Source organism: Numenius arquata, chromosome 17, assembly GCF_964106895.1.
Source record: "Numenius arquata chromosome 17, bNumArq3.hap1.1, whole genome shotgun sequence".
In the NCBI taxonomy this organism is placed as follows: Eukaryota; Metazoa; Chordata; class Aves; order Charadriiformes; family Scolopacidae; genus Numenius; species Numenius arquata.
In genome coordinates, this window is record NC_133592.1 from 6,673,907 (window position 1) to 6,736,043 (window position 62,137).

Below are 62,137 nucleotides of genomic sequence, written 5' to 3' on the forward strand. Positions count from 1 at the left end.
GTGGGGCTGGCGTGGGATAGTGGCTGAGTTTGATGCTGGTCCATGTGTCCCCTAGACACCACGGGGCTCGGAAGCAACCTGGTTCTGTAGGTTTCGGGCAGGAGCTACACTAGCATGGGCGTACAGTGTCTGGGAGCCGGGCTGGCCTGTTCAGTGTCCCCTCACACTGCACCACATTGGAAAAGTGACCCAAAATGTCCCCTGGGATGCCCTGTGCAAGCAAGCCCTTGCACCCCAGCACTGGGTGCCCGGAGGGGGCTGGGAGAGCCCTACACAGCCCTGGGTCACAGCACAGCACATTGCTCGCACGCGCACATCCCTTTAAGTGAGGGCTTTGTTCCCCGGGGTTTCACTGGGAGCGAGAGTTAACATGGCATTTTAGATCCCAGGCTTAAGCGCTGGAACAGCAGTGAATCGTCTGCTTTTTGCTCTCAGCTACGTTTCCATCCCAGCCCTTCTGGAACAACCGGGTACATGTCTCCCGAGTCACTCCAACACTCCCACACTTGCAAAATCTTTTAACTTTTGGAAAAGAAGAGCCAAATAAAGCCAGTCTTTATTAAACCTTCATCCTCCGATGCCTCTATGTTAGAAACTATGGCAAGAACATGGCACTTCCTACGGCTTCCTTGAAAAATGACAGACGAGCCATCAAAACAGCGGCACTTGCCAGGGATGATCCGGCAGAGGAGGGCAGCGAGGCTGGAGTCTTCTGGTTCCAGAAAACAGTCTTCACAAGAACACAGACAAACATTACAGACCTTTAATTGGAGTTTTTATCACAGACGTTTAGGAAAGGTGCAACAAAAAAACCAAGCCAGGTGCTTTCTTGGCCAGCAAGTCTGGTCCAGGCTCCTCTCCCGCCCACCCAGCTTCTTCCGAAATTATACAAATAACTGGAGATTTAGATCCGTTCCTGTTGCCGGAGCATTTCAGATGTAACCCAAGCCCAGACCACTGGGAGAGGAGCCCAGTTCTCCATCGTGCTGTGGTCTCTGCCCAAGGCATGTAAAGCCTTCACAGAAACCACAGCGGCCCCACGTTCAGCATTCTTATCCTCACTGTCATTCTTCCTCCCTGCAACAGCAAAATACCCGACGTGTGCAGGCTTTGGGGGGTTTAGAGCCTTCCACATCATGCTGAAGCCCAGCATCTACCTATTTAATCTCCTTCCCCCAGCCCTTACCGTCCCCAGCCCCAGCAGATGTCTGCAAAGATGGGTGCCCACTGCCGGGCACCAGCTGCCATCCTGCCCGTTAGATGGCACCAGGGCACAGCACTCACTGTGCCGTCCTTCTTCTCCCCGAGAAGTCTCTTGACGCCCATCCAGCCTGGAACCAGCCTTTGGTGCAAGGCAGAAAGCTCCGCAGCATCTCGCTGAGCCCACCCCACAGAGAGCAGTGATAAGGCTTGCTGGGCCACGCTTGGCCCCCTCCCCTGCAATGAGAGTCCTGAGCGAGGCAGGATTGCTCCAGGATCAGCCTTTTCTTTATTTAAGGATTTTTTTGCATAGGCAAATGTTACATTTTTGGACACACAAATGTTAAAGTGATCAATCCTATGTGTACACACGCGCTCACACCCACAGCCCGTGCTGTCTTTCACAGGGTATTTATTCACACACGTATATACAGTGGCGGAAAATGCTTCCTGTGGTTTGAAAGAATGCTCTAAAAGGGTCAATTTGAGAAATGCCTTTAAAGAGTGTCCACTCTGTGCGTCTGTGTCTGTGCGTTTTGGTTTCAGCAGCTTTGTATCTGTGTAATACAGTCTGCAGACCGTCTATTGCGCTTTTCTAGTTTGAGTTTTGTTCTGGCTCCTCTTACTTTACTCTCTCACCTATAAAAACAGGATTTCTAATGAAAATAAGCAATAAATTGCTGCAAACGCTCAGGTATAACGGATTTTCAAAAGCAAGGCAGCTGGCAGCACACTGCCATCCTTCTGCCTTGGACTTTCTGTGATAGACAATATATTGATTAAACCAAAAATAGGGAAGTCCAATGGAATGAGGGTGTTTGCTGACCTTGTTCTGGTGACAGAAAAGTCATTTCAGGGTGAGACTGTGCCTTGAGCTTCTACAGGGACCTGTTGTCCTGGGCATAGGATCAAAGGAGTTTTTTTCTCCAGTAAGTATTGCGAGATAGGTAGCAGTTGCCATTTAAAAATGAGGTACAATCCAAAGAAAACTAGGCAAATTTCAATTAAAAGAAGCAAATTCATAATGCATAGATTGGTTGAATGTGCACAATTGTAAATATAGACAATAATTTACAGGCTTTTCTCTTGAAATATTAGTGCTGCTATGAGGAGACAAGAGTGTGACTTACTTATAATGACTTACCATAACATTTCCATACTGTAAATGAGACAGATTAAGTTGACATTATATATTACCTAGTTGTGTACCAATTAGCTAAACAAATGCTATGAATTCCGTCATTTATGATGGAAGCTACATAAAAATTGTATAATTACTGCAGTGAGTCATCTAGTTAAATGGCACTCCTATATGGACGAATTGATTTCAATGCAAGATTAATAGCCTTTTGCTGCTGCCTTACGTGCTTGCCAAAGACCATACTACGTTGTCGCTAAGCATCATTAATGGATTAAAATAAGGGTTCTGCATAATTCCTACGGTGTATCTTCAAACAGCTTGTTTAGTTTGTGCACTAGCCTAGCGCTTGTTAGCCCTACGTAACACACGGGTCTGGAAGGCTGACACGTGTGAGGGAGGTTAATGCAATCCTAGGAACTCTTTCAAAAGCTCACAGGTTTTCTTGTGGATGACTTCGCGGAGTTTCCGCACGCGCCGGATGCTGGAGGTCCCCACAAAGCTGTCTGGCTGTAGGACAGCCATGCCATTGTGGACATCTCCCATGATGATGAGCTGGCCATCCACTGTGGTCATGTTGGGACATGGGCAGCTCCAGTCCATGTTCAAAAGCGTGATTTCTAGTGGTTCCTTCCCTAGGAACTTTAATCCCATTTTTTCATCTTTGAGGATCTCCTCCACTGTCACCAGGGCATGTCCCGAGTCTTGGTCTTCGGTCAGCTCTGTTATACGGCCCAGGATAACGAAGTCGCTTTTGCAGAAGCTCGTCACCAGCTTCTGGCGTGGTTTGCACGCTTTGCAGTGCGTGTTCTTTGGGAAGGGACACATCTCTTCGCAAGCCTCCCGGCTCTCAAAGTTGTTCTCGTTGCCTCCACACCCGCCATAAATGAAGGACTGGCACTGCTTTGTCAAGCTGTTATAGGCCCATCTGGGCTCATAGGCTTTGCAGTGACCTTGGAGGGCTGGCAGATTGCAAATGTTGATTGGGCCGTTCATGCACGTTAACATACAGTTCTCATAGGTCTCAAAGTGGTTGAGGTTGCTGTTACAGTTCCCATAGATGAAAGTAAAGCAGTTGTTTTTCTTTGCATCGTAGTACCACCTGGTCTGCTCTTCCCCACAGTCTTCGCTGTCTGGTTGCTTCAGGCACTCATCGGTTGGAAAATGTGTTTTGTTTTGGGAAGCTTCTTTGGATGTGGGTTCTCCTTTGATGACCGACAAAGGGAAATCAGCCCTGAGAAGGCCACCGCTGTTTTTGGCAGTGCAGGTGTAGATGCCTGCGTCTTGGAGCTGGGTGTTGTAGATGACCAGTTGGGCGATGTTGGTGACCACGACGTTCCCTCTGACATGATTTGGCTTCATAATGACTTTGTCTTTCCCATCGACCTGCTTCTCCCATGTGATTTCTGGCTTGGGTCTCCCTGTAACATCACAGAGGAAGCTGACGGTCTCTCCCACGTAGACTGACTGATGGACAGGGTTGTTCACTAGAGCAGGCGGCAAGATATCAATCACTGTTGTCTCGGAATAGGCAGTAGTAGGGCGAGCTGTTGTTTCTGGTGGGATAGGGCTGGTGTTCGGCCAGGTAAGATGGTACCTGCAGGTGACTACATTGAGTGTAATGCCTTTGATGCAAGCTTCTGCATCCATGTAGCACTTGTTGTAGTAGGTGAGCCCGTCGGAGGCACAGGTGAAGCTCGGCTCCTTCTCACATCTGTCCTTGCACTTGCAGACGGGTTGCCCATCCCAGATGTCACACTCTGAGCCTTGCTGGATGCACATGAAGCGGTCACAGGTTGCCTCTTTGGGCATTCCCACTGGCCCTTTTTTCCCCTTGACATCCATGTACCGAGCCGCCACGCAACTCTTGGTTCCACAGACATTAGGGCAGCACTTCTCAAAGGTCTCGCACTCCTGCAGGGAAAGAAAATGACCTGCTCATTACTGGGGACAGAGTAAAGTCCTTTTTAGAGACCCAGCAAGCAGAGCCCAGAAGCTTTCAAGATGTTATTTCAGGGGACCTGGTCTGCCACAGATGTCTGTGGTCCAAAACTCAGTGTCCCCACTGGCAATGAGCAGAAACACCCCTCCAGCATCTCCCGAGAGGTGTCTAAACACTCTGGAGGTCCTGAAGTGCTTCAGGAGAAGACTCTCAAGAAGGAAAATGTATTTCTGTTTCTTAAACACTAACCTCATCATAAATATTTCTTAGAGTCACATGGACTTCTTGACTACCGAACCGACAACCCCCCTTCCGCACTCTCTGAAATGCCTGAGGACAAGCCCTGAGAAACAAGAGCGGATGGAAAGTCTTATCATATGGCTGTGGGCAGTAATCCTTCTTATTCTCCACACAAGTATGTAAAGTATTATTTGAATTCCCTGAGACTAACAGCCTGCTCTTGGAGGTGAAACTGCCAAGGATTTGTAATTGTTCACATTGTAGGGGAAATAATAGAATATCTCAAAAGTAAGGAAATTCTCGCTCCGAAAATAATTTTTCTATGGTATTTAGAAAAACAAACACAAAACAGCTCATTATGGCTTTGCTGTCCTATTTTAGTCCTATTTTCAAATGCAGCATCACTCTTCTAGTGATTTATTACACCCCGGCTTAGCTACAGTCAGCTCTAAATTGCGGTTAATTTTAGCAGAATTTTCATCTTCTGTGCAGAAAAGGTATTTGATATGTGTGATCGCAGCTGCTGTGTTGTTATGGATCGCTTTAAGGGACCATGAACACTGCTACCATGCACACAACGGGGCACACTTCCACCGTGTGTTAAACCTCTGCAACCCCCCTGAAACCCAACGGCTTTCTCCCTAAGTGAGAACAAAGTGTTTTTCAAGTTACCAAACTAAATAGCTTCCCCTGAGTCCAGTATCCTTTCCTTATTGGGAAAAAGATGACCTAATAACATAACTTTTTCCCCATTTCCAGTGGCACATTACTAGGTTTCAGAAGCAAAGTTAGAAACCAGAACGGGGGACGCTTTCAGCTGAGGCTGCGGAGCGTGGCTTTAGCAAGGCTGGAGGCAGAGCCCTTGGCTGCTTGCGGACCACTCACTCCCCGCGAGGTCCCGGGACTCTCTGCTGCCACAAGGCAAAAGCCAATATTTTTAGCCAGTGGCTTCTGGCTTTCAGTTTTTTGGCCAGTAAATTATTAAAACGACATCCTCTGCTGCTGCTGCTGGGGTTTTGCAAGTGTTTTAATATTCATTGTTGCACCTGGTAGTTGAGATAAAGGGGCTTATTTGGGAATGGCAAGAGTACAAACAGCACCTTCATTCATAACACATGGGATCCATCTGAGCAAATCTCTTTGTTTACTTGATGGCCAGCCTTTTTCTCTATTTTTCCACACACAAACTCCTTTAAGCAGTGCAGAAACAACATAAACGCGATGACTTTTTTCTGCCTGGTGCACGTTGCTGTCAGCCTGGTTTGGGCTGCAGGAGCTTTGCTGTTGGACGTGATGTCAGAGGCAGGACGAGCAGGTATTTTCAGATGCCAGCTTGAGCTGGCAGCGCTGACAGGTTGAAAAATGAATTTTAGGGTGGTAAGCTAAGCACATTCTGAGCTGGGAGCATCACGGAGAACATCTGCCTGGTGATTTTAATCATGCCTCTGTTTTGCACTCCAAGCACGCTTTGCGTTTCAAGTGCAGCAAAGGCTGATGCTTTGCACGTTAAATCAAATGATTTCATACACGATTCCCCTGGGAATATAAAGCATTGATGATGGTCACCACCACCAAAGAACACAGTGACACTGCTAAAATACTGTGGATTGGCCCCAAGGCATGCTGAGTTCTGGAGTATCAAATTCAGACGTTTCTTTTGACAAGAAAGCAAAGAAAATGATCAAACAGAGCGAGCGCTGTACCCACATCGGCGTAAGTGACAGCCGTCACACACCTCCCCACTTAACTGGTAACTCATCAAACCTTTTCTATTTCATATAGGTCACGGGTCAATTAAATACGTGCGCTGTCTGCACCGAGCCCTGTGCAGCGCCGGCGCCTTTCCGTCCGCCACAGAAACAGGCTGGGGTGCAAACGAGCCCACCGACAAGCCCCCTCGCCCGCCACGCGGAGAGATAAAAATGCGCATCACTCACCAGATCGGCTTCGCACTCCCTCTTGCAAGTGCTCTGGGCGTCTACCCACAGGTTGGGGTTCATGTCATTGGGACATATCCCAGCGTGGGAATACCGGATGGGAGGTAGGGCTCTCCCTTTCAGGGAGACCTCCAGAAGCAAGAGGACACTGCTCTTCCCCAGCAAGATCCACATCCACCGAGTGAACAGCACCAACAACATCTCAGAACCTCTCCAGGGCAATGGCAGTGACCGAGCTGGAGGTAGTTCTTGTTTTCCTCGGGGTTGCTATTTTTTTTTTTTTTTTTTTTTTTTTTTGGTAAGCCTTAAATTCTCGAGGAACCCAAATGCACCTGACTTCTGTTAAAACTTCAGCAAGCTCCTTTGCTGCCTCTGTTGATAGTGCGATTTGGTCTGGACCTCATTGGATTAAAGGTCCTAGGAAGTTACCCCCTTATTTTAAGAGAAATGCTAATAGTCTGAGCAGAGTTAGCTCTATTTATACCCTGCCTCTGTTAACAAGTCAGAAAAAGTAAACTTGATTTCTTTGACAGGCACACGCTTCCTATGTCCTGGTGGCAGTCAGACAGATTTGTTGCAAGAAAAAAAAGCTGGAAAGAGTTTAAAAGGCTGGAACTGGCACGGTGGGACCCCTGCATGTTTCTGAATGCAGGGAGGCCTTCTTAACCCCTTTAGACCTAAAGTACTTCCCTATGCTAAGAATGGCATTTACTTCTGAAAGAGTACTTGTCTAAATAGCACGGACCCGCGCTCAGGGGATTTCCCCACGGCAAGGGGCTACACAATCACTTGCTAAAATGAACAAGTAATAGGATTGAAGCAATTAAAGCTAGAATATCATATTTTAACAACGGAAGTAGGGAAGAAATAACTTATTTAAAACTAGGATCGGCAGAGCACTATGTCTTCATAAATTCTCCCGGTGTTCCTCCGGGCCTTTTTCTTCTTTTTGGTGGGGAGATTTCCAGGATGCTGGGTTTAACGCTGCCTTCCAACCCCACCAGCAAGATGTTAAAAGTGTCCTTGAATTCCTCCACATTTCCTGACCGCCAGATCCCATTGTACAGTGCATTGCTGACCCCTTTAACAGCCACAACAAAAAAATAGTAGAAGTTCAACTCTATGGAAACCTGCATAAAGGAATGTACAGCATTTTTGCATTGGGGGGCGGGGGGGAAATTCAGTCAAGCTGAGTTCCTCGTTCCTTGATTATTACAGCAAGGAGCTGATCCTGCTCATGCTGAACACGTGCCAAAATCCAGAGACGAGTGGCAGAAGCCGGAGTTGCTCAGCACCTTCCAGGATTAGAGCCTTTGGGCTGAGCTGGGATGGATCCTGCACAGTGCTGAGAGCCTCCTGGGAGGACCAGGTAGGGCCAGTTTGCATCCCACGTGGGGCTGGGCAGGGCTGGACCAGGCACTATGCTTTGGGAGGAGGGATGGCTGAGAATCTGCCCCGTGCCCGGTACTGGGCAAAGCCAGCAGACCCCGGTGCAATCAACCCTTGCTTTAGTAAAGTTTTCCATTGGGTTTATTAAACAAGGCTTGTTTTTCATGGCTGAGTTTGGGCCGAATTCTCCTCTGAGTGATGATGGCCGCCAATCAGTACAACCAGCAGTGAACTGGGGCCACCATACCCCAGGCCATGGGGCTCCTGCTCCTCCCCTGGGGCCAGGCAGTGGGGCACAGTGACCTGCTGGTGTTTCCCAAGGATCACCTCCGAAAGGAAGGGAGAGCAACCTGGAGCCCATCTGCCCTCGGCTGTGGCATTTCTGTGGCAATCCAGGCTTATAAAAGAGGTTTTGATTTGTGTGACCGCATTAACGATATGCACAGTATTTGAATTTCATATGACATGCGGAGAGAAGTTGTCCAAATTAGCTATTTATAAGGAGCGAAGTCAACCGCCAGGCAGCAGTTTGCAGTTGATTTATTCTCTCTGAAACTTTAGAAACCTGCATGACACTTGTACAAAAGTGCGGCTGTGCGCAAAATGTTTTATTCAATACTTGTTTACAAAGACAAACGCAGCACCCTGTGATGCCTAAAAAAGCCAACCAAAAATGACACATTCCCAAGAGGTACTTAAAATTCTTACAGCTCTATTAACAACAAAATCACATGTATTAGTGGTTCTGTTGACTAAACAAAGACACTTTATATTGTAAAACTGACTACAGATAAGCTTTCAGACCAGCTGTATGTGGGGCTCAAAGAGCGGGTGTCCCGGGCGCTGGAGGAGATGCTGTGATGAGTGGGGGGGGTCTCACCCCAACAGCTGCTGTATGAGCAGGGAATTTGCCCTCGGTCCATGGGGTTGTCACCATGTAGCCATGGATAAATCATATTTCCCTGCCATCCTGAGTCTTCTTGGGCTGTTTTGCCCCCTTACCCGCTGGGCCAGAGTTGGGGAGCTGGTTGGTCCATAGTGCTCTTGCAGCCTCCATCTCCTCTCCTGGCACCAGAAAGCATGCTTTGGCCATGCTGAGTTGAGAGACCCACCAGCGTGGGCCCATCCCAGGCAGGACTCCCTTCCAAGGAGGAAGGAATAACACTATCTTGGTCTTTTCCCCCTCCCAGGATCCCCTTTGCCCAGAGGCACATTTCGGCTGCGGGGGAGCAGAGTGGGGGCTCTGAAGAATCAGACACTGGTTTGCATCAGACAGATGGAGCAGTCTTCTGCTTTGCTATGTCCTTCTCCATCCAGAGGGATATTCTCCTGGGACAGGTAAGTCCGACCACAGCTTTCTGCTTTCAGCACCCAGATACCGTGTTCAGTGCGTGATGGCCAGGATGGTGGAGCTCAAGGGGCGACAGGTTAATGAGCCCGGCGGAAGGAGCAGTTGCATGGGGCATGAAACTCAGCTGATTTATTTGTGTCCCTATTGCAGGTCAGTGGGGTCGCTCAAGGAAAGGCCATTTGAATGGCTGGATTTGATGTATTGTCACCCCAAACGTCAGGTCAGCACTTGGCACAGCAGAGAGGGGCAGGGACATCCCACAGGAACTTGGGAAAAAGGACAAAGCAATTATCATTAATGACAACGATAGTTTTCTTGGGTCACGGTACTAACATTATAAATGAGGTACAGGAAACTCGTGTTAACTGAGGAATCATGCCTTCAGCAAAACTTCTGCATAGGAGGTCTCTTAGGGAATCAAATCCTGGCCTAATCCAATGGAAACCGGACAGACGCTGTGACTCCCATGGCTCCAGGAACAAGGAGTGCTCAGCCCCGTGAAGGATCAGTCCCTTGGCCACTCGAACACAGCCAGGATAGAGAGGAAAACAGCGCCATAAATATCCCTGTGAATGCGGGCAGGCAGCTCCTGAGGTCAGAGGAGGCAGCGAGGACTCTGAGTAACCCTCGAAAGCTGCCCCGTCCCTGCCAGGACATCCCAGACTTGCTGTTACCCAACTGCAGGAGCCCATCCAGGGGAGGACGTCGCTATGCAGGCTGCCCCGGGTTGGCTCGGGGACAGCAGGGACCCTGGTTGTCCCAGCATGGATAGGCAGGCTCTGCCTAGTGCACTCGATATCTCCTGGGTTTCACTGAGGGCTGTTCTCTCACCTGGTTTAAATTACCTTAACTCCACTGACCTCAGTGGATCTGACTGGGTACTCCAGGACACCACCAGCCAGCGGCCAGCTGTGGATGGGGGTCTTTGTGAAGGACTCTGGGCATAGTTTTTCTGTTCTTTCTTGTTTATAGAGCGTCATGGATTTTTTGTCTTTAATATTAGACATAAAATAATCCGTATTCTCCATTTCTGTGAACAAATCGCAGAGGGACAAACCTGAGCCTTGATGGCACGAAGCCACATCCCAGCTCTGCTCCCAGCAGTGGGGACACACAGCCTCCAACCAGCCTGTGCTCCACAGATCTCCATCCACCACAGTCCTGAAAAGCCCTCTGAGGATGCCCAGGGTCCTGGTTAGGGCTGTTGATCTAGAATTGTCTTAACCATTGCTGTTGTCATTAGTGATGATTTCTTTGCCCTTTTTCTTACTCTTTCCAAGCTCCTATGGGCTGTCCCTGCCCTTCTCTGCTGTGCCAAGTGTGAACCCACTTCTAATCGAGGAGGGAAATCTGATTGATGTGCAGGAAAGTATAATTCTGTTGGTGTGTTTTTTTCTTAAACCACTGCCAAAGGAACGGCAAGCTGTTGGTCACATTTATCAGGCAAAAAGTGAGCAGTCCTCATCTGGAGTTACTCAGCGGCCGGCGGGTTGATTTGCTGGTGTTCCTGTGGAAGGGCTCTTGGCAGGAACCGTCACCCTGCGATGTTAAACCTCCCATGGCCCATCGATCTCTGCCTCAGCGAAGGGGCCCTTCCCGATGCGGCCTCTCGTGCTGGGCCGGCCACCACTCGCGGCCGGTTTTGCTGGCACAAACACAAGCCACCCCCTCTCCAGGCTCGGATTCGTCGCTGCCGGGTGGTGGCTTCCTCACTGCGGCACCGAGAGCCCTGAGGTGAGGGCTCACGTCTGGAGCGGGCACTCGGCTGTGCTGGGGGTGCAATGGGTGCCCATGGCACCCACCGCCGGGAGAGGCAAGCCCGAGGGCTGCAGGTTGGACCTTCACACCTCCTCTGGAGCTCTTCTGCCCTCAAGCTTAGCGTAAAGTCCTTGAGGCCTCCCTGCTCCTCCACGTAGGCAGCCAGGCACAGCAGGACTGGTGTGAACTCCCGGCATGGACAGCCAGCGACCTGCCCCTTCCTCCAAACAGGGCTCCGAGACCTGCCCTGCCCACAGGGACCCCGACCGTGCCCCAAGGACACGCTCTCCTTCAGCCCCACCACCACCATCCACGCTCCTTAGGGGGCTCCTTCTCCATGCACAGACGAAAACCTAACACCTGAACAGAAAAGTACCTTTCAAAATAACCCGTCTTATTTGGAAAGTAGTGATGTTCCAGTCTGTATGTAAAGCTTATTGCACTTAAAGCCGATAGCCAGACGTTTGAGGGGGGACGCCGCTGCCAGATCCCTTTTGGAGCGCAGCTGCCAGACGCTTGCCTCGAGCAGTAACGCTGCTTCCAGACCCACACAGAAACCCAGCCGGTGCCTCGGGACCTCGGCTTTAGCTTGCCTCGGGCTGCGAAGGGCCAAGCCTCCCCCCTGGAGCGATGCCCCGCTCCCAGGAGCCTTGGAAGGACCCACACCGGGGATGGCCGGGAAGACCAGCCTGGTGCCTTCCCCCCTCTCTGAGAAGAGTGGGTGACTCACGCTGGCCATGAGGCCAGCCGAGGGAGCCAGATTTTGGTGGGATGCACCTCCGAATGTCAAACCAACGGTGTGCCGGCCACGTCCTCTGGAGGCACACGCGTACAAGCAGGGGCAGATTGGGGCTGAAGGTGTGCGGTGGCGACGAGGTGCCTGCGTCCTATTTTCAGGGCTGTTCGTATGCATAATTAGCAGGGGAAGCGTATTTCATAGAATCATAGAATCATAGAATGATTAGAGTTGGAAGGGACCTTAAAGATCATCGAGTTCCAACCCCCCTGTCACGGGCAGGGACACCTCCACTAGACCAGGTTGCTCAAAGCCCCATCCAGCCTGGCCTTGAACAACACTTCCAGGGATGGGGCATCCACAGCTTCTCTGGGCAACCTGTTCCAGTGCTTCACCACCCTCACAAGAAAGAATTTCTTCCTAATATCTAATCTAAATCTCCCCTCTTCCAATTTAAAACCATTACCCCTTGTCCTGTCACTACACCTCCTGACAAAGAGTCCCTCTCTGGCTCTTCTGTAGGCTCCCTTCAGTTTTCTCCTCCTTAGGATTTCCGTCAGGGTTCCCTGTAATGGCCGGTAACTAACAAGTGCAGGGTTTGACTTTCTGAAGTAACCCATCTGAGCAGGTAACGGCGTGTACGGGCAGGCTCGGGGGGCCGGGGGCGCAGTCAGAGCAGCGATTGCTCACCCAAATGAGCCGCGGTTTATGTGCATCCTGCCTCACGCGCAGATGCTCAGTAAGCAGAAGTTAATGTAGTTAGACAAAAGGGCTCAGTTCGGCGGGGAAAAAATCAATAATGTCAGGGAGTTTATTACAGGGTTATGGGCCACCTGCTAGAACTCAGCATCGGGCCTGCCATGCGTTGTGTTTCGGCGAGAGCTGATGGCATTGCACTCAGACAAGGCTAGCGCCGGAATTATTATTTTATGCCTCGGCAGATGGCTTCTGCTCGGGGGTTTTATCTTTGAGTGCAGACATACGACTAATCATCATTTGCTTTCTCTTTCTCTGCTAATGTAAGCTGGGCAGGAAGCAATTGCCAGTTTGATGATGGTTCATTATTGCTAGGTTTATTCTGTCTGAAACAGCACAGCAAGAGGCAAAGAGGGTAAAAAGGAAGGTAATCAACCAGTTATGAGTGAGATATGGGGAAAAGCTGGGCTCAGAGCCTTGTCTTTCACTGGTCCATCTCTTTCTCTCTCTCTCTCTTTCAGAGGCAAAGCCCTAGATATCCCATAGATAATTCGGGGAGGCCATGGAGTTGGTACCTTTGGATTGTCGCGATCGCAAAGGTCAAATGTTGGGACTGAGTTCATCCTGCCTTAGAGCAGGAGGGTCTAAGTCCCTTCCCAAAGTCCCTTCCAGCCCTGTTCTCTGTCACCCTCAATGTGGAGTGAGACCTTCTCCATCTGTTAAGCTTGGAGTCAGGGAAACGGGAGATCCACAGCCTGGAAAGCCAAGAAACAGAACTCACAGCCACAGCGGCATCACTGCACGTCCCACACCTTTCCTGTTGGGCACTCGCCTGGTGTAGAGGCTGGACAAGGGCACTGTCACCTCCTGAGCGTGGGGAAACCCCTACCCCACCAACGCACGGGTACAGCACTTTTCCTCTTAGGCCCTCTTGGTTGTCTACTCGCAAGGTGTGGAGGGTGGACAAGGGCACTGTCACCTCCTGGACATGGGGAAACCCCTACCACAGAGGCCCGGCTACAGCAGACAGGCTTGAGCACCTCCCTCTGTTGCAGGTTTCCATAGCTCCTGGGTAGTTCCGTGGCTGCCTTCAGTAACAGCACTTTAGGAAACTCTGCCACCCGATCCATGGTGTGCGGATGGAGACGTTCCCGTGTCTTGCAGCACTGCTGTGGCTGTATAAGCCATAGCATGAAAACCCCAGAGTTGAACTGGTACATTTGTTGTGATTGTTTATGATTTTCAGTTTTTCTGCTTGGATCCAGCTCCATTTGACTGAAGGCTCAGAATAAAAGCGAGGTGCGGGGCTGGCGCACGCTCGGGCTGAGTGCTCAGCACGTCTTTCACCAAAGCCAGTGATGTTTCTCCAGGAACATGGGTTAATTTAGTTCCATATGTAGGAGGCTAATGAATATTATTAAACCCCATTGCACAGATTCACTTCAGTCTGCAAATGACCCTAATTTAACCTCCCTTATTTACTTTTAGGAATTTAAAGCTGGGAGGAAATCACTTGCTGGGTATCACACAGCAACAGCTGTGAAAGGCTGGAGTCTCGAGACCCTGCTTCCAACCCCATGGGCACCATTTGCTTGGCAAAAAGCTAGTTCAATATAGAAATGTCAGGTTGCTTTTGTTTGTGATGTGATTCAACTTATGTAAACAGTAAGGTTTTAACCTGCTGTGCTAATTGGATTTAACCCCCTCCCCCCGCAGCTGTCATCTCTCTTCCTTGAAAACCCAGGGTTTCTCCTGGTTTGTACTGTAAACTTTAATTCCCCGTGACTTCAGCATGAAGGTACCATCTCACCATCACTCTGAGCTGACCCTTTTAGAAGGTTTATGAACCTTTCAGTGGGTGAGGTCTGAGCTGAGAGTTTGTGAGATTTGCCTGGGTTTGTGCTTCGTTCTGAGACTTCACCAAACCACTGAATCTGTTGACGATTGGAAGCCCTCCTTGTGGCTGGGAGCCTCTCCAGGAGATGCAGAGCAGCTCCCAGCAACTGGGCTTTTCATCAGGCAACAAGCGCTGGCTTCTCCAGACAACCTGGAAGTCCCAAAGATCCTCCGAGGGTTTGGTATCCAAAACTTCGCTATAAACAATAATTAATTTTCACAAAATGGAACTATTTCCATTTCTGCAAATATCATGAAATCCTTTTAGCGTCAATTCTGTCTTCTTGGAATTTAAATCTAAATTAGGACAAAATTCTTTTTAGCTGAAGAGTTATTGCCTTCGTTTGGCTTTGCTGGTTGTTCGCAGTCCTGGCTGTCACGCAGCCTGTCCTCTAACCACGCTCCAAGGGTCACCTCTGCCAGGAGCAGTCCCCTACCTGGTAAGTTGGGCGTATTAAGCCGTTCCAAGAGGGGAACTCTTTTGTTTCGGTTTACCCTGTGTACTCTTTTACCACCAGATGCAAGACACCATATGGGCTGCATTGCTTGAACCCAGACGACGGCCATCAGAGAGCGTTAGTAAATCCCTGCTGGGCCACTGGGGCCATTACGCAAAGTGCCCAAAGGAGACTAAATACAGATGTGGTGTGACCAGGGTGCTCCACTCCTGGCACTCATTCGGCAGCAGAGCCGAAGACGAACTAGAGGTGCAAGAGATGTCTGCAGAGCAGTGATGAGCTCCTTCCCTTAATCTTTAGGGTCAATCCTGCCTGCCCTGGCAACGCGATGTTTGTCTGCGCTTAATGGCTTTTTTTTCATTGTTGCTCTTTCTGATTTCAGCTACTTCAACGTACATTTTTGTTTTGCTCTTTTATTGTTTGCAGCGTAAAGAGTCCACCTGCAGCCTACATCGTAGCAGGGATCACTGAGATGCAGTTTTGAAGATAACCGGTCCCTGATTGCCTGACGTGATGGTGGCCGGCAGAGCGATTGTAAGGTAATGTTTAAGAGATTCACGTGGTTTAATCGTTATAATTTCCCTGTGCCTCCAGGGCCTGCACATTGGGCTCATTGCGTTAGCTCACCAATTGCTAGGATTGTGTTTTAATGATAGCGGCAGCAGGCTGCCTTTGAGCAGGGAGGTACAAAGGAATCGGAGCATCGTTAGAGGCGAGCGTTTCAAACGTGCTCAGTAATGGCCTGATTTCTCTCCGATTGAAGTCGATGGTAAATATTCTGCTGACTTCAAAGGGGAGCGGGGCGAGGTTCCAGCCAAACGCTCTTGGAAATCCCACCCAGCGCTTGATTTTTGCTTGACCTGAAGGCCAGTTCAGTCAGCTCTGCTTCCACAAAGGAGCTTTCAGGAGTCCTGTAAAAGCCGCCAGAGTGATTTCAGCCCTGGGTTCACATGCTGCTGCCATGTGAACTGCGGTAAATCTGGAGGACAATTCAGCCCTCCCAAGTTCTGATTTCTCTTCTGCAGATGCCTGGCTGGCATCGCTCTTGCTCTCTCCTCGTTGACTATGGGGAAGTTTAGGGCAATGGCATTCCTAATTAGGTACTTTGGCTTGGTGGGGTGAACTCCTGCAGTGGGACAGGAGGATTTGGGGTGCCCTCACAAAACCTTTGGCTTTGCTGTGTGTCAGCCATGAGAACAAGGTGGGCTATGCGCCTGGAAAATCTTTACATCATCTCTGCAACCCATGGCATGAGCTGTGACTTTGTCCCTTCCCATCACAGAGAAAATGGTCTTGAACTCATTTTTTGTGTTTCTTCTTTTGTAACTTTACAGATATTTCTTTTGTGTTTCTATCACACTGTAGTTACAAAGCTCTGCAAGGTAGAAAATCAGATATTTCCATACATTTCCATAAACTAATTTCCTTTTAAAATCAATTAGATTTGTCAATATGGAATTGTTACCCACACAGGACCCATTCCTATCTCTGCCAGTGACTTATTCTGTGAGTCTGGACCACTTACTCCCTCGGTGCCACAGCTTCCACCTCTCTGAAGGGGAGCACAAAGCTCACAAGTGGGTCAAGTGACATCAGTTTGTCTTTTAAATCCCTCCTTCTTGCCGTTGCCGCAGAAGTGATGTGTGAGTGTGAGGGTGTGATTTGCTGCAACCCCAAAACCGCCTGAAAAAAATGACGAATGCAAAAATTGTATCTACCGCCATTTCTTTGTGTGTCTTAAGCTCCAGCTTAAGCACAACCCTTTCTAGCTCACACACACATATACTATTTTTTTTTTAACTTTGCCATGGCTAGAAACCTAATACTGTTTCTGTTTCAGAACATATACTTGGTTTGTACTTTCTCGGCTCCTTCCCGATTTCTGCGAGGAATCTGGCGTAGCAATGGCCATAGAAAACCAGGTTAGTGCACAGTAGAGGCTTTCATGGGCACTAATCTTGATGACAAAATTATTTGAACAAACACTTCTTGTGTCACCAATATATATTATGTAAAACCTTGTGACTTCGATTATGCGTCTATAATACAGATTAGTCTGTTTGGGTGTTTGGTGCTGACCTCCAATAAGCTCCTAAAGTATTAGCAAGAATTTGCAAGTGACAGGCAGGCAGAGGTGCTGTTCTGCCTAATCCCGTTCTCGAAACTCTGACTATGTATGTCTGAACAGTTTCTGTTGCTTTCCTTAAGGCACCGGGTTATTCCTTTCTCTGCCCCCTCCCAACGGCCTTTGTCCTTCTCTCCCCTGCTTTGATGTATCACAAACCTTATGGACTGGAGCCAGGAAGACAGCAAGAACAAATTTAGAATAGGAGGCAGAGAATGTACCAGCTGGGAGGTGATGCTGTCAATCTCCATGGAGACCTCTTTAGTTACAGCTTTGCTAATTACTGTGATAAATTGTATAGAGTCCGGTTGAAAGCCCATCCAAGTCAATGGAGAGTTTCTAAACGACTGGCCATGTCTAAGGACCATAAAGAGTGCACAGGGCATGGCCCCTACATGTAACCGGTGATGATTTGCCTCTGTGGCTTTCTCCTTGATGGCCAAAACACAACCTAAGGAGAATCTAGACACCTTGATCTGGTCTCCTGCATGGGGCCAGCTTCTTCTAAAGAAGAAAGCCCTGCAGAACCAAATGTAGACCTTGTCTCAGCAAAACAGTTTCTTTTGTAGGAATGCAGGTGAACCATCCCCATCATCTTAACAGCATGTGCACGTTCCACAGGAGTCGGCTCCTGTGGGAGATGACCTGGGACAAGATCCACAGAAGCCTTTTGGCTCCAAACGCCTAGATGGGACAGGGCCCTATGCAGGAGTTGGGCAGCTATATCCATTAGCCCCGTGTCCCCAAGATAAGCCTGTTTCACGGCTTGGCACAGCAAAGCGAGGGACTGCAGACACAGAGAGAGAGGAATGCAGCCAGATATCTGGAGAAAAAGCAAAGGTGGCCCCTCATCTGCTCGGGTTTCTGGGTTAGGACATCTCTTACCTCAGAGGGGACTCTCACACCTGGGGACCCTGCCCACGCCCGCAACACAAGCAACAGCCCTCAGGGGAGAAGTTTGGATCCTCGGCACTGCGGCTTAGGCTTGTCAAAGCCAAACTGGCTTTAGACACTAATCCACTGAACAATTTCCAGTTGTTATCAAAATCTATTGGACTTCTTAACCACGAGTCCCTGAGCTGATGTACCACCCCCCTCAGGTTCTAGTTCTCTCACTTGTTTGTTCAGAAGTTATTTATTTGCCCTACAAATAAGTACAATGTTAAATTAAGAAACGAAGAAAAAAGAGTCGAGCACCGTGCCTGATTTCTAATGGGAGTTGGCTGCCTGAGCTCATCCTTCCCCTGCATCCCCCCCAAATATCAATGCCAGTTTCCAAATCCCCATCAAATTTCACTCCGTGCTGCAGGTGTGTACATCTGCGTGCACGTGTGTGTGCTCACACTGCCTGAGAAATCTCAGCTTCCCTCGAGCCCCTGCGGGATGCGTGGCTGGGCTGAACAGTCCATGGGATAGCTGTTTGCGCTGCGATTCGGGGATGCTCCAGGTGGCTGAGACCTGTCCTAAATCCCAGCCCTCTGCACCACTATCAATCAGCCTTGCTGCTCAGCGATTTGGTGAAAAAAGCCATGATTTAAGGTCAAAAGAAAGGTGATCAGTGAGTTCCCTGCAACTTTGCAATTCGTTGGAAGGATTTATTTATCTCGTCAAGAATAGAGAAGCTGAAGGAAGGGCCCCCGCCACCCTGCCTTAGGTGCTCATCTTCCTGACACCAGACAGCTGGAAATTAGTGGGTTGAAAGCTCGTTACCTTTGGCTCCTCTGGAAGTAGGTAGAACACAATAGGCATCTCCAGAGGATGATCTGTCTGCGCTATTCTTAGGCACCTGCCCCGGGATGAGATGAATCAGTCCCTGCGCTGCATGTTTCTTCCCATGGGCACAAAGCAAGCATTGGGTGACGCAGGCTCAGACTTGAGAACGTGGAGCTTAAAATTTAAGCTAGTTCACCTACAAACTCTCACATGGGGACTTCCATGGGGCCAGCATGACATTATAGAAACTGCTGCTCCCATGTGACTTTGACTTCTCCTTCTGAGACCATCTCCTCCACATCCAAACACTCAGTGAAAGGCCCAAAGTAAGCAGCACACATTAATTTAAATCTAGGTGAATATTGGGCTTGACGTTTAATTCATTCTATCTGAATTCTCCACCAGTCCTGCCATTTCCCTGAGCCTTAATGCCATAATGGTTTTAAATCTCTCTCTCTCTCTGCGTGTGCGTGCATATTAAGTATTATGTTTAAGGTTTCTGGCTATCCCTAAATCTTACTTCTAATACCCTTACACAAGTGCAGGGTTGGTTGAAATTGCCAGAAATGTTATTTGTGTGGGCTGGGTGGGGACTGGGTATTTCGAATACAATTGTACAACTGTATCACTCTGTAACTGGGAATTAAGCCTTTAAAAAGACGTTTAATAATAATTTTAAATGGCTAAGAACTTGGTTAAAGGAGTTGGGGAATGAAACCTGAAATACAAAAGGCGAGAAAAACTTAAAAAGCCTTAAAAAAAAAAACCCAGAAGCAAAGATCAAACAGATAGACCATGGTTTCTCCAAAAAAGGAGAAAAGAACCAATCCAGAGGCTCAGTCACAGTCAGAAGCTTGCAAAAAGACAGACATTAAAACTAAACCAATAAAATCTGGAAAACTTGCTCTGAGGACAAAGAATGGCCCAACTCTCCCTTGTGGTTACTCCGAGCAGCAGCAGGATGTCCAAGCCAAGCGCTGTCTCTGGCATGTCCTAGTGTTCCCCACCGATCCCCGAGGGCTGTCGGGGCTGCGCCCACGGCTGGTGGATATGGTTCCCCCTCAGGTGGTGAAGACATAGGGAGCACCGAGCACCTGTAAATCACAAAAAAACCCCAAAAATATCACCGATCTGGGCTCCACACACAAACACTCCTGCTGTGGCTCAGCATGTTCCTGCTGAAGGCCAAGGACATTTAGCAGCCACGTTTGGGAGGCGAAGGGACTGATGGCTTTCAGGCAGCCGAGCCATGGGCACGCAGCCGCGGGTGCGATTCCCAGCAGCTTCCAAAGGCGATGGCCAGCCCTCGGCCTCTCTGCCTCCTTCCTTCCCTGCATCCGGACCCGCGCAGCCCCTGCTGCTCTCAGTGGGGAGACGTGGGCACGTGTGCCCCACACAGGTACAGGCACCGGCGGGGGCTCACCAGGCACGGGCACAAACCCAGCTGCCATATGGGAAAGGGGAGGGAAGGAGCGGAGAAAGAGCCTGTTCTTGGCTTTTCCCAGGGTTTGGTGTGCACAATTCCAGTGCTGATAAACGGGGAGGGGGCAGGAAGGCTCATGGTGGCCGCAGGGAGTTTTGAGTCAAGTGAACTCACTGCTAATCCTCTTCTACACAGTCTTTCTTGAGGGAGGAAATCTTATGACTCCGGGGAGAAGTACGTTGTGTAACCAAGCAATGGTGAACCCGAGTTGCATTTAACAGGGCTTGGCACAGGCAGGAGAGAGTAGGGTACTCATCCCCAGAGAGCGTGAGAGAGACTGTCCCAGTGCATCGCCTGCCGGCTTTGAGTCCTTAAAAGCCCTGGATTGGCCTTGGGAGAAGAGCTCAAGTAAAGGGAAAAAAAAATAAAAGCAAAAAAGAAAGAAAAAAAAGCCCCCAAACCCTAAAGGAATCAGCTCGCTGCCCAGGGCTTCCCTGCGCTTGTTGTTGAAACATGGTCTAATGTCCCTTTGCACTGCGCGGAGCTTTCAAATCCGCAGGATCAAAGCCGTATGGAGGCACCATGGATGTGCCAAGACAAATTTAAAGGCGTTTTACAATTAGAGCAAGAAGTGCAAAGCTGGGCTTTGGGCTCCTCTTGCTGTTCCACCATGACATCTAGTGGTACTCTGCAGTGCTACTGTGGAACCAGGGCTGGTGTTTCCATCTTCAGGCCTCTCCTGCGCTCATCTCCTGACCCACTCTTCCCAGGCCGTCTGAGAGGTCGCATATGACTTTGGAAAAGGCTGTTTGATTTTTCCAGGTTTAGTAAGTTGGGATTTAAAGCTTTCGGGGTGTGCAAGAGAGCGTGCTGCTTCCTAGAGCGTATCGTCATGTCTCCATCTTTGGGTGACGTGTCTTTGCTTTACAACTTTATGCCACAGATGCTGAAAGCAGACAAAAGGGGTCATGGGTTAAAAAGTGTGAGCATTTAAGACAGCTTTTACTGAAAAAGGAAGCGAGTGAAAATTAAAAGGTCTAGGTGACAGCAGCAGCCAGCTGAAGGCTGGTCCTCCAGGTCCCCGAGGTCCGAATTTGCAGTTGTCACTGGATAAATCTTGTTTGCAAACCATTCTCCAACCAGTTTCCCATAGAGCTGGCCGTCTCTTTTGGTAGGAGCTGGGCAAAATTTTTGCTTCAGCTTGTTGCCATCTCTTGCGTGAGATATTAACGGTATGTGATCTGGTGTTAAAAAAAAAAAAAAAATGCCACCGAGTCACTGTGTAACCTTTGTCATGTCAGCTAACAATGGCGGGGCCGTTTGTGCGTGTCCCTCCTGCCCTCCCGAGGGTGGTTCGCAGGGATGGGGCAGACAGGTCCGGCCTGTGAGCCCCGGCTCTCCTGGCTGATCAGATGGAAGATGATTGGCAGTACCCCGAGTCCTAAATTAAATGACAGGTTAAAAATAATGTCACTAATTAGAAAAGCAAGCAATAAGAGATGCAATAAAAAAAAAAAACAAACCACCAGCTTAGTGCAAGTTTCTCATTGGTGGCAGACACTGATGCCAAACTGAGTTAAAAGGAGCTGCCCAACACACGCTGCAGTGATTTCATCAGGAGCAGGAGCCGGAGGAGCAGGGCTGGGAATGGGGTTTGGGGCTGGCAACTGGGGATGCCCGGGGAAACCCCAGGCGAGTTTCACTCCCAGCCCATGGTTCTTGAACCCAGCCTCGGGGTACCCGCCCGGCCCATGGCAGCCTCACGGCTCCATGGCAGGGGCCGGGCAGCAGCGCAGCTGGTTAAAATCGCCCCGAAGCAGCAAAGCCAGTTTGATGTGGTTTTGCCAGGCAGGTGATTTAAAATGGCGGCCTTCTCCCTCTGCCCCAGAGCCATCTCCCCTCAGGACTCTGCCTGGAGCTCAGGCAGGCGAGGGTGGGAAAAGGCCTTCATAGGAAACGCTTCAGTTTCGGTGTTTTCACCCTCTCTGGGCCCCTGCCTCACGCCAGCGCCGGGGGATCCCTTCCCTTCCAGGCCGGCCAACCCTTCGGTCTTTGCCCCCGGGACGGGACGGGGCCCGCACCCCGCCCCGGCCGCGGGCACAAGATGGCGGCGGCCGCGAGGGCGCCGGCCGGAGCGAAGGGCCGGGGCCGCGGCGGAGCGGAGGGGGCCGGGCGGCGCGGCGCTGAGGAGGCCGCCCGTCCCGCCGTCCCCTCGTGACGGGCTCCGGCCGCCCCGCCGCGGCGGGGTGGGGCTGCAGCGGCGGCCGGGCCGAGGCGGGCGAGCGGCCGAGGCGGGGGGGGGTGGGCCCTGCCTGTCGTCCGCCGTCCCCGCGGCGGCGATGAGCGGCGCGGCGGAGGCGCGGGAGCTGGAGGAGCGGCTGCGGGAGGCGGCGGCGCTGGGGGACGTGGAGGAGGTGCGGCGGCTGCTGGGCCAGGGGGCGGACATCAACTCCCGCAACGAGATCAACGGCTGGTGAGGGGCGGCCGGGCCGGGGGGGCGGCGGGGACGGGTCCCCACCGTGGGGCGGCGGGGAAGTACCGGCCTCCTCCCGGGTGGGCCGGGCTCGGTGCCGGGGGGCAGGCCCGGAGGGGCTGCAGGGCTGGGGAGGCCGGCGCTGCCCTTGCCTGGAGCGGGGTGTCTGGGCAGACATGGCCGGGGCTCCCCACGGGAGGGTGGGCGCCAGGGCAGAGCTGCTTGGAGGACGCAGCTCCTCTGTTGAGTTTTCCTATGGACAAAAAAGGAAATGCTAATCTCAGAAGGCTTTGAGATTTACCGCTAAAGAGGATCATAATAAAAGGATGTCACCCTCCCTCCACCTGTCACTGCATTTGCTCAAGGACCTCTTCTAAAGTTGTCCATGTCCACATGGACGTGTCCCATGGCTCTGGGACAGCAGCTCTTCACCCTCTAGCACAGTAAAAGAGGGTCTTACCCCACAGAACTTACAGTCGTAACTTTAAAAAAAAAGTGATGCAGCGAAGGAAACTATTCCAGGTTGTTGTTGCTGGACGTGGGCAGGCGAGGAGCAGGGTGGTTGGGGGGCTGACAGCACAGCCCACCCTCTGCTTCCCTCCCACAGGACCTGCCTGCACTGGGCCTGCAAGAGGAACCAGGCGCAGGTGGTCTCTTGCCTGCTGGGCGCCGGGGCGGATAAGCACATCCTCACCGCCAAGGGAGAGCTGGCCGCGCAGTTAACTTCCAAACCAGACATCCGGAAGATTTTGGGAGGTACCGTCTTCAAAAAGTCATGCAGAGTTCTTGGTCTAAAGACTAAAGCATTTTTAGTGCTTTTATCTGAGGCAGTAGATTGACAAAACTTTGGCCAGGGCTGTTGTATCCCAGTAGATAGCTCTGATTTATAACTGTAATTCATGCTCGGGCAAATAGACTTTGGAATTTCAGGTAGGAAGGCCTGTTACTCTGAGCTGTGCCATCAAGAGACTGAAGAGCTGTGCGCTTTGGGAAATGAGCTGCTGCAGTGGTCCTGCTGGCTCGCATTAAGCAGTAGATAGTTCTGAGCGTTTTGTTACACGGTGATTTGCAGGATGATTCATTTTGGCTCCATAATTCTGTCACCTTACGCTTTCCGTACGCACAGCAAACCTAGTCGGTTGTGCGCGACACTCCTGAACACCACCAGTGCCTTTCCATCAGCTTCTAGGTGCTGTGCTCCAGAGTAAAATTTTTAAGTGCTTCCCCTTTGGAAATGTTAAATGTTCTATGTTCTGCTAATTGCATTTAAATTGCTCTCTACAGTGATATGCTGTTATAACATGATTTAGCTGCAACAGTTAAGTTGTAGCTAAATCATGACTGAGGTTACAACAGTCAGAACTGAAGGAAAACCCTGTTCTTTGCATGAGTTTTTGTTTTCTTTTGGGCCAGGTGCTCATCTCTTGGACTCAGTTCATGGCAAATGACTTGAGTTTCGTTTTTAACATCTAAACCGTCAAGTATGCATGAATTAACTCTGTTCAGGGCTGCCTTATTTTTCTGTCTGTTAAGCTTTCATGTGTTTCCTGGGGAATAAACGCGTATCACTAGTAGTGCTATTGAGCAGATCTTTCTGAACTGCGTTGACATTAGTACTAGTCTCCTCTAATCCTCAAGTCGGGCAATCGTCATTTACTGCAGCACTTTTAAGCAAGGGAAGAGTTGGCTTGGGTATTGTATCAAAGAGGCTCTTACCCGAGGAAATACTTGGTTTAATTTGTTGGCATGAGTCATAATAAACTATTTACAGCAGTGTTATTAAAAGCATTGCAAAATGAGATTTCACTGAGAACTACTGGTCAGTCAGTTCCTTTGAATAACACTGCCAGAAATGACCTATCTTTCAACAAGGTTTTTTTTTTTTTTTTTCCAAATTTGCTTTTAAAAACCACAGTACATTGTAGACACTTGTAGATTTTTCTTTCAATTTGCAGCCTTCCAGGTGTTACATGCTTACGATACATCAGTATCATCCTTTGATTACCTCAGAATATGATGTAGTTTTAAGACACAAGAGGAAAACCTAACTATAGTCAAAATGAGAAAGATCTATCCAATAACATGGTGGGTTTTTTTTTCTTTCTCCATCTCCTACCCCTCGTTTTTGAACATCATTAATAGAGGAAGAAACTGAATGTCAAGGAGTGAAGGATTTAAATTTGCCAATTGTTGCAAACTACTTGGCCAACCCGGCATTCCCTGGCGTTTCCACTGAGGACAGCAGCATTCCAGGCAGTTTGGCTGAATCCCAGACCGAAAATGCTTCCACCTCCTCTGCTTCCCAGCGCGAGACCAGTCCTTGTTCCTCAGCAGCTCAGGTTGAAAGCATATGCACCCCCACGTCATGCAACAGCAAAGAGGATTTCCCCGCGCTGGAGGCGGCAGCGGAGCCGCCCGCCCCAACATCAGCTCTCGCGGCACCAACGTGCGCCGAGGCCGGAGCCCCCAACGGCCCCGTTTGCCGGCCGGCCTGGACCCACAGCGCCGGGCTCTGCTCGCCCACCGCACCTCCCCACACCGACTCACCCACCGGGCCCGCACCAGCCTTTCAGCCCGTTTTCTTTACTGGAACCTTCCCGTATAACATGCAAGGTAATGAAGGGTGATTTCCCATCCTTCTGTCCCGTTCCGTGTTTCTGGTACTGGGTGAAAGCTGGAAGTTAAAAGAATCATTCCACTTCCACACTCATGTGCAGTAGAGGCAGAGAGGCTGGATTCTTTGGCCAAAAGTACCCAGAACTTTATTTTTTCTGCTCTGCTGAGTAAAATAACTGTTATACTCTATTTCAAACACGGTAATGCTTTGCAAACTGATGGAAAGATCACTCCAAGCAACAAAAAAAATTCAAATTTTGCACTGTATTATATAGCTTCAAGTGCATCTCAGGTAGTTTGGCAACAGCTTGACTTTGTGACTGGATGGGTCAGATTTTTAACGCTGTGAACACAGTTCCCCTGTCTATTTCTTGCTGTTCAAATGGAAGCTTCCGTTTACGGCACAGTGTTCCTATAACAGGTATTGTATTATACACCTTAATTTAAAAGATAATGGTAAATACTTTATTGTTAGGTTTGGGTTGGTTTGGGGTTTTTTTTGAGGTAAAAAGTCTTTTAATTTTTTATTTTTATTTTATTTTTTTTTTCAATCAGAACTTGTGCTTAAGGTGAGGGTCCAGAACCTGAGAGACAATGACTTCATTGAAATTGAGCTGGACAGACAAGAACTGACCTACCAGGATCTGCTCAGAGTGAGTTGCTGTGAACTGGGCGTTAATCCGGAACACGTAGAGAAGATCAGAAAACTACCTAATACACTAGTAAGAACGGTAAGAATTGATATCTGAGATTAATTTGACTTTGCACTTTGCGGACATCAGAGATTTCTGTAAAACAACTGGAAAAATGCGAATGGCTTTGTGTTAAAAAACAAAAACTGACTTAAGCTCACAAATTCGGAAGGATATTGGTCTTCCCGTAAAACTTCACTGTAGCTTACTGAAAAATACTCGTCAAAACAGGCAGAGTTATTTCAGCTCCTAAGGCACATGGAACTATTACAGCTTGACTTTTAAAAAAAATATATCAGAAACAGTGCATTAGTGTGCTTTTAACGTAATTGCCATGTGCTGCTTCACTGTTTGCTTGCCTAAAAAGAACAAATATTAAGGGGAAAAAACCCCACAAATTGGCACGTGAATAATTTAAAGACATGCCATTAACCAACGGACATGCTCTTCTGTTCCAAAAATACCTGTTCTGGAGGTCTCTGTATGAAAGGCATTTGGTCATGGCTCTTAGTTAAGCAGAGTCGCATCATAATGAGTTTCAAGGAGAGAAAAAAAGTATGGTTCAAGGAGAGAAAAAAAACCCAAACATGCTTTGAAAGAAAGAGAGTCTACTGGGAGGATTTTTATTTTATTTTATGTTTATTCTTATCATTGGGCATGACCTCCCTGGAATTTTAGTTTTTACTTCCTTTGTCTGTTATTATAAATAGTAAGAACCATCTATGTTTAGAAGTAATGCATAGTTGTGTCTGTTCTTTAAAAGGACAAGGATGTTGCCAGACTTCAGGACTTCCAAGAGCTGGAGTTAGTTCTCGTGAAAAGCGACAGCTCTCCTTTCAGAAATGCTGCATCGCTGACTGAGAGACCGTGCTACAACAGCAGAGCATCAAAACTGACTTACTGACTCTTCTAGATGCATCTAGAGCGTGAAAACCTGGTAATTATATGCTGCTGCCTTGGGAAGGCAGTGAATTAAGCGTGTATAAAACCTTAAGTTATTGTTAGGGTTACTATTTTAACTAATAGTTTATCTTTTATATTTAATATCCCCTTTGCTTTTATTTTTTTACTTGATACTGTATTGAGATAAGGGATACCTCATTTGTCTACTAAAATCACATGCTTCCAATGAAGTTTATTGCCTGTATTTGGCAACAGAGGGCAGGAAAGACTTAATTACTGATATGAAAAGCATGTCGAGTACTCCCACTCTTTGACCAAGTAAGAGTCGGGGAAAAGACATTCAGGAAATTGTGTATGTCTCTGTGCGTATTTTTTTTTTTAAACTTCCTGATTAAGTTAAAAGTCAAAGTATGCTTGGCATAAAATGAACAGTTGCTCCCTAAAAATGTGAAACTTGCAAGTCTTTAATCTCTTGCTCCTTAACGAAGACTTACCAAGATGTGTTGTCTTCCTGCTGGGGACAGAAATATTTAATGCTCTGAAGTGACAGGAGAAAAATTTCACTGGGTTGAAAGTAAGTGGACTAAGTGTCCACAGTTAAATGTTTGTTTCTTTCCCATATGAGAATATTTTAAGTTAATCCCTCCACAAAAACTTATGGAAGACTCCCTCTTAATTAAGGAGCTTTTATGTCACAAAGCAAATTAAAAGTGTCCTTTCAAAAGAAAGCCCTAATGTTCAGGAGATAAGGAGAGGATCACAAATCTGTGCCCATGGTTTTATTGATTTATTTTCCCCAACAGTGTGAGAAGACTATGCATTACTCGCACCAGAAGTCAGTTCTGTTAAGTCAGGTAACTTGGTTATAGCCCACCTTCACAAACCAGTTACGGGCCGTGTGGTTAATTAATTTCTGCTGCGTGAGGAGCAGGAGAAGCACAACAGTATACTCTTGAGGTATCACAACTATAAGGAGCACACCATTGATTACTCATACTAAACTGAGAACGTACACCATTAGCAAATAAATAACCTGTAACTTTACATGTTGCAAAGTCTACTGTCACTTTTACAGTGTCTGAAGTTTTAGCCAGGTGAGTACTGAAAGGGCTGAATGCCTCCAGGCGCTTCCAACTGATTTTTTTTTTTTTTTTTTTTTGGGGGGGTGAAGGGGAGAACCCCAAACAGACTCTCCTTAAGCTGCAGACTACTAACTTGCATTTAAGCAAGTCATAAATTAAAACATTAATCTGGGATTTTATGAATGGCAAAATTCATCATTAAAACACACCCTGAAGTCACTCCCTTTCAGTCTGAACAAAATATTTAAGTCACAGCATTGCTAGAATATTAACAGCCTGAAGCTTTTCCTGTTAACATGGTAGTCTGCAAAGTTATACCTTAGGAAGCTTTTTTTTTTTTTCCCTTTTGTACCAAAAACTATGATGATGACCTTTGCACCAAAACCCTTTAATTGGGTACTGGGGTGGGTGAGGGAGAGTTGTTTTATCTGGATGTGAGCTGCTTCCTGCCCCCAAAATGTATTGATTTTCCTTCCGTCTCTGCTTTATTAAGCTTTGTTAAAGATTGATTGTTGGTTTTGATTGGGATTGTAATGCTGACATTCAGACCAGAACTAGTACAATCAGGATGTTTTGGTAGGAGCAGCGTGGCTGCCACCCTGCCTTAGCTCCCGCAGCACAGCCCCTTTACCCCCAAACGTGGCTCCTCCAGACGCGGTCAGTAAAGGCACTGCATATAGAATATAGAGACCCCTTCTGCCAGCAGAAGAGATACTTGGCTCTGGGCTCAGGATTTCACCGAGTTGCTCTAGGCTTAAAATTATCATCCTTTCCCACTTGCTCTCTATCCATCTCATCACCTGAACTCTGCTAATTCCCCCTTCTCAGTCCTGGCCCTCTCTCTCCTGGAGCTGGGCTACTTCAAAGGCTGATTCAACTCCTGGGAAGCTCAAGACTGTGACACAGGATGAAGTAAAATTTCCCAACTCTGGCTCCCACTCTCTGTTTCTCTTGTAGGACAGGAAATGAGTTTTTATTTTAACAAATATATATTTATTTTTTCAGCACAGCTTGGAAGCTAGTTCAGATTATGTGCAATAACTGTTTGAAACACAGTAGTGTTTCAATGGCTTAAAATTAAGAGTATCTAATTTCTTTTCAATTCCTTTGTTTAGGAAATCAGTGTAAAGACTGCCTCCACTAATTACTGAGCATTCAGCTATAGGAGCAGCTGGTTTAAAAAAAAAAAGCTTTATTTGCTCTAGTTTCCACAAAGAGTAACTGTTAATGTCATAACACTAAAACTTTAATCATGATCTGACTGTAATAATAACAGTAAGTCTATGCATTCAGAGAAATATTTTTGTATGTTTTATGCAGTTTGATAAACTCTAAGGCACACTAGTTCTGTTAACTGGGTTTTGTTGTTTTTTTTTCATTTTTTCTCCTTTGAACAATAAACCATTGGTGTGACAACAGAAACTAAGTTTACAAACTTACTGTTCTTCCAAGGACAACTTTTGTTTGCACTACAAACTTGTACTGAACTGACATTGCTATTCTTCACTTATATTAAAGTATCAGTTGTTTCAAGCACCTAGATCTCTTCCTTTTTCAAGGGGGCGGGGATGATACATGGCACTCTGGAGTGCACAGGACACACTTAAAATTTTAACACAACTTTAAAAAATCATGGGCCAATACATTTTTAGCACTTAATAAAAGACTGTCAGGCTGCCAAAACCAGTATGGAGAAAGCACGTAGGATGGTGCTTACTTAAATAAACGACTTGCTTTTTGCATAGCATTCCTAGAAAATCCGAGATGGTATTTATCTTGGGCTCAAGCTCTGAAGATGACACTTCACACAGATTACTCTCTTCTGGAGATGCTTTGTTACAGTCAAAGCTGAAGGTAGTTACTAAAAAGGCACCACGTTTCCTTCCTTTGCTCTGAAAGGTACAATTTTTCCTTCATCTTCAATACACTAGAGAAAGACTCCACTATCAGACATGTCAGAATCTGAATCCCAGCCCAATTTACTAGAAGTTACCTCATTATATCATTATACCTCTGCAAAATAAGGAAGGGAAAATGCTAGTCCTATAATAAAAATGTGCAATGGAAGGTGCAAGACAAACATTTTAGCCACTGAAAGAAGTTAACACATTGAGGCAGCAGCTGAATCACGTCTCTTACACAAGTTTCAAAAGGAATAGGTGTTTATGCAATGTCTGTAATTAGAACTTAGCTATAATTTTACTTGCTCCCACTTGCATCAATTTTTCTCGTTTTTTAAAAAGAACCCCACTACCCCGTCTCAGTCTCCTGTGCCTGCTTTCAAAATATGTAAGTCAAAAAGGGAACATGGCAGTCTGTGTGTGGTAGCCCTCCTTATTCAAAAACCAGTCTTTGTTTCACCAGAGGGACCAACACGCAGGTCCTTTCACAAGCGCACTTCCACAAACAGATGACACAAAGGCACACCACTGTTACAAGCAAGTTACAATAGCGCTCTGTCCATGTATGGCTCCAGTTTCATATACAGTCATGTCCTGAATACTGATATGAAGGATAATGCTTTTTCAATGTGTTACAGACACAGCACTGAAGTACGCTTTACTGTCCCTCCTGCTGCCTAGTACCCACTACAGTTCTTTCCCAACAAGAACGACGCTTGTTCACACTGTAGCTTCACAAGAAAGCACAGGGGATGTCTCTTTTCCCTTCTATCTGGTGTAACATACAGACTGTGCACGTCTACCAACAGCATACAGTTGTTAATTAATATTCCAAACTGCAGTGCAAATATAAAGGCAGTCTGATGGCCAATCTCAGCAGTGGCGTCTTTATGACAACGCTGTAAAAGTCTAAAGCTTTATAAAGGCTTAGGGCCTGCATTTTTATTGTGAGATTTCTGCAATTCCTTAACCAACTCCAGCATAAGCCTAAGCACTTTTTAGGGGACACACAACCCAGGTGCCATCTAACTGCTGAAAAAGAAAGCCTGAAATGAAATACTAACTGATGGCACCGAAAAAAAAAAACCCAAACCCACAAACACCACAGAATAACTAAGCATCCAAATTAATGGACTAAACTTGAAGACATGAGTAGATTTATTAGGAAAGAAACTTATTTAATATTAAACGTTCAATGACAGAGACAATCAAATTTGTAACAGAAATTCAAAGATACTTTATTTCCATTTCTCGTATATCAAGAAGCTAGGAATAGCTTAGTTGTAAAAATGGGATTCATTTTAGTTCGATTCACACAAATACTAAACATTTATTCTTGTGTTTTAAAGTCCAAGAATGAAAACTTGCAATTAAACACTGAGCAAGCCATGTGTTCAGGTTATGTTGGTTTCTTATCTTAAAAAGTCTTAAAGAAAAAAAGGATACAGGACTTATATTCTCAGTAGCTTATGTGCTATTATCAACACATCTTTCTGAACTCTGGGAGGAAACACCAGTCCTGAATTAAATTTTATAAAAAAAAAAAAAATTTCTAACTCAACTTTATATTTTTCTACGCCACTACAGCTTTCTTTCACCTCATTTTAAAGCAGATCTTCAGTTTAAGCTGTCTTCCGCTGTCTTCGCAGACTCTTCATGTAGTAGTCCTATAATGCAAAATTTTGGGAAAACAAACAATTAGACAGCATTAAGAGCATTTAGGTCATCATTCCTATATATTGGCCCAGTTGTTAGCTGTCATCTTAACTCTACAAAAATGTCAACATTGAACATGACTGGCTTTAGAAGCAATAATGTAGCATTAATGGTTTAATAATCAACATTAAGTGTTTAAGAGTTCCTAGCATAAATAACGAAAACTAAAGTAACAATTTATGTTGCAAGAAGCTCATTTATCAGCTGTACTCTCCATTGTTAGTTCCTTATTTCAGGTATACAACTAAAGACCTTCTGTAAGAAAGCTATGTCAAGAGCAGGGAAAAAAACTTCCAAGTTTTCCTTTTAATACAGTATTTGTATTTCCTATTATTTAGCTCTTTCATTTCCAACGAACAGTTTCTCAGCATACATTCTCGCCATGAACACTGTAATCATTTGGTGGCATCTGTCTTTGCATTTACATTTGCCTTAGAAGCCTGTTACCAGCCATTCCACCTCTCTGTACTATGGCTGATTGCAAATTCTCCTACACCGTAGGAAATATTAAACACATACCTCTTAAAGACTTGAATTGCATTGAAAGTAACAAGGCGATTATTATGTAGTGTTTATTGCATTTTAAACTCTTTAAAGATATCTAATTCTGGGCAGCACTGCATCCCTACATACAGTTGAAAGAAAATTCCAGTCTGTTAACATCAGATTAACAGTATTCACACAATACACAAAAAAAGTCCTTTTCACTATCTTGAAAATCAGAAACACAACAGTAAGCTTAAAGATTACAGGCAACAGCATTCAAACATGGATGTGGGTAGAGAAAGGAGTACCTGGCATGAGTACCTGCTTAGTTTGACTGAATCCTTGATTTTTAATTTGGCTTTTCATGGGCCGCTCACAACACCAACGCTGTGTGAGGTATGGTAGTCAGCTGCAATAATTCATAAACCCTACACTTCCATCAATCCAATGCTACTGGCTCTCGAGTTACAGAACAAACTGCATTAGAATGCAAGGCAATAAAGCAAAAAAACTAGAAACATCCTTGACAAAGAAATACTAGCAGTTTATATGAAAACAAAGTAGTCCAACATGTGCCTCAAATATTAAGTATTAAAGCAAAAGTTTCTGCTGATGTACGAACACAATATGGACTTAAATACAAAAACAGTTCAACTTTTTTAAAAAAAACGATAACAAAATCCCTAAAAATAAAAAAGGATAATTAATTTTTCTATGGTGGCTATATTACAAATATGTCCCAAAGAGGCACACTAATGGGGGCACGAGTCTGCTACAAAATAGCTGAGACAAAACAATGTACCTCAAAATGTTTTGCAGGACTACACTGTCTTTTCCTTCAGAAGGTGCTTTAGTATGTCTTCTTACTTGGCTTAGTTCCATCTTCATCTGTGCATACTTACGCTGCACTGTTAAACAGTAACAAAAAGCCCTAATCAAAGTTTGAAATAATGCACTTACCTCTGTCTGATCTGAGGTCATATCAGATCAGTTTTAATTGGACTGAGTGTCACCTTCAGATTTAATGTCTTCACTGGTCCCATTGACCTCATTCTTAGTATCACTCTCCTTCGAGTCTGTATTTGTGTCTTCACTCTGTTTTTCTCGACTACTGGACTTCATACTACTTTTTTTATCATCAGATCCCCTCTTTTCTGCCATGAAAGAAGACATTGACCATGGATTTCAAAGTAAAAACAAACATTGCACATGTGAGATATATATTGCATACAAAATGGGATAATTACTTTCTATAGCAGTAACAGTAATACTCAAGAAGTTACAGAAATAGGCTTCAGACTACCATGCTGGAATGGAGAGGGTACAAAAAAAGGTCAAAGGGGACAGCACAGGGTTGGGAAAAGAGGAGAAAGGACAGACCTCCTAACAGAGGCAGCTCCTCAGCTGCCTGTTGAGATACACAAATTGGGGGTAAAGAGGCAGTCAAGAAGTTAGGCAAATGTGTAATTATGGTGCACGGCTTCCTTACTTATCCCGGGACTCTTTTTGTCCCCAAGTTTTAATTTATGAGTGTATGGCCTTCTTTGGTTTACAATTCTCGTTAAATACGGTTCTTGAAAAGAGCATCAGAAAAGACTGATGGGACGATGCATCGGTGCTTTATCAAATAAATCAACACTTGCCAATTTAAAAAACTAGCAATCCCAAACAATCAGATACTTGGGGAAGCAAACAATATTAAGCACCGATAGCTTTGAAGGTGGGGATCACAGTGACAATCAAAATTAACTTACTGTACAGTATGTCACAGAAGCTGCACACTTGTCAGCATTATTAATTCTCAATTTTATAGAAGTGGCAGTCATTTATAATCCACTCATTAGAAAGGCTTGGGGAGACAGTTTGGAAGATATATAGAAAGCACTATTTTCCAAAGGCAAAGGAACTGCGAGATGGGAAGGACCCCACAATTTCATCATGAATTGGAAAGCTGACTGAAGAGTTTGCTACACTGCTGAAAAACTTATCTTTTCCTCAATAATCTTCAAAGAAGGAAGGAAGCCAGAAGTAAAAATATTTCCATGGGATGAAAACCATTCAGTATTAGAGCTGCGTGCCTCATCCATAACTTCAGTATTTGCAAATTTAATAAAAATATCAATTCTTTCTGTATTACTTCACACCATATTATTCAACTTTTGATCAGTAAAGACACTTTGGAGAAAAAAAAATAATCTGAAAAACCAACCTCTCAGATGTCATCACACAGAATAACATTCATGCTCTTTTTTCTGATTATTCCCTGCTATCCAGGCAATTAAAATAATATAAATATATATACATCCCCAACACAGGAGCACACAGATCGAACACTCTGAAAAAGCTGTTTTAAATAATGTTATCACCTAGACTGGCATAACACACTTCTATATTCCAGAAGACAAAGTAGAAATTAAGCTTTAAAGGAGAAGCAACATCCCAAATTCTTTGTTTTAAAACAGATCACCAAAGGGAGGGGTAAAGCCCCCACACAGAAATGAGGGCAACTGCCTAATGAACGCTATGACTGAGGTTTCACCTGGAGCAGCACATCCAGTGCATGGTGCTTGGAGAAAGCACGCCACGATGCCAAAAAGCTAACTGAAGAACTAATAATTTTGTATCTGTCTGCCCTCGGTTTTGCAACTCCGCAGGTAGATTGCACTCTAACTAACCTTGTTAAAAAGTCTTCTTTTTGTGTCTTATAGGTATCTCCGATGCACACGTAGATCCACTGAGGAATAGTAGTCTTGTTTCCCCGCAGAGGACTAGTAGTCAGTCCAATAATCTTATCTTCTGTCCTATGTAGATACGGTAGATCTTAATAGCCCTATGGATGTGCAGTGTGCAGGGTTTTGTTCTGTCTTGTTTGTTTCTTGAATTTGGTCAGGAAGGATAATTTTGTTTAAGGTTAAAAACCTACTATTAAACTGTGATATGAAAGACGAAACTCTTCTAAAAACTTTACTAATAAAATAGGTTTACCATAGCAAACCTCCAGTTTGCCAAGCAGAACTGAGTGTATTCAACAAATAGTCCCATAACTAACTTCTTTCAACTCCTGGAGTATCTGCAAGCAGATAAGTTCCTCCACTGTATTTTCAATCGGTAAGATTTCTTTCTTTAAAAGCACATAAAATTATTTTGCTGTTGAAACTGTGTATATTATTTCAGTTGTGATCTATTAGGTATAATCACATAATACTGACTTTGCTTCCTGATTCAACACATGCACTTTTTTCTGATTGAGTTCGTGTGGGCAACTAAGATATATTTTGTGAGAATTCTTACCAAGATAATGTGAATGGTTTTACTGTTCAGAGAATGCAAAAATCAGTCAAACATAATATCCAGTATTACTGAGGGTTTGGGTGTTCTGACAGTATTTGCTGAGGTTTAATCACTGACACAAAAACACAATCACTAATGTAATTATTTTTATATAAGTATATGAATCCAGATTAAGGACAGTAAAGAGCCAAGTTAAGTGGTCTGGAGGCATGTTCCAGTCTTAATCCTTCATAAAATGAAGGTAAATTGCAGAACACATTTTCCTTTAAAAAAAAAACAAAAAACAAAAACCACCACCAACAAAAAAACCCCAACCCTATTTATTTCACCTACTCTGAAGAGTAGTTGCTTTCTGCTGGTTTATATTAAGCTAATGCTCAGCTGGTGCTTATGGCTGTCAGGCCCCCTCCTTTAGCAAATGTATCCCTGTTCTTGAACTCGAGTCAGAAATTAAGTGTCTCCACTTTTACATGTGCTTTTTTCTTACAATCTTAAAGGTCGCTGTATTCCACAGTATTTTAGTGAACAAGCAGCCAGGCCTTCTGAATTTAAAAAATATGGCATTAATTTAATGCTAACAGTAGGCAAGTCTCAGGCAACTGTGCCTTGCTTTTTTTTTCTCTGCTAAAATTCATGTTTATAAAGCAGTTTGAGATTTCAAGATGAAAGGCACTACACCATGAGTAGTTACAGCCAGGTCTTTGCTGCTTACTTTTATAATTGCAGATCAATGGTGGATAAAAAGACAATTAGATTCTGAAGCCAATATTCCCAACGGAGCAGTAAATATAATATAAGTTAAGTCTTAACTTCTACATTACTTCTTTTTGGTGCAAACAGTAGAGCAGGTAGCCAGCCACATGCTTCAGATAAGTAGGTTGCTTTAGAGGTTCATTTAACTAAATATCTACAATGCCACATTGCAAACATAAGGATGCAATGGTGTTTACAGCTTCATCATAGAAATTCAATGCTTGCTTGTTAAAGACTGTTGGTTTGTGTTCCCCCCCCCCCTCTATTTTTAATTAAAGATTTTCCCAACAAAGAGAAAAACACAAACTTCTTCAGCATTACAGTCCTGCTCTAAGGCCTATTTGTGTTTCTACAAATGTTATGATTACACAGGCAAAAAACGTAATTGATTTTCCCAGGTGGAATTTTCATCACAGCTCATAGCATCACCTCACTGTTCTCATTTCTGGAGGAAGAAAGTAGCAAGCAGCAAATAAACGGGCAGCAACAAAATCAGTCAAGTTAAAACTAAAAATATTGAGATGCTGAAAAAAGTTCACTAGCTCATCTGTTTATGGAAGGACTAAGGAAAGAACTAAAAAGCCATTAAGTTCAGAAACAGACCAAATCTGAATAAATAAGAACACAGTTATTTATATGCCTAGATACACACAGAATACTGAATAGGACATTCTTGACTAAGTACCAGAAATCTGTTTATAAAGTAGGCAAAAAAGGCACAGTATCAGGTAGGAATAAAGTAACAAATTACAGATATAGGCTACAACACTGAGTCTGAGTTGAAACACTATGCATCAGTTCCACTGCCAAAGAGCAAGCAGCAAAAAACCACTTGCTTATAAAGGGCAAAGCAAAAGGAGAGAAGAATCAATACTAAAGATGCACCGTAGTATAAACCAGAAAAATTAAACCGGTCCGAGGAAGTCAGGCAAGAAAAATACACAAAGCATTACCAACTTTTTGGGAACTAATCCACTGGATAAATATGGAAAAGTAAGGGTAGGGCAAACAGGCCTATGCAATCCGGAAACATGCACGGAGCACCTTTCATTCCAGAGAACCTCAAAAGTACCTTCGAAACAGAACTGTTTGATCCATTACTGATGGTCAGCTCTAATAATGAAGTGGGGTGGCTGCTTCAGACTGGACATTGGTCAGCACCCCAGCAGAGCCAGTAGTTTAAGCCAGAAGTCAGTATTACACTCCTCTAGAAGTTTCAAAAGACTTTTGGGGACATTTAACAATAACAGTGAATTAGTATCTTTTAACAGAATGTGAATCTGTGGTGTTCTCTCTGTAGCTCTTTTTAATCCTACTTAAAGGAAAAGCTTCTGAACACCAGCCTTTGATGAAGCAGTGTGTCACCATCAATGCTGTTGTACCTGGCAGGTACTCTTACAGAAGTGTTCCAAGGACTAATACTGACAAAGCAAATCTCACTTCGTTGGGAAAAACAAAACAGAAAAACAACAAGGGGGAAGGATGTGGGGAAGAGCAGGAGATTGGGGAGAGGGCATGAAATTGTAATTCAGAGCATTAAAGAAATTCTGCAAGATTTATCTTGGACTCCATTCATAGATTAGAAAAAACTATATAAAAGTGCTGTTAAAGGAAAACAAAGGAAACACGATAGTCTACAGAAGTAGTAGATCGTACAGGTGAAAACCCAGCTACCAATCTCCCACAAAACACATACCAGCTGCTTACAGTAGGAATAGAAGATATTCACTCTTACAAAAGTCTGATAACAGGCTTATGTTTTTCTAAAGGTAAACAGTAAACATGTCTTAAAATACATCAAAATCCTCACACACTTAATTTGCAGACAAAATGGTAAGCTTTTAATAACTACTTTAACAGAGAAGAGGTGGACACTGGGGTGTATGTATGCATGCACATGCATTAACAATAACTGGAACAAACAAAATGCTTCAAATTGTTTAACGGCACCATATACTTATAAAACCAGAACTGATTTGATGCTAAAAAGAACTTTCAGTCACTCACTGAAAGACTAAGAACTTTTGAGACTTTAGGGGAAGATTAGTTTCAGAACTCAATACGAACTCAGTCTTCACACAAACATACCTTTTTCTTTTGACTTCCTGTCTTGTTCTCTCTCTCTGCTTTTGCTTCTGTGCTTGTAGGATTTCCGATCCCGGCTTTTTGATCGCCTCCTGTCCCTGCTACGAGACCTATGTTTTCTTTCTGATCTATCATGACTTCTGCTTCTTCTTCGGTCACGACTCCTTAGCGTTCAGAGAAAATTTCAAAAATGCACATGTCAGCTGGTACCTTCTAACTCAGAAGACACAACAGTAAGCCAGTAGCACTTTCTAATACATTGATTTATATTTTTTTTGCAAAAACCAAATACTTAAAACAAGGCTTAGCATACTGTATAAAAATATTTCTTAGTACATAAGACCTGGCTTCATGTTGTCTTCCTCATTTATTCAAACATTCAACCACACAGCTTAAAAACATCCACTACTATGAATTAAAGACCAACTTAAGGAAAAAATAAAACAGGACCCTGTTCTTTGGGAGCATTTGTCTACTCAAAGCTCCCTCCTAACCACTTCAACCACAATGGTGTCATCTACTTCCAAAAATGGAGAGAAGACAGTGATCGTGCAGCAAAACTTAGCCTTAGAACCAGTGAAGTATGTCTTCACTTAGAGATAAGAACAGCAAAGCTAACAAATCAGTGATGTGACCCAGGCTGACACACCAAGTCCCCACAAGATTTTTATATTTTGGAAAGTTGCATGAAAATACTTACACACACACATACACACGTACCTGCTTCGCCTTCTCTCTCTGCTTCTTGATCTTTTGTGGTCTCGTGAACGGCTGCATCTTCTGTCAGATGTTCTGCTTGAATGTCTACTCCGTGAACGACTCCTTTTACGCCTCTCCCTATCACGAGCCCTCTCTTTTTCCTTTTCTTCTTCTTCACGTCGTCTCTTCCTTTCCCGCTCTTCTCTTTCCCGTTCCCTCTCTTTCTCTCTCTCTTCTCGTTCTAATTTTTCTTTTTTTAACCTCTCATCACGGTCAGGTTCTTCTGTTCTTTTTCGTAACTTTTCCTTAAAAAGAAGTTCACAATAAGAAACGAAGATTACTCAAGATAAATCATTCAATATAACTTAGTCTATACATTCTGAGCATGTAGAACCTTACGCTTTTAGAATATTTCAGGGGTTTTTTTCCAAGCAAGGGACGACCTACATAGAAGCACTTTCTAAAATCCTGAAATGGAAATTGTTTGTCTTGCAGAATTATTTTGCTTGTCATTCTCACGAGAACAGAGGCCACACGACAGCTCTTTACAAAGGCCACAAAAAATCCCGGCATGAACGTACATCTTCGCTTGTACCTCGTGTAATCACATACGACAAAGAATGTCAGTGCAAGCACAATGCCAAATGTGCAGTGGGATTCCATTTAATTTTTATATACCATCTTCGGAGCATTTCACCAACTTGAGAAAGTCCACTGGACAGCTTTTTGTTTGCTATAGGAAGCCTCCAAGCAATTTTTTATGCTCAATAACTGAAGAGATGCTTACCTTTAAGTCTTCTACAGTAGCTTTTATTTTGGCATAACCCATGTGCTGCTTTCCCATCAAGTGGTCATCTACCCTGGACTGTGCATCTCCTACAATTAAAAAGGCTCCACAAACTTCACAAACTTCCATTTGTTTTTCCTGGGCTGCAAAGCTCTCAATTGTCTGCAAAAGAAAAATACTTGATAAGCCAGAAGCCAGTGAAGAAATTCAGAACTTTATTGTTACCGTTGTCCAATCCTAAGCACTAGTGAAAGCTGAAAACTGTAACTGCATGCTTTGTCCTCAGAGCACTGCACCCACAAGGATGAACAGAGCAAGGATGGTGGTGAAATTAATTCACTGTTTCAACAGATGTATGAGAAAAACACCAGAATTTCAACATAAACCCAAGTGATTATTGCTGTGCAATGTTCATGAATCATACAATATGGACATAAGCAGTACTGCAGTATTTAAGAACTTTTAAAAAATAGAACAGGAATCATATTTGAGCTTATTAGTAAACACCAAAATATAATATTTAAACATAAACTCATTTTTGTTGACAGGAACTTCCTACTCAACTCATTCCCTTTGGCTTCTCTATCTCTCCAAGCCAGAGAGACACCTGTCTCTAGTCACAGCCCTAACACAAGGGCTTTCTGTACCGCAGTCAGATTGGTAATTCAGTGAAATAATATTGCAGAGGCTGCACAGCAAAGTTTAACTGAGACCTGAACTACAGTAAGATGCAAGCTCACCTGCAGGACTGCTGCATAAATAATGTCATAACTTGTGTGCGTGAAATCCACTCTCAAGGTAGCACAATGAATCAACACACTGGATTAACACATGTAAATGTCATGTTATTGACTAAAAAATTCTGCCTAGAACTTGCATGCCTTCAGTGAAAGGACAAGGTTATTAAGAACATACTGTTGCACCAAATCCTGAAATAAGTCTGACAGAACTACAAATACATCACTTACTGAAGTTGTAGACCTCAGCAATTCTCTCTCTTCCTTTAACTGTTCAACAAGTTTCATCATTCCTTGTGCCTCTTCCACCTTCCCTTCTGAACCTAGTTCTTCAATCTGAAGGACAATAAAAAACGTTCAACTATAATTTTTAATTAACTAACAAAGGCAAGAGATCTCTGTTACAGAGGGTAAAAAACACTTACCTGTTGTAGAAGTACATCAATTTTGTCAGTTAACACTTGAATCTTCTCTTCATTTTTACCGGTAGGTCCTGCTCCCTGTCAAACAGTACAAGTGTGTCTTTTTTTATTAACTTAAAATAGCTTTAAAACACATGAATGTATGTCTTCTCATACTCCAGAGACACTTCAGGAATAACATCCTCCTGCCTCTTCTCCCATGAGGACCCACTAATAATAGCCTAGTCTAACATAAAACACTCCTCAGCACAGCTTACTCTAACTCTTGCTGCATGAAGCAAGTTCCAGCCACACTAATTCCTCCTAAATCAACAAAAACATTCAAGGCCCTGCCCATAAAAGGTAAAACATCCGAATTCAATGTCCTAAAAGTGTCTGAAAGTCAGACACAAAGTCTGAAAGTGCCATGAAGAGATTACATATCATTGCAGACACTCAAGTATGACTTATGGGCTCTGAAATTTAATTTCTAAGAATAAATGCAAAAAGAATCTCACTTCATCCAAAATGGACTTGTTAGTTACGTCCCCTCTGTAAACTGCCGGAATAGACTTACACCTGCTTCCCCTACAACCTTTGCTCTACTCCCCAGCCAACAACTCTCTTGACTGAGATACTGTCCACAGCTCCTTCTGAAGCAACTGGACTTTGTACAGAACAACCACTCAGGGTAGTAAAAAGGAGCAAGGCTTCCCTAGCCGTCAGGAAACTGTCGGAGCACAGGCCACAGTCACTGCTACAAATCAATCAGTGCACAAAAAAAATGGGTGGAATAAACACGTAAAATTTTTCTCCCAGTCAGTTTAAGTTTTTCATTAACAGCTGTCTAGTATGCAGCTTGGAAGTGAGAAAAGTTGCACAGAAATATTTCTTTCTCAAACTTTCACGATTCCATGATTGCCTGCCAATGGTGGTGCTGGAGCAGAAAGAGGGTACTGCCCGAGTGTGGCATCTGACAGGGGGGATTTAGCTCCATCAGCCACTGAAAGACCCAGTACTTGCCTACTTCAGTAACATCAATGTGACAGAGCTTCCCGGTGGAGGGAGGGAGGACTATGCAACTAAGGGAGAGAAGGTAAACTGAGGTTAACAAGGTAAAGGCAACACTTGAAAGCGTGAAGAACAGATAAATATTCCAAGAAAACAGAGGTGAGAACAGAGAAGGACTCTTGCTGACTGTGAAGCCACTTGGCTTGTCCATTAGGGCTAGACGCAATCTGCTGGCAGGCAGATCAAGAGACTTATCTAATGGAAATCTTCCGGAAAACAATATATTTTACTCGAAGAGACGAGGTAAAAAGAACAGAAAGACGCTATCGAGGGGAAAAATTGCCTCAATGATTCTTCCAGACTCACCCCAGAAGACTGTTGATTCTGTGACAGCGCCAAACGAGCATGGCCTCTTCGAATCCTGCGTTCTACCTCTGCAAGTAAGCTTTGCAAATAGCGTAAGAAGTCTCTTTCATAGCCCACTTTCATAAAACGAGAGCTCTTCTCATACCTGTAAAACATTTTAAAAATGAAAGCTCATGTCATGAAAAATAAATAACAAAACCTGCAAAGTTATAAATTCTTGCTCAAGGTAAAAGAAGATTATACATTTAGATAAATATTTATGTAAATCAAAAAGCAATTAGTTTCTCATGGTTGAGTTGCTTTTTAAAAATTTCAAGTGTGCTAGTCCACTATTTGCATTAACATATCAACCAACATACTTACTGTTTACGTAGATTTTCATCATGAATTTTTTCACAAGGACCTAAAAAGATCACACAAAATGTTTAAGCTTGCATTCTTGAATACTGTATTCACACTCCAAAAGCATTTGTTTGTGAACCATGATAGAACAGAGCTATAAACACTGCCCAGGGACTTTTATGCCTGCCTTTCTGCTTCCTTTGCTTGGAGTTTGAAAGACACATTAAAGAAAAAGAATGCCAACATGGTTTAGTAATTATAAAACCAAAGAAGATTCTGAATGACGTATAAAGTCTTCGTATAAAACAGAATTTCCAGATCAAGTTCTACACTGGTAAAACTGCACAAACAAAATAATACCTTAAACATCTGGGGCCTTCAAAAAAAAAAAAAAGTAAAATGACATACAAAGGATAATTTCAACAACCAGCACTTTCTAAGCTCCAGACAGAGGTCTTTGTAATACAAAGATGGCTACTTAAAACATTGATCTCCACAGTAAACTCAGAGGTATGTAGCCTGAGTTCATGAAGGCAGTCATGTTAAAATTCCGCACCTTCCCCAGCCTACCAAACTCCTCAATGGACTTGGAAATCAATGCTAAGACAAGAAGCCTGGTTTTCCTAGTTACCACCTCTAAACTACACATTATCCACATACCATTGCTTGAAAGCCACTAGTAATGTACAGGTGGCCTTCAGTAATAACTATTTCAGTAAATGAGTCTCTAAAGTAAAGAAGCTCAAAATTTCAAGAGATTGAGAAGCTCAATATACTTGCACAAAATTAAGTTAAAACCCTGCCCAGGCAGAATAAACCAGATTAGAAGCCAATACTTCAGGAGGAGAAAAGGCACCCCATATGCAATAATTTAACTTACACTATAAGAAAAAAAAAAAATTAAAAAAAGTTTTCTCACTTAGAGGAAGTAGGCTCTTGAATAAATATTGCTCTTAACATACTATATCACTGGCATTCCTTAAAAAAAAAAAAAGCCTATTTTCAGAGGGTTTTGACAGAGCATTAAACAATAAAAATATAGTTTGCAAATGAGAGTTCAATTGTAATTACAAGTAAGTGAATAAAAATAGCAAGCTTATAGACTTACCTAAATCAGAACGGGTATTTGTAAATAATTCAGCTGGGCAAAAGCCACAAAGGTAGTATTTACAAACCTGACAGGAGAAAAGAGAAACAGGCATCATTTTTTTTCCTCATGAATTACCAATTTTAGGTAATTGTTTCTAAAAATACAGTGTAAAAATCCCCTTTGTACACTGTAAAATTTCTGAAAACACACTTGTACATCCTCTTTGTATTACCTGGCAGCGGTGAGCGCTACAAGCTGCCTCTTAAGACGAAACACCAAAAATCTTACTTTCCTTTCCAATAACAGTATTTCTTAATTTTACCACTAAATATTTAAGATCAGAGGGAATTGCCACCTATTCGTAAATATAATATAGTATTTGACATTTTCAAAGGCATTAAATCAGACTGGACGATGAAAAAAGTTTCTGTGAAATTCCTTAACCCTGAAAACCTACAAGGGGCGAAAATGTCTGCCATGGGAGCACGAAAGCAAGGTCCTCTCAGCGTGTCTGTAAGGGCTTTGTGTTCAGCCTCCATTTCTGCAATGGCTGGGAGAACAGGAGCCATCAGCATTCAAACGTAAGGTACTGCCTCAAGGATCCTGATGTCAATTAAAAGACTTAAGAACACACAGATAACCGTCCAAAACCTTCCCCGCTGCAATACTTTTAAAAATCCCTACTTTAAGAATCACCTGCAGAGACACTGTATACCTCTGAAGACACTGTATACACAGAAGACATTCTTTTTAACCTGGTTTCCTGCCAAATAAAAAATGGTTTGTTTTGGTTCTACATAGCCTATTTTTATATTAGCAAGTCAGGTTCTTTTTTATAACAGAAAAATAACACCAGGAAGTTAGAAAAAAACCCCAACTTGTTAGTCTGGCCAGTAAATACTTAACATATGATGGGATAAAACCAGCTTTTATTAAAAAGATTAGTCACCCTCACCCATGAGCACGGGCTTAGCTGGTCAAGTTGGTCAGTTCTTGCAGTTCATACTCAGAAGTATCTCCTGTCTATCCACCAGAACAGCCAAAATGATTAAAATCAGAAATACTTTAACCCTTAACTTCATAAGCAATCTTAAATAATGAATTCTTCAATAGACCCTTCGCCTGGATGTGACTACCACTAATTAATTGTAGTGTTGATCCAAAACTAGTTTGGACATTCTTCAAACATCTCTTTTATGTTACACCAGTTTCTAATATTTGGCAAATCTAATAATTGCTACTGTGTATTGCAGCCCAGTTCTAATACTCCCATATATATATATTGTGGACAAAGATTTGCAACATACTACTTCCTAAGATACATTTTGAAGTATTTTAGTAAATGGGGGTCAAGAGAGAGACCCAAAACCTATCCCACACCAACACCTCACCGAAATGCCTGCAACACCTGTTAATCGAATCAGATCAGTCATTTATTTTACCATGCCAACTGTTAGACTACAAAAGTTAAAACTGGCCTGACTGCCTTCCAGATTCAAGCTTTCTACTAACAGGCCTTGGACATGAAAAACAAAACAAAAATCTCTTTTGTTACATAACTTGAATATTTTTCCCGTGATCCAGGTTAGGACACTGTGGCACCTATCTGAAGCAATTTATCAAGAACAGTTAAGAAACCACCACATAAAATCACGATTTTTTTTTTCTTCTCAGGAAGCAAGGAGAAAGTTACTGTACAAAATCTGGTTTCCGAATCTGTTCTTTTCTCTGAAAGCTGCAATATCCCTTGGTTTAATATCAAGTAGTTTCAAGGGAGCAGTTCCTGGGACGAACTCCTGTACTAGTCAATAGAAATGTAATATCTCACTACATTCTCTTTCTCCTGCATTTTCTCATCCTCACAACCAAGTATTAGGGTTGCTGAAAAGGTATTTCCCCCCCAAAAAAATTTCAGGGATGGATGAGACAATTTCCTAAGATGTAGAGAGCACAATAATAATGGTCTGTGTTATACTGAAAAAAAAAAAAAAAAAAAAAAAGAGTTGTAGAACATCTTCTACCAGCTCAAAAATTATGGAAACTGGTCTGTAACAGTTTTGAAACAAGTATCAACAAAAGGAGCAAAGGAAAAGTTACAAGGGGCAGAAATATAATGAACAAAAACCCCCAAAAAACCAACACCAGAAATAATTAAAAATATTTTATCACAGGATCATAGAACGGTTTGGGTTAGAAGGGACCTCGAAGAACATTCCACTCCCCTGCCATGGGCAGGAACGCCTCCCACTAGACCGGGTTACTCGAAGCCCCATCCAACCTGGCCTTGAACACCTCCAGGGATGGGGGATCCACAACTTCATGATTCACGACTGCTAGGAAAAGCCTCCTGTTATGAGCTGATGGCTACAGCCAAAAACTGTTGTGACCAATTCTAAAATACGAAGTTTAAACATGTGCCACACATTGTATTAATTACTTCAATATATATATTTAAAAAACAAAACAAAACAAAACCACACGCAGTGAAAAGCTGCATTAATTTTCTCCTAACTAGCTTTGGATACTACAGTACCTTGTGAATTCCTTGACATTCTCTCTGAAGAGGCAGCCTGCAGAGAAATACTTATATTCAAGTAGTTCAGACTAGTGTCTGCTGCAATTTTCTCCCTCTCTCATACCTGTTACATTATGCTCTTCAACTGATTTTGCTTCAATAGAAAAACATCACTTGAGAAAATCTTGCAGCTATCTTGAAAGTTATCATTCTGGCTTAGCTTCACCGTGTGGTACATCTGTCTTAACAGGCTGTAGATGTCAGTCGGCTGCACTTACAGTTGGTCTTAAGCAATCAATGATGAGTAAGAATAGAAAGGGCCAAGAAATGGCTCAAGCATCACAGAACCATTAAAGGACTGAAACAGAGGTGATATGCTTCAAATGGCATTACTCATCCATGGCTTATCAGAGCATTGCTTAGCACAAGTCAGAAGAAATATGGAAATACATTCCGTATTTGCAGGAACAGAGCAACAGGCACTTTAGTATGGGTATTTACCTGTACAGCTCACAAGCACTTACTCCTTTTTGCCAAATTATTGCAATGACTCGCAACCGAGAAGGTGGATCAGAGAGAAACGCTACTGTCAAACTGCTGCAGCAGGAATCACCATAGCTTGTGTCTCAAAGCCCTTAGGGTCTCGCATTTTGGTAAGACACTAGGACAAATACAGATGTACCCTTGGAACTTGCCACTTCATCTCAAATTCACTAATCTTTGAAATCCCTTGGAGGTGGGAAAGTCATATCCTTCAGCTCAAAGTTGACTAAGCTGACAAAAAGAATGGCTTCCACAGTTTGTGAGCCAATTCAAAGCTTTTCTATATAACGAAACCATTGACAGCTCTGTATCATTAATACTTCTACACTAACATGTCCCTTTTCTGCAAAAAAATTATTTACTGATGGAGAAGTATCAGCATAACTGTAATAAATAATTATGTAAGAAAATTCCTTTAGGCAGACAATTCTTAGTAAAAAGGCTGAGAATGAAATCCAGCCGGTTATGGCTTATACACCAAAACCCACAAAATTCCTTCATACAGGTAAGTTCTTCGATACCATTAAAGTTCACACACATCAGGCATTTTATGAGCAATGCCCATCCACCTAAAACCAAACAAACATAAGCCCTTCTTCCAAACCCCACTCTTACAGATAGCCTGCCATTACTAATATTCTTCCAAAACAAGTAACACTTAAATCCTCACCCCCTGGAGCATTAAGTTCCGAGATTCTATCTAGATACAAACCAATTTAGGTCTTTGGCATTAAAAAAAAAAGTGTAACATTATAAATAGCTAATACTATCAGATCATATTTTAAATACAGAACCTACATTTTGAGAAACAGCATTCCTATGAAAGATAACTGCTCACAGTCATTTGTCCATAACACCTCTTCACCCCTCCCCACTTTCTGAAAACACTGAATTTACTTCGAAGGAACCATCACAATCTTTAAGCCTTATACGAAGCACAGGCAGTCAATGCTGGGCTTTCTTGTGCTACGGAACAGCCTCAGAACCCTTACACAATTGTCGTTTCCACATGAACTTGGTTCTGTATAGGTGGTGTATCAAAGTAGGAACGCATGAATCAATAAAGTTTCTGTTGCATAAATGTAATTTGTCTATGGATATGACAGTAAACTGAAAGACTAAAATATATGATACAAATAATCTCCTCCTGCATACAAAACAGAAGTCTTTATGCCAAAGCTGGAATAGATCAACTAATACCTCCTACAGTACTGAAATATACAGCAATTGGGATTTCCATTTTTTAAGACTAAAGTTTTAATCATGTCAAAGTTTTAAAGTAAGAACTTAAGCTCTACAAAATGCTTTACAATACGTGATCAACGTGTTCCATTAGAACTACAAATATTATTTGCTCAGCTATCCCACTCTGCTTCCACACCTTCAGAACAACCTACTCCTATCTTATATTTCATTGCATCTTCCATATAGCTTTTGAGAGCTACCTAGGTGCAATTTACAAATGCTAAAGAAAACAGAGATAAGCTTGTTTTGATAACCTTCCATATCTAAAACTGATGAAATGTGACACAAAATCCTAAACTTTGGTATGAGTACAACATGCTTAAATTCAAAAGGCTACATGTTGATATATGTCTAATTTTACAAGAGATGACATTAGCACATGCATTTCATCTGAAAAGCAGAACAGCAGCCAAGCAGATGAATTAATGTTATTATTTGAACCTTATCTGCATTTCCTGTCTTAAAACATGTCAGTGTTGCAAAATTGATCTTTAGGTGATGCAGGAAATGAAACCGAAACACATAAAGATATGTTAACAGGGGTAATTTTTTTATTAACTTGTCAGTTGACTATAGGAATCTATGAAAACATTCCTTTGAGACAGGAAGCATTTAATTATGGTCCTATAAACTTCATAACTAAAAGCAGGAGCAGAGCAAACAGCAGCAGTTCCTGCAAGACTCAAAGGCTCAACCCTAAGCCTGTAAATGTCCCACTGGCCTCAGACAGAGGACAGCTCTCCACTTCCTGAACTGTCAAAGGAGGACAGAAGAAACAAGGCCCCGTTTCCAAAACAACAAAACTGAACTACAGCTTAGAAACAGATTCCTACGTTACAGTCGACCTCTTCAGCCTAAAATTGCAAAATGTGATCATTTGAAGATGAAGAAAGTAATCCAAACTTGATTAAAGGTGGGCGGGGAGGATCTTTCTCACCTTAAGAAATAAACCCAAAGAATCCCCTTATCTGTTCTACCCGGACCAACATGGCTCAAGCCATTTACTTTGTATTTCCAAAGCTGAACAACTCCTTCTTGAGTACAGAATCAAAAAAAAAAAAAAAAAAAAGTAACTGAACACTCAATTGATTAATGATATGTTCTTAACAAGAGAAGTCTACAAAGATATTAAAAGGTCATGAAAACTTCCTGAACTCACTATTTCCTCCTGACATGCACAGCTTACCTATATAGCAATATTTTTCAAACAGGGGGTAGGGGGATGAGTTCCTTGCACTTGCAAAGTCTAAGGCAAGACAGGTATTTGACCTTACCTCATGCATTCCGAGACAACTTAAAACATGTATTAGCCATCTTTAAGATGACATAACTCTTGTTTGAAAGCATGAATTCCCACCTCTGTGATTCAATGCAATTTAGACCTGCCAAAAGCAAGCATTTCTCCCTCCTCCCATTCTAACAACATCCCAAGAAAATGCAAAGGGGGGGGGAGCTAAATGCTTTTTGCAGCTTAAACCACAGAAATTCCTATCACACAGGATAGGAATTGTAACTGTGACACTTTTTTTTAATGATACTACTGTTTAGGTTAGTTCTCCCTAGGAGCTTTGGAACTCCCTTTGACTGAGGAAGTATGGAAGGAATCAAGCTTTTCTTAGTAAAATCCTCAGTTACAGAAGTCTTACGGTTCTGCCTTCTGCTACAACCTCCAGACAGTTAAGTTAGAATGTCTGTGCCCTCCTGTTTCCTTCCCCGACACCACACTCAGGAAGAGATCCAGAAACACTTGTCTTCCAAACTACTAACATCTGCCTCATCTCCTTTCCTACAAGCCAAGACGGTTTAGAAAAGCAGAATTCCACAATCCCCACCCCCCTCCCCCAACACATTTTTTTTTTTTTCCCCACGGGAGATCTCAGCCACCACCAGGCCTCTCGGAAACCCCTGTTCCCGTTTACCGACCCCTCCTCAGAGAACACGCCACAGCGAACGCAGCCTCCCCGCCTTGCGCCGAAGCCCAAACACAAGGCCGCCCTCCTCCAAGCGGCCCAAACAACGGCGCAAACCCTCTCACACAGCTTTACTATGGCGGGATCTTCCTCCCTCCCGGCCACCGGGTTCCTCCTCCTCGTCTTAAAGCTCAACGAGGTTCCCGCGCAACGGCCCGGGCCTAGCCCGCCCCGCGGCCGCCATGCAGGAGCCCCGCAGCCTCGGGGCCCGCACCAAGGGCCCGACCCGCACCCCCAAATGGACGGGACCTCGTCCCTTCCCCTCGCCCCCGCTGCTGTCCCCGGGCCGGCAGAAGCTGTAGCACCCGCGGCCCGTGTCGCTACGGCCAAGCCCCAGCCCTGCGAGGGGGATGGGAAGGAGGGAGGGGAGAGGCGGCTCCGCGCTTCACTCACACTCTCATGGTCCCACCGCACGTTGCTGCGCTTCTCATCCGGGGCCAGGTTTCTGTCCCGGCCCATAAGCTCATCTAGGAGCTGGGCGGCCGATATCATCTTGTCCTCCTGGCCGAATCCCCCCTCGCCAAACACCGACTCCGCCGCCGCTTCTCCTCCCCAACAGACCGCGCCGCCGCCGAGAGTGACAGAGACAAAATGGCGGCGCGGCTCCTCGCCCTGCCCACAATGCACCGCGCGCCGCCTCACCGCGTCTGGGGCCCAGCGGAGCGCGGGTCCGGGCCGCCGGCAGCTGCCATCCTCACCCGCCCGCGGCCCCCGGCTCGAGATGGCGGCGGCAGGGGGGGGGAAACTGGGCAGAGGGCTGATCCCCTTCCCGCTGCCCGGCCTGGGGGGGGGTTGTCTGTGCAGGGTCGCTGAGGGCTGGAGCATGTCCAGAGAAGGGCAAGGAAGATGGTGAGGGGTCTGGAGCACAAGTCTTGTGAGGAACAGCTGAGGGGAGCCACAGGGGTCGTTCAGCCTGGAGAAAAGGAGGCTGAGGGGAGACCTTTTCGCTCTCTGCAACTGCCTAGAAGGCGGGTGAAGCGGGGAGGGACCGGTCTCTTCTCCCAAGTAACAAGCGATAGGAGAAGAGGAAATGGCCTCAAGTTGCACTGGAGAAGGTTTAGATTGGAAATTAGGAAAAAATTCTTCACAGAGAAGGTTGTCAAGCATTGGAACAGGCTGCCCAGGGAAGTGGTTGAGTGGCCATCCCTGGAGGTATTTAAAGGACGGGTAGACGTGGTGCTGAGGGACATGATTTAGTGGTAACTTGGCCGTGCTAGGGCAATGGTTGGACTTGATCATCTTAAAAGTCTTCTCCAACCAAAACGATTCCGTGAGGGGCCTGATGGGCGAGGAGGCACCACCACGGGGAGATAATGCCACAGAGGAACCCCCCGGGTGCGTGGCTGGGTGCAAGGGAGACCGGGCACCATGCAGGCTGGTGTCTGGCCCGGTGGGGTGTGATGGTGCCCGTGGCCCGGGCACGCAGACTGGTGGCAGGAGCCATCACAGGGAGGTTTGCTGATGGCCGGCAGCAGAGGACATGGGCCTGGGCGGCAGACTGAGGGTTGTCACGGTCCCCTCTGCGCCCTGGAAGGGTGAAAGGCACCAACACCACCCCTGACACGCAGTTACCGACCTCCCGAGTGCATGCTCCCTTATTAATTCCCTTATACATTGGGGGGAAAAAAGCCCCTCAGATCTAACCTAAATCTTACTGTTTCATCTTGGAACCAGTTTCTATTCATTTTGTGTTTTTTTTTTTTCCCCTTCTAGATGTGACTTCATACCTCATCTTTACTGAGCTTCACATACCGATTTCCAACTATTTCCCAATTTCTCAAAATCGGTCTGATCATCCCATGTGCATGAAATCACTCTAATTAAATTTTTTTAATTAAATGATATCTTTTTGAAGAGCTTGAAGTGCTGATCCTATGAGACCCAGGGCAGGACTGGTGGCAGCCTTGCTCGGAACCAGGGAGGACTTCACGCTGACGCCAGCGTTACCTCCACTGAGAGCTCTCTCCACGACACCGCCATTGCCCAGCGCCGTCGGGCACCAAGACCTTCTGTCCAGCTTTGCAATTTCAGGGTGATTTAACCACCCACTGGAACTCTTGGGAACAGTGTAATTGAAGCCGACACAACCCAACTTGTGTGAATTTTCAGTCTCAACATCCCGCAGTCTGGGTTTTGGGGGTGGGATGGAAGGGGGGGTGTTTGCTTTGGGAAAGGAGGGGGCAGAAGTGGTCCCTCTTCCAGTTGCTTTATGTTGTTCCAGTTGCAGCCAGAAGGCAAACTAGTTTGCCGAAGCCTCACCGCTGTGGATCCCCCAGCGAGCCGGCGTGGGCACACAGAGCAGAATAGAACAGAAATGGCTAGGAGTTTTAAATTATTATTTTGACTTTTTACAGTTGTGAAATTTCCACCAGATCTTCTCTCTCCCGTAACTTGGATGCAATGACCAAACCCAGCTTTTCAAAGCAAATAATGCAAATTACAGGAGTTACCTGTAATCTCTCCAGTTGATTTGTGGGCAAATGTGAATTTTTTGTATTTTTTATTTTTATTTATATTTTTCAGGGACTAATTGATTTCACCGAGAACGCTCAAAGATGACGAGAACGTCCTCGACAGGACCACCGGAGGTGCAGGAGAGCCCACCCGGGCGGGAGAGGCGGCGGGGTATGCCGTTATCCGTGTACGGGGACACCCCGGTGCCTCCGGCAGCCCCCGGTAGGCGCCGGGCCCCGCTCAGCGCCCGGGCGGAGCCGCCGCCGGAACCCGATGCCCGGGCCCGGGTTGTCCCCGGTAATAGAGTCCCCCGGCGGAGCGCGGCCCGGAGCCCTGCGGGGGTGACACCGGGCGCCCCGCTCTCCCCGCCGGCCGCTGGTGCGGGGTGTCTGCGGGCCATGAGGGCTCGCCCCGGGCTGGAGGCGGCCGGGGGCGGCGGCGAGATGGCGGCTGCGGGCGGCGAGCGGGAGCGGCAGGAGCGGCTGCGGGAGGCGGCGGCGCTGGGGGACGCGGAGGAGGTGCGGAGGCTGGTGGAGCTGGGGGTCAGCCTCAACTCCCAGAACGAAGTCAACGGCTGGTAAGGCTCCCTCCCGGCTAGCCGGGGCGAGCGGGGGGGGTTCCTCCTCAGGGTGGGCAGAGCTGGCGCTGCCCTGGCTTCGCTCCTTCACGTGAAATACAAATCAGCTTGGATTTAGAATGAAATTAAAAGGTCGGTCTGCTGCCAAGGACTCCTCTGTGTAGATCATAGAATGGTTTGGGTTGGAAGGGACCCTAAAGATCACCCAGTCCCACTCAGTGCCCTGGGCAGGGACACTTCCCACCAGTCCAGGTTGCTCAAAGCCCCATCCAACCAAGCCTTGAACACCTCCAGGGATGGGGCATCCACATAGTTAGATGGATATCTCTATTCCGAAGAAGAGAAAACGGTGATGCAGCTGATAACCACTGTTACAAACACGCATCCTCTTCCTGCCTCCCGCTTGGACCCTGTGCTGTTTGCTGCTTCTCCAGGTCACTATGTTGTTACTTTATATTGGTTTTTTTTCAGGAACAGTGTGCTGGCAGCCTGAGACAGCACAGGGCAGTCAAAACGCAAACCTCAGCTTGCCAACACATGCTCATGTATAACCAGAAATATTTTCTATTAACTCCTAAATCAGGTTTGAAAATGACTTTCCCTTTGAAGCAGGGAATTTGCAGGCTGTTTCAGTGATATATATACACACTTTGGTTTTGACATCTCATTCAGATGCCAGCTGATGAGACTAAACCCGAAACTTTTCTGTAAGACACTTGTACAAGTGGGACTCTATGCATCTATACTCTATACATACACACACACACAAAATGTTATTTGAAGCAGGATTTGCAGGGAATGCTCAGGCATTTTTGGAAGCTGTTTTCCGTAAGTTCAGTTCAGCCTGTATTTACTGTCCTGTATTGTGCTTGAATTTGTAATTAAAAACAGGAAGAATAAAAGTAGGAAAAGAGCTAGACTGTTAAAGATGAAAGCTCGATCAACAGTTTTGAGAAGCATGGGACACTTGCAACTTGGGGTTCAAATTGTGGTGATTAAATTAGGACTTGTAAAAATTGAAGATAACTGATTCATAAGACGTTGAATTACCTTAGTGTGTAAGATAAATAGCTGCTTGTCATCAATATGAGTTTGTATCTAAAAGTGGAACTGATGAAAGAAAATGTCAAAAAATATAACTTTTTTAAAAATAATGATCTGGTCTTTTTTAACAAAGGCAATAAATGGATCTTCACTGTTATTTAAGTTTGCTTGGAGAACTTAAAATTCCTCCAGTGAGTTTCTCAGTGTCTCTGCTGCTGGAGCTGCTGAGTACTTACATCGTGATGCGTGTCAGGTCCGTGGGTAGATGGTGCGTCTCCGCATGAGACCATGTGGAAGGGTCGGGATGAATCACCGGATGAGGCCGGTGCCATTGAGCCGTACGGAACTTCTGTACAAACCAAACCTGCAGTTTTTGCACTCAAAGAAAACACGGCCACACTTGTCTGCGCTTTTCCCCACCACTTTGGTCCAAACTAGTTTATGACTCGGCGATGCGCTACTTCTGGATCCATGCAGGCCATTCACACTCATTTCACAAGGAGATATTTGTGAAAAGTCCAGAAAACACTGCACACTAAAGAAACACGGTCTGAGCTTCATGGAGCTTGTCTCAGATTCTGTGGGATCTTTGGTGTTAAAAATTCAGGAGTACTTTCTGCTGACAAAATTAGTCTCTCCCATTCCAAAATGGCACTTTCTAGCTGAAATGCACAGCCCAACCTTGGAGAGAGAATACAGGGTTTTACGATATTGCTCAGTAGCTTTTAGGCTGTTTCTTTACTGTGCCTTTCTAGGTCAGCAACTGCAAATAATAATTGAAAAAAAATAGAAAAGTGATTAGTTCTGTGCATCGGTTACAAATTGCAGAAAAACAGTTGCCTGCAGATCAAAGCTTGGGAACTGCTGGTGCAGAAAATAGCAGCTGGGCAAAGAACTGTGCTTAGAAACTATGCTTACAGTATTTTAAACATTATTACTTTCCAAAAAAGTGCTAGGCATTGTGCTGACAGCATTAATTAAGAGTAAAAATAGCATCCTAGGGAAGTATCCCTATTAGTTCACATATACACACACAAGTATTTTAAGTACAACTTATTCTTTCAAAGATTAAAATAGCATACACAAGCCTTCTTTTTATATTTCTTTTTCCAGAAGATTAGTAGCCTAATAAATGATAAAATGAAGAGATCTTGAACTTTAAAAATACTCCTGTGGTAACACGGTATCAAGAGCATTCGAGCAAGGGAAAACTACATCAGCAGGTGTCACTGCAGGCTCCAAAACCAGTGTGAATTACCAAGGAAGATTGCAATTAAAACCTTTTTTATGTTAAGACATGCATTAGGTCTTGTTCTTCTCACAGGCAGCAAGAATGACTTGCGGTAATTTAGGATTTCCAACCATGTTACCGTTTTCCATGTGCAGGACGTGTTTGCACTGGGCGTGCAAGCGGAACCACGCTGCAGTGGTGGCTTACCTGCTGCGCGCCGGCGCCGACAAGGAGATCTGCACCAAGAAGGGAGAGAGGCCGGCCCAGCTAACATCAAAGAGAGAGATAAGGAAGATGCTGGGAGGTAAACCTACTGGCCATGCGTAGTAATCATCCGTAGTAAAAGGCGGTTCATGTCTAAATGTATGTTCCAATCTTTATTTTGAATGTAAAGATCCTGTGTTTGGGTTTTAGTAATAACTGTTATTTGATTTCTAGAGCGTTTACATGGTAAGAAATCAAAGTTTAAGAGAAGAGGGTTACCAACAAATCCCATATCCAGCCAGCCAAACTTTTTTCTAAACACTGAGAAATTAGAACAAATGTATTTTGAAAAACGCCATGATTAAACCAGTGACAGAGAGATGCAGCTTCCTGTTTTCAAAAGGGCAACAGGAGAAAATCTCTCAAGTCTGTATGAATCCCTTGTATGAGCAACACTATTTTCCCAATGTTCTGCAGAGCTTAGACACTGTGTTGAATAAATGGAAAATTAGCAGCCCAGAGAAACAGCTCATTAAAGGACATCAGCAGAGCATTTTTATCATGTTTCGTAACTGTTGGAGCGGAGCAGGCTTTGCTGCTAGAGGTGATAAGTAATTTGAAATGCGGTCGATTAACAACCTCTTCCTTCCCCTTTGTATTCCCTTGTCTGTTTTTGTTTTCATTATTGTCTCCCAGCTGTTGAATTGGTAATGTTTCAGCTCTCCCAGTACTGCATGTTCTTTTCCCTTTATCCCCTGCCTTAATATCGAACAACGTATTACCCTTTGTTTTTCACTGCCTTATACATTATGAAGACGACAGCATTACACCACCAGAGACCGTGTTACAACCTGCTGGCTACGGATTAAAACAAACCAAACCAAACTAAGGTCCTTGCAGTGTTTAAAAAGAAATGGCACCCCCGGAATTACTGGAATCAGCCTCTGCTTTGGTGTTTACTGTATTGCAACACCTGAGCACAGTTCTGTTTACTGTAGAAAAGAGGCATACTGTTTCTTGATTCGTCTTTTATCCTGTGGGGCTTCGAACACTCCACTCCCTCCCTATTGAAAAAAAAAAATGAAAAAAAGGAAAAAAAAAAAAGAAGCTCCACAGTGCAATAGCAACACTACTTTTTTTTCCCCTCAAATCAGTCTTGGACAATGTTTTTTCCTTTTGTTTTACAGTGGAAGATGATGAACTCTCAGACTTAACGAAAGATTCAGATCTGCCCATCATCCCTAATTACCTGGCCAACCCACCTTTCCCCTACGTCTACAACACCATGAGTAACAGTCTTCCGGATCCCTCCCTGAACGGGAGTATCTCACACTCAGAACCGCAAGATACTGACTCCACTTCCTTTCTGGACGCGGAGAGGTGCCCCTGTGCAGCGTCACAGCGTGGCACTGCTGCTCCCGAGGCGGCTGGCAAGGGGGACATGCCATCACTGCCACCACGCGTGACGCCCGTCCTTCAGAGAGGTCCCCTGTACCCGGGGTCTGTGTCTTGGAGCAGAGGTCCCCCTTCCCCAGCTGGATCAAATCAGCCCCTACCTCAGCAAGAGAACCTGGGGCCTGTGCCGGCATTTCAGCCCGTTTTCTTCACAGGAGCTTTCCCACTTAACATGCAAGGTAACGGTAAAAGTTTCTTCTTGCCTTGTCTTAGAACTTCTGTCATCATGGAGAGTGAAAACAGACCGATTGGGGTTCCCTGGGTTCCCGGCGCTGCCAGGGATTTCCAGGTTCCTATGCCCAGGCATTCAGGAAAGATTTGAAAGGAATTAAAGAGGCAGATATCCTACTTCTGCTGGAACTGTTATTAAAATATTGATGAAAGTATTTGCTATTTGTCTCAAATGCTATAAAAGCACACAGACACCAGGGTAGTCTAATTCTGTAAATAGCACTCTCCAAGCTGCAAATCAAGAATGGGAGTAGGCAACCAGTGAGCTCAGGAGGGAACCTCACGTGGCTCCGTCTGCAGATCCAAGTCTCGAGGTGAACTATTACCTGATCTGCCACTTCTGCAGGGAAACAGTGCCTGCCCAGAGAGGGAAATCTGGAATTTCAGTTCAGAATTTCATTCTTGAAACAAAAGGTGTTCTCATGCCATAGATTAGCCATGAGAAGTTAACTGATGCCCCAAAGAAGCAAAAGCCAGTAAGAGCAATCTTGGCTTGCTCGGGAAATTGATAACCAGTATAATCTGCTTTTAAATTAGCTTAAATCCAGCAAGATGCATATTCACACAAAGGTTCATACATGCACACACACAGACACTGTAATAGATTTGTAATGCCTTTTTTCATACAGGCTGATGAAAGCCAATCTAATGAAAACTGTGGTCACACAAGCCCAGTTGTTAGTTTTCTCAGGATTCTTCTGTTACAAATGATACAAATAAGGTTAATAAAATATAGAAATATTTGTAAGTTAGTACAGAGAGATCTTTCCAATTCCTTTATACATCTGCATATTAATGTACCTTTTTATTTCTAATAGAACTGGTGCTTAAAGTTAGAATACAAAACCCTAATCTTAGAGAAAATGACTTCATTGAGATTGAGCTGGACAGACAAGAACTGACCTATAAGGAACTGCTCCGAGTGAGTTGCCGTGAGCTGGGTGTTAACCCTGAGCACGTACAGAAGATCAGAAAATTACCAAATACAATGTTAAGAAAGGTAAGAACTCTTCAATTTTGAAATGCAGTAACTTATACAGAAGATTTTTAGGTTAGCATTAAAAAGGAATAATTTTCTGGTCACCTGCATAGGCCCTTGTTGCAAAAACATCCCAACCAAACTAAAAATCCTCTCTTCAGCTTCCTGCACTCAGCAGTTTGGTTTGTTTTTCTTTTAGTAAAAAGGTTCTCAAGTTTCTTGATCATTCCCTTTCATAAACATTTGGTGTTGAGCACAATTAGTATCTGGATTTCTCTGCTACGTTCTTAAATTCAGTGCAATACCACACACCCTGACCTGCCATCAGCGTTTCGAGGGCTGCAGTTCTCAGCTGAGTTTTGCTGTAAGGACGGCAGGCAGTCCCTTCACAAACCAGAAAGGTGTTGCAGAATTATTCCGATTGCGGGTCTCTGAATGTCACCGTCTTTTCACTTCAGTGACATTTGCCTGTGCAGCAACCAGAAAAGGGACCTGCTGACCTGCTCTACTGATTCACCACTGACCTTTCTCTCGCTCCCCACTCCCTCTGGAGCATTGTTGGCGTCAGTCGCGGAGCTAATCTCATTAGTACCAGATTAATAGATCTCACCGTACGGCATCTTCACTGGCTGTAAAATGACTTACTCTTTGTTAGTCAGGAAGTGGGAAAAAACCCAACAAACAAGCCATAAGCAGCTCTGTCACTTGCCAGCTTAGGTTGTTGTTGAAAGGACTAGTTTTATTTCCAGCTTTAATTACTTCAGGCTCTCGGGTAGGACTGCAGGACAGTGATTGTTCCTTCAGGTGATACAGAGCTAATTGTGTTTAACGCTGTGTAGTGGCAGAGCTGCTGCTGAGGGGCCCAGGCTCCAGCCGGTACTGGGAGGGGGTGTCTCCCATCGCTCTCTTAGACCCCACCAAAGCCATGCTGCGCTGGGGCCGCTCCGGAGGAGCCCCTGCAGGACCCTCGTGGGCAGGTGCAAGAATCAATTCATGAGCTTCTAAGGATTGCCCAGGGGAAAAAAAAAAAAAAAAAAAAAAAAAAAAAAGGAGTTGGGGGTGGCATGCAGTAGATCTTGACAAGTGTAATTCCACTTATCACTTGCACTCTCCATCAGTGTTGCATTCCTCCTAAAAATAGACTTAAGCGAGTAGCTGAATAGGATCCCAGAATAACTATAATACGCAATAGGATGTCTGCTTTCCAGTTTACTGTAAAGAGTTGTCGTATTTATAGATAAATACATACCTTGTGCTAGTATGAGCCTATTATTTTAACTTACCTCTGCAAAAGTGGGCAGTTTATCACCTAACATCTTATTGTATTTATTTGAAGGACAAAGATGTTGCAAGGCTACAGGATTTCCAAGAACTGGAGCTCGTTCTAACAGTAAGCGACAAAAACTTACTTTTCAGAGTCCCATCACTTTCTGAAAGGAGTGGTTATAACAAGAAGGCATCAGAACTCACATATTAATTGTTGAAAGAATAAAACAAAATATTTGTATCTCTCATTTTAAAATTACATTTGAAATACAGTACTATAAGGGCTAATGATGTGAAAAAAAAATAATCTATTTTGTTAACCTTGAAATAAACTAAAGTTGTTATGCAGAGTTACAGCCTCTAGTTAATCTAAGAGTAATGACTCTGAAAGTAGCGTAGTGCAAAGGATTTATTGGTAGAACTATCTGTTAATGAAACATTTTTCCTTACAAAAAGATAATCTTGAAATACTGCAGAGTTAGCAGCTCTCAGGGAAAGGCTTACCTTAAACTGTTCTAATTGTTTGTTTGCTATAAAATAGCAGAGGTACTCAAGCTAAAGAACCTGCCATGAAACCCATTTCATATTTGTACCAAGTCCATTCCCATTAACCTTCACTTTTTAGATCATGTGTTTTATGTCATATCTTATTTAGAAGGAAAAAAAAACCAGAAGGGTTTAAATCTGTGTAAGAAGCACAAAACTGTCTAAATACTGTCAAGTGACTTATTATCTATGAGTTCTTAATCCCTGTTTACAATTTTCCCCGTTTCTCAGGTTGAAAATAAAAAGTGGTAGTAGTTGTCCAAATCATAAGTATGCTTTCAACCAAAATCCCTTGTATTGTTGTCTGTCAATACATAGTATTGACATATGCAATTTGAAATACTATTTTTGTTACTGTATTGACAACACATTTCTCCAATGCTGCTTTAATTTCCCCTTTTAAAAGCACAAAAATTGTAATTTTGTAATTTTATTTTCCTTTTACCTCAACATTCCTGAGAAAGGTCGCCTCTTGAACCTTTAAAGTTGCCTCTGTAAAAAGAAACTAGTGAAAAGCCCGGGGTTTTCTGGGCTGATATTAAATCTTGATGTTCCTATGCAATGTATCCTCTTTTTTCCCCTGATGACTTGTTTACCCATGTTGTTTACTGAAAGAAAAAAAATTATCACTTTTCTGTTCCTGTTACTTAAGAGTCAGAATTAGACTACTTTGCTATGAAATTCTGGAATAAATAAATTGAAAAGTATTTAAGAGCTGGATTTTATCTATTTTTTTTTTTTAGGATTTTAGTATTTGCTCAGTCATTTGCATGTGAGGGGGAGTTCTATTCTGGCAGCCCACGTGTAGAAGCGTGTGCTGTGGATTAGGTGAAGGCACTGAAGTACCAGATGTAACAGGCAAACAGAACATACCCAAACGGGACCGAATTTCCCTGTTTCTTCATCTCCCCCCAAGTTTCTTGGGAAGCTACAGCAGCCAAAGGGTTTGATCCCCTCGTTGTCTGAGGATTTCCAGCCCGTTGGCTGTGCGGTGTTGGGGGGCCTGTAATGGGGATCTACAGCAGCAGCGGTGCTGAGCAGGGAGCACCCAGACCAGTGGGGACAACACTGGGGTGAGAACATCGTGAGCTCTTGCTGCTCCAGATGCCTCCCCCTGACGGGCGTTGGGTCTCCATCGCAGCCCCATCGCCTTTCTCAGGGCTGTGGGGGGTAGAGAAGTTCACTCTTCCCCCGCAGTCACCAGTATTACAGCTCATACCCAGGCAATTATCCCCAAATTCACCCCTGCTCTCTCTTTCTCACCCAGTGACTAGTGCTTTGAGCCAGGGCAGCAGCTTCAGCAGCAGTGACTGAGCACACAAGAGGGAGCCCTCTCCCAGTTTGCTTTCTAGTCGGATCTCCAGTGGTCACCTGGAAGCGCAGATCCCTGCGAACACGCACATTCCCTCTGTGCCAATTAACTAGACCGAAGCTCAGGCTCCTCAGGCTGTAGTAGGAACGTTTTTGTCACAACAAAACATCCTCTTCTGAAAGGTGTTGGAGGTCAAACAGGGTCTGAGCCATTGGCAATACTTGGGGTTTTTTTATACCCAACTGGTGGTGGTGTATTAATTTCTGTACAATGGACTAATAAATAAACCTGTTGCTCCTCATCTCACGCTGCCTGTAGTGGTCTCCCCAGCACAGAGGGGGGGGTCGGCACAGGCTGTCAGACCCCCAGCACAATCCATGTGGGTACCGGGATTTCCCAGCCAGACCAGCTGTGGGGCTGATGACTTCCTCGTTTACAGCAATCGCCTCACACAGATGCTGATCGCTATCTATGCATTCCGAGGAGTGTTTTTATACCTTATGCAGTTTATACACAGAAGATGCTATTAACCCTGCTAACAATCTGATCAGCGTATAACGATTACATTGCTGTGTGCGATAAATAATTCATTGCTTTGTGCTCTGCTATATGAAATGTTAATGTCAAATGAATGCTTGGCTGCAGGTTCTTGTTTCTATTTAGGAAGTATCATTTGTAAGAACTAATAAATGATTATTTTTGTCTTCTCAAAGTTTTTCTGAACTTTACTTACGGAAAAGCAAAGGAACGTTTTCTTGCCGGGTGGGTTTCTAGAGTGTTTGGTGGAGGAAGAGAAGAGCTAAAGCAAAAGACGTTCTATCGGATTCTAGCAGCAAATACTCCCTTTATCTGAGGAGACTTGGTTATCAATAATAAGGTAGATACTTATTTCTGCAAAACAAATCACACATTATTTCAGGTGATTAAGTGCTGAATGAGATAAATCATATCCACATCTGGTCAGCAGGTGCGTTCAGCTTAAGTGGAGACTTACTCACAGTGACTTCATACCTAAGAGAGATACGGCAAAATTATAGCACTTCTGTGCCAGTCCTGTCCCTGCAGGCTTATGGGGAGTCTGCTAAATTGATAGAAATGGTGTAGTTAATGATTTATATTAAGCCATCTGTAG

The 62,137-nt window shown here is 44.5% G+C and overlaps 4 protein-coding genes across 8 annotated transcripts; 2 read left to right on the forward strand and 2 right to left on the reverse strand.

Moving 5' to 3' along the window:
- Nucleotides 1-2,740: 2,740 nt before the first annotated feature.
- On the reverse strand, nt 2,741-8,981 carry WFIKKN2 (WAP, follistatin/kazal, immunoglobulin, kunitz and netrin domain containing 2). Of its 2 annotated transcripts, XM_074160270.1 has the most exons (3): nt 8,968-8,981; nt 6,458-6,548; nt 2,741-4,252 (listed from the first exon to the last, which is right to left on the reverse strand). In XM_074160270.1, exons 1-3 carry the CDS (start codon nt 8,970-8,972, stop codon nt 2,741-2,743), a joined length of 1,608 nt encoding a protein of 535 aa, XP_074016371.1. In that variant the 5' UTR covers nt 8,973-8,981. The 2 variants fall into 2 exon arrangements, with proteins under 2 accessions (XP_074016371.1, XP_074016370.1); XM_074160269.1 differs by lacking the exon at nt 8,968-8,981 and having other exon boundaries at nt 6,458-6,658.
- Nucleotides 8,982-22,332: 13,351 nt separating this feature from the next.
- On the forward strand, nt 22,333-29,303 carry LOC141472828 (ankyrin repeat domain-containing protein 40-like). Of its 2 annotated transcripts, none has more exons than XM_074160080.1 (5): nt 22,333-22,475; nt 23,083-23,231; nt 24,618-25,088; nt 25,647-25,822; nt 26,547-29,303. In XM_074160080.1, exons 1-5 carry the CDS (start codon nt 22,342-22,344, stop codon nt 26,685-26,687), a joined length of 1,071 nt encoding a protein of 356 aa, XP_074016181.1. In that variant the 5' UTR covers nt 22,333-22,341; the 3' UTR covers nt 26,688-29,303. The 2 variants fall into 2 exon arrangements, with proteins under 2 accessions (XP_074016181.1, XP_074016180.1); XM_074160079.1 differs by having other exon boundaries at nt 22,342-22,475; nt 23,083-23,236; nt 24,620-25,088.
- A 1,494-nt stretch (nt 29,304-30,797) lies between these two features.
- On the reverse strand, nt 30,798-50,320 carry LUC7L3 (LUC7 like 3 pre-mRNA splicing factor). Of its 3 annotated transcripts, none has more exons than XM_074159946.1 (11): nt 50,100-50,320; nt 43,452-43,518; nt 42,365-42,404; nt 42,002-42,146; nt 40,649-40,723; nt 40,455-40,559; nt 39,487-39,648; nt 38,721-39,004; nt 38,004-38,164; nt 32,832-33,025; nt 30,798-31,336 (listed from the first exon to the last, which is right to left on the reverse strand). In XM_074159946.1, exons 1-10 carry the CDS (start codon nt 50,196-50,198, stop codon nt 32,865-32,867), a joined length of 1,299 nt encoding a protein of 432 aa, XP_074016047.1. In that variant the 5' UTR covers nt 50,199-50,320; the 3' UTR covers nt 30,798-31,336; nt 32,832-32,864. The 3 variants fall into 3 exon arrangements, with proteins under 3 accessions (XP_074016047.1, XP_074016046.1, XP_074016048.1); XM_074159945.1 differs by lacking the exon at nt 30,798-31,336 and adding an exon at nt 32,598-32,779 and having other exon boundaries at nt 32,885-33,025; XM_074159947.1 differs by lacking the exons at nt 30,798-31,336; nt 32,832-33,025 and adding an exon at nt 34,547-34,672.
- A 2,238-nt stretch (nt 50,321-52,558) lies between these two features.
- ANKRD40 (ankyrin repeat domain 40) lies at nt 52,559-60,412 on the forward strand. The gene is made up of 5 exons (XM_074160097.1): nt 52,559-52,737; nt 55,168-55,316; nt 56,404-56,850; nt 57,721-57,902; nt 59,218-60,412. Exons 1-5 carry the CDS (start codon nt 52,559-52,561, stop codon nt 59,356-59,358), a joined length of 1,098 nt encoding a protein of 365 aa, XP_074016198.1. The 3' UTR covers nt 59,359-60,412.
- Nucleotides 60,413-62,137: the final 1,725 nt, after the last annotated feature.

Excerpts from the sequence above, each read along its gene's own strand:
- WFIKKN2 (XM_074160269.1), bottom strand. The coding sequence starts at position 6,658 with ATGTTGTTGGTGCTGTTCACTCGGTGGATGTGGATCTTGCTGGGGAAG. Across the intron at positions 4,253-6,457 it reads GGGAGTGCGAAGCCGATCTG|GAGTGCGAGACCTTTGAGAA; the intron begins GTGAGTGATGCG and ends CTTTCCCTGCAG.
- LOC141472828 (XM_074160079.1), top strand. The coding sequence starts at position 22,342 with ATGAGCGGCGCGGCGGAGGCGCGGGAGCTGGAGGAGCGGCTGCGGGAG. Across the intron at positions 22,476-23,082 it reads CGCAACGAGATCAACGGCTG|GACCTGCCTGCACTGGGCCT; the intron begins GTGAGGGGCGGC and ends TCCCTCCCACAG. Across the intron at positions 25,089-25,646 it reads CTTCCCGTATAACATGCAAG|AACTTGTGCTTAAGGTGAGG; the intron begins GTAATGAAGGGT and ends TTTTTCAATCAG.
- LUC7L3 (XM_074159945.1), bottom strand. The coding sequence starts at position 50,198 with ATGATATCGGCCGCCCAGCTCCTAGATGAGCTTATGGGCCGGGACAGA. Across the intron at positions 39,005-39,486 it reads CTACTGTAGAAGACTTAAAG|GAAAAGTTACGAAAAAGAAC; the intron begins GTAAGCATCTCT and ends CTTCTTTTTAAG. Across the intron at positions 33,026-38,003 it reads CAGGAAGTCAAAAGAAAAAG|AAAAGAGGGGATCTGATGAT; the intron begins GTATGTTTGTGT and ends CTTTCATGGCAG.
- ANKRD40 (XM_074160097.1), top strand. The coding sequence starts at position 52,559 with ATGAGGGCTCGCCCCGGGCTGGAGGCGGCCGGGGGCGGCGGCGAGATG. Across the intron at positions 56,851-57,720 it reads TTTCCCACTTAACATGCAAG|AACTGGTGCTTAAAGTTAGA; the intron begins GTAACGGTAAAA and ends TATTTCTAATAG. Across the intron at positions 57,903-59,217 it reads CAAATACAATGTTAAGAAAG|GACAAAGATGTTGCAAGGCT; the intron begins GTAAGAACTCTT and ends ATTTATTTGAAG.